The sequence below is a fragment of the Panthera uncia genome, chromosome F1, assembly GCF_023721935.1.
Source record: "Panthera uncia isolate 11264 chromosome F1, Puncia_PCG_1.0, whole genome shotgun sequence".
NCBI classification, from domain to species: domain Eukaryota; kingdom Metazoa; phylum Chordata; class Mammalia; order Carnivora; family Felidae; genus Panthera; species Panthera uncia.
The window spans coordinates 33,616,332-33,687,328 of NC_064813.1; the positions used below are offsets into that span (position 1 = coordinate 33,616,332).

The 70,997-nt window shown below is 51.2% G+C and overlaps 1 protein-coding gene across 1 annotated transcript; it reads left to right on the forward strand.

Moving 5' to 3' along the window:
* The first annotated feature begins 21,154 nt into the window (after positions 1–21,154).
* On the forward strand, positions 21,155–54,474 carry LOC125925331 (plexin-A2-like). Its single transcript, XM_049634233.1, has 3 exons — positions 21,155–21,843; positions 46,179–47,445; positions 53,746–54,474. The coding sequence occupies exons 2-3, from the start codon at positions 46,213–46,215 to the stop codon at positions 54,064–54,066; spliced, it is 1,554 nt and encodes a 517-aa protein (XP_049490190.1). The 5' UTR covers positions 21,155–21,843; positions 46,179–46,212; the 3' UTR covers positions 54,067–54,474.
* Positions 54,475–70,997: the final 16,523 nt, after the last annotated feature.

Below are 70,997 nucleotides of genomic sequence, written 5' to 3' on the forward strand. Positions count from 1 at the left end.
CCCCAGCACAAATGGTAAGGAGGGCGGGGGAGGGGAGAAAAGCCCCGCTGTCTGGGAGCCCAGCATCCCCCTAGGAACCCACGCACAGTCTGCACGCGGCAAGCGTATCGGGTGGGGGAGAGGAGGGGCACTGGGAAAGAAGAATTCAAGTTTGCTTAAATAATCAGGGCTAATGGCCAGCCATTCCTGACCCAGCCAGGCCTCCGGGCACTGCCGGTTTTAAAGCACCAAACAACAGAATCAGGCATCCGGCGAGCGGAGAGCCACGGGGAAATGTCGCACAGGGCACTGAACCATGAGAACACCATCATCTTCTCTGAGCATCAGAGTTCCCTTGGCTACAGGTCTTGTTAGGTAACGATCAGTTTCATTGCCTGCGTGGTGATTTTGCGCCGACGTCTTCTGTTTTCCCACGTGAGCCGCCGCGTCTGGATGTCCTCAGACAAGCCGTTGAATTCCCTGCGCCGAAGTTTCGTCACGTGACACAGGGGAGCAATTAAAGCTCTGTTGCTGTTGGGGAGTGTCTTCGCGAAGGTGGAATGAAATTATGTCGTATGTCATGTGCCCACAGTGTGCGGTATTGGCTGTGGGGTCACCGCGAAGCCTCTCGAGTGAGAAAGAGAGGTGATTGCCCTCAGCAAGTTTAGAGACCAATGGGGAAGTGGCCAAATGCATGAAGAAAAAACAAAAAAAGAAGAAGCAGCAGCAAGACAGGTTCATACAGAATACGGAGTCCTCGACCAGGAGGTGTGCACTCTGAATTGTAACCAGGGCTCTATCAGTTTCTCATTTCATGATTGCACAAGTTCCTTCCCCACTCTGGGCCTCAGTTTCCCCAAAGGAACATGAGACAGCTGGGACAGTCTTAGAGATTTCTAAGGCCACCCGGCTCTGACATTTTATGATGCGGTGACAAATGGAGCCTTGCAGATGTGCAAGAGTGATGCAAGCTCCGGAAGGCAGTGAAACAGGGCTAGATTTTTGAACAGAGAAGGGCAGGTTTTCCAGAATGGAATGGCAGGGACATTCCAAATGTGGAAATCAACTTCGCTAAGTCCTCAGTGTGGAGGAGAGCAAGTCCCAGTCAAGCGGACAGTTGGAGAAGCCGGAACCTAGAGAAGAAGAGTAAAGAGAAAGGTAGAGGTATGGACGATGCCCTTGGCCTCTGAGCTTGTGTCTGAGGGGAGGGAGACCGGGACAAAGGAGTGGACAGTGCTGCGGGGATGGGTGGGCTCCTCACACTGGAGTTGAGAAGAACCTGCCCCGTTGCCCTCTCAGCCTCCCATCTGTATCAGAAGGACCGCAGCCTTACGGATCTGTCCTAGGAAGAGTGCTTTGTCACAACAAGGCTCTTTTTTGTGTGCTTTTTTCAGGAAATGAAATTGGAAGTTGCCCAACCCTGCCAGTGTTTGATCCCTAACAGACACATTCTCTCCGTGCTGCAGAAAGCCCGAGGCAGGCTGGGAAGGTAAGTGAGGGAGGGAGGGCTGTGGATGCAGCTGCCATGATAATATGGAGTCCAGCAACTCGGCATTGGTGATTCTCTGCCCTCCCACACCTCCCTCCACGTGAAAGGCTGGTCTCGGGCGAGGGGCCAGCAGAAGGCCCCTTCCATTTTCTCATCTAGGTGGCAGAGGCTGTGAGGGGACCTTCACTTGGAGATGTTGATTAAGCGGCCACTGCCCCAAGGGAAGAGTGGAGAACTGTGATCCAACTGGTAACCAAGCCATTCATGGCCCGTGTCAAAGTGGTCAGGACAACTCACCCAAATGTCTCCATTTGCAAAGGGACCGGAAGAATTGTATTCTAATAGGTATGCATCTATCAAAGGTGTATCTTAGATTTTACTCAAGATGACCATTCATTTGTTCATGTGGCATATTTTCACCTACTGGGAAAAGCAGGGAGGAGCTGCACCCCTTCTCTGTAACTGAGATGGTTGAGGCCCGGCCAGGGTCAAATAGATGCTAATGCGAAGACCCATAGGGCTAGACCAGTGTGGGAGTTCGGTGACATTTTGGAGGAGATGGGGGCCTGGGTGGGAAGAGGGCCACCCAAGGGCACATGTTGAGCCACACGCAGCTGTTTGCAAATTAAGAAAAGAAAATAAAACTCTAAAAGGTGGGAATGACTGATTTTAGTCAACGCTTCCTCATTTCATCCCTATCCAAATACCTCAGCAAATGTCACATCCAGAAAGGAGCGCAGAGTGGTGTCAAGGATCAAAAGGCAAGGTGGACCCTCTTTGACCTGTATGAAGTGAGTTGTCTAGACCAACGGCATCAGCTTCCTTATCAGGGACTGGGGATCATCAGCCAAGCCCCGCAAAGAAGTCACGGGCTTGCCATCCAAAAAGAGCCATCTATCGTTCTTCCCCACCCTTCCCCCCTTCTGAGTTCATTTTCTGTTGACTTGACTTAAGCTTCTTCGGGCTCTTGGCCTTAGAGAGATTTTTGACCTGCTCTGCCAGCAACCCTGGCTGGGCCTCTTTTGTTGGTAATGAGTTCAATTCACACGAGGATCCGGAGCTCGGTTCTGAGGCATTCGGGCAAGTCCCGGGTGACACATCTGCGAGTGCCACTCGTCCCAGAATTCTTCTCTCGCCCTCGAACAACTTAGATTTCGCTGTCTCCAGAACTCTCCGGACGCTCGATGCTCCAGAATAAGCCAAACACCAAAAATCAACAGGACTTTTCCAATGGGAAGACTTCCAAAATCACCAAAGACTTGAATTACCTTCCCATAATTGGGAAAGTCCACCAAACAGCAGAGAAATGGTCTCTCTCTCTCTCTCTTTTTCCTCCGGCTTGCTAATCAAAATACTGTCTGCTCCCAATCCAAGGAATGTCATGAGGCCTATTCCCAACGAGCTCAACCCCAGTAATTGGAAGCAGCCCTGCCTTGCCTTTGGTCTTGGGTATTTTCATCATTGGACTGTTTGAGCCAAGACATACGTTTTGCCAAGGAAAACTTTCCTTTGAAACCTCCATCTTATCCAAACAGAGAGTTGGAATTGACTCTTGGCAGTTCCAAAGATAGTTCTGACTTATGAAAAAATAGTACATGTGTGTCAGCCAATCCATGAGATTGTCCCCGATCTGAGGGGGGAAAAAAAAAACAGCTTTGCCTATGAACCCATCTTTCCTTCCTGTAAACTGATAAAGCCAATGCACCTGTAACAGTTCCTTTGAACATGACCCCCAAATCCTTCTACTCAAAGAGGTTTGTGAGGCAACAGAGCAGGGGGCGCTCCTATGAAAGGGAAGAGCTGGGGTATGGAAGAAATTTGGTTATATTCTTCAAGGGGAGACGTTGGAATTCCAGCTCTTGGCAAGAGTACAATTTGGGGAAGGTCTGGTGGAATCTGGGGAAGGACTTGGAGGGCTTGCAATGTTGGAAATCACAGTGCTGGCAGGCATTATTTCCTTGGGGAGTGGAGCAGGTATTCGCAAAGGGAACCGTGTTTGTACCCAGAAGCTGATGAAAACATTTTGCAAATATTTGAACCAATTGTCTTACCTGGAAAACAGAGGGCACGTGATCGGCAAGCTGCCTTCTGTAGGGGAGGGGCCAGGCGAGGGAGAGATGGGCCCTGATGGAGGAATATCAGCCTCTGTGAGTTCCCGGCCCTGCTGCTGTCTTATCCTGGGTTCTTGGTTTCTCTTCTAGCTGCTTTCATAGCTCCTGGAGGTGAAGTATATCACACTCAGGACAGTCACTTCAGCAGGGACGAAAACTACCTGGAGTCATAGAAGGTCATAATGAGACATGACCTTAAAGCCCGTGCAGTCAGATGGCACATCTCATGTGCCTAGAATGTGGCTAGAAGGCCCACACAGCACAGCGCACACCAATGACGGGACAGTCACTGCCAAGAGCACAGCTCGGCGTGCAGGACTGCACAGGGCCTCATCCTCCCAAGTAGTAACCACACACCAAGGCACCCGAACCACTCTGCCTGTGTAGGGGCTGCGTAGTGCATCAGATCATGGGCTCAGAATGCTTGGGGCTCAACTCCCTGAGTTCAATCCCTGGTTCCGCCGCTTACTCCTAGGGGACCTTGGGCAACCTCCCCGACCTGCCTTGCCCCGGTTCCTCATCTGTACAACAGGGATAAAGATAATACCCGCTCCGGGTGGTATTTGTGAAATGAAAATGAATTCCTATAGGGACACACCTAGGCTCCTGCTGTCCCACTGAATCAACCAACAGAGATGTGTTTCTTTTATAAAAAAAAAAAAAAGCACATTTTATGATAAATAACTCTGTGTATATGCAAAAACATAAATATCAGTATAATAAACACTCATGTATCAAACTAGTCCAATGAATGCCTCGCCTAGATTCAATAACGACCAATACAGTCATTCTTGCACTATCTACCCTCCACCCACCTCACCCCCATCCCAATTATTTTGAAGCGAATCATATTTAATCTTAAATTATTTCAGCGTGTATCTCTAAAAAGGGGCACTTTCTGAAAAATTAATAACCATAAGGGCATTATCATGCTCCCCCCAAAATATAAAAATAATTCTATAATGCTAAAAGTCAATCTTTATCTATGTCTCTGTCTCTCTGTCTCTGTCTTTGTCTTTCTCTGTGGCAGATGGTATGAAAAAAGGTCCACACATTACAATCGGTTGATATGTCCGTTAAGTCTCTTCTAATTTATAGGTTCCCCTTCAATTTTCCTTTCTACTGTTTTCCCCTTGTAACTTTTTAGTCTTAAGATTAGATCATTTGCTGTATAATGTTTCTGACAGTCTGGATTTTGCTGATTGCATATCATTTAACATGTTCCTCTGTCCCTCTGTATTTCCTGTAAATTGATAGTTAGATCTGCAGGCTTGATTGATTCAGGTTCAATAATTTGACAAAATTACTTCACGGGCCGCGGTATGTATTTCTATGAGGAGGTTCGCAGCGTCTGGCTGGTTCTTTTGTTGTGATGTTAGGAGTATCAACGATCATCGTCTAGATTTGTTAACTCAATGTCAGCTTGGCAAATAAAATGTAGGATTCCCAGGTACATTTCAATTTCAGATAAACAGCAAACTAGTGTTTAGTGGAAGTATATCCCAAATATACCTGTACTAAGCAATTATTTGTTGTTCATCTGAAATGTGTAGTTAACTGGGAGCCCTATCTGTTTATTTGCTAAACCTGGAAACCCCAATTAGGGGCTGAAAATGTGTCCTTGTTTGTTGTCTGTAATACTTTTATAAAGAGACGCTTCCCCTCATCATAGACCTGAAATGCAGACTACGTATGAGAAGCAGGGTAAATGCTTGCTTTGTTTCCCTTTTATTTATTAATTCAAAAATAATGAGGTGGTTCCTCCAATCACCAACAGAGGTATCCTTATAAACTCATGAATGTGAATATATCTGTTGTGAATTTCAGTCTTTTGGAGTTATTATCCATTCGGTGCTTGAACTCTCCCATCTCCAGTCAGAGAGAATCTAATTTAGTAGGATCCTGAGTCCTTCTGGCATGACACTAGTAGGGTTTAATATTTAGCTTGCTTTCCAGTACAACAAGATATTTCAAGCTCATCTTGTATATTTCCCGCGCTGGATCTGGACTAGGCCTTTCTGTGAGAAATCTTGTTCCCTTTTAAGAGAAAATTGTATTTAGAAAATATAATCTGGGAGCCAGGGCTGTTCCAGGCTACTGAACTGTTCATTATTTTTAGGTCTTTTCCATACAGAGAGCCAGTAAACATGCATTTTTCAAAGGATAATATAGATCGTGATCTCATAATAACATTTCCGATACAAATGCAGAGCCACAGGTGTTTCTTCGCCTCAATCATCTCACATCTGTATGTCCTTTCTCCCTTAATAAAAATCCCTGTTCTCAATAACATTCATGTAATTGTGTTTATACCAACAGAGACACACAAAACTATGTGTGTATACAACGTACAGGTTTACGGACCCTGCAAATTCAAAACAACAACAATATGGTTGCTAAAAACAGCTCGAGGGTTTCTTTCCTTTTGTAGTTCTTTTCGTTCTTAGGGCATATCCCACTAGGGATACAAAAAAATGTGTGTGTGTGTGTGTGTGTGTGTGTGTGTGTGTGTGTGTTAAGTTACTTGAAATACCTCCTTGGTGTGGTTATGCTCCAACTGGATATACATTTAAATTCTTTTTTTTTTTCCTTTCATTTTACTTTCTAAATTTTCAGGGGTTGCTTTTCTCATATTCTGTGTTTTAAAATTATGCAGAAATATTTACACAATTCCGAAGACAAGTCTATAAAACATGGTTTATTCGAAGAATCCTCGTGCCTGCCTTGGCCTCCTCTCTTCTGTTCTGTCCTTCCCTCTAAAGGTTAACATGGTATTTTTACGATCTGTCATTTATCGGTTTATCCTTCTATAATTACTTTCATCTAAACAAATACAAAGATACATTTGTATCCTCATTTTTCTAGATTCCACTCCAGTATTATTCCCCAGAGGCCGTACCACCAGAATAGAGCACTCATCAAATTGATTGCAGCCAGAAATATATCCTGCCTGACAATACACCATCGTGGTCACATTAATTGTTTACAGCTAGCCTCCTTTCTGATTCTTCATTTCTCTATTCTGATTCTGAGTTTTACCTGATTACAGTTTATAGCATTTATGTCTGCCTCCCTTGGTAGCAAAAGTTGCTAGGATTTCCTAGAAAGCCAAGGCCAGAGCAGCCCTTATGCATTTTCTTTTTTTTTTTTAATATTCCATGCAGCCACAGCCTTAAAGAAAATTTGTTGGACTGGATGCATACATCAGTGCTTATTAGCCCTGGATAAGCACCCAAATTACCCATTCCGCTTTTTCAGTTTTTTTTTAAAGTATAGATTGTCAAGTTGTGCCCAAGACCCACTAGATCAGAAACTCCAATGGGGCGCCTGGGTGGCTCAGTTGGTTGAGTGTCTGACTTCTGTTCAGGTTATGATGTCATGGTTCGTGAGTTCGAGCCCCACTGTCAGCGCAGAGCTTGCTTCGGATCCTCTGTCCCTCTCTCTGCCACTCCCCTGCTTGCATTATCTCTCTCTCTCAAAAATAAATATTTTTTGAAATTTTTTTCATGTTTTTTGAGAGAAAGATACAGAGCATGAGGGGGAGAGGGACAGAGAGAGAGGGAGACACAGAATCGGAAGCGGGCTCCAGGCTCCGAGCCGTCAGCCCAGAGCCCGACGCGGGGCTCGAACTCACAAACTGTGAGATCATGACCTGAGCTGAAGTCGGACGCTCAACCCACTGAGCCGCCCAGGCGCCCCTCAAAAATGTTTTTAAAAATTAAAAAAAAAAAAAAAAGAGTCTCCAAAAGTGATCACCAAGAATCTGGAATCTGGATTAAATAATACACCATGATTCTGTTATCCAGCCTGTTGGAGAGCCATTGACCAGACGCCACTCTACATAAATATCCCAGTAGAGCCCATACGAGTGCTTACAAGGGATGTTTCTTCACAGATCCTTTCCTCCGCCGTTTGAGACGTTGCAATTCTGCGTTGGTAAGGCCGAAAAGAAAACTTAGCAAGTCATTTCATTTACCTTGATTTTATTCAGAGAAAACCTGAAGGAGACTGGAGGGTGGGTTCACGCCTTCAAAAGAGAATTGGTTGCATCTAAAGGTTAATTACTTTTGAAGGTCACTCAGTTTGTCAACACTTAGGATGAGACTGGCTTTGTGATCTTCTGGCCCAGAGCTCTTGTCACTATTAGCAAAACAGATGCTTCCCGCCCTCCACCCCCCCCCCCCCCCCCCCCCACCCCACCCCCCGCCAATCCTAGGATTACCCGAGGGCAGAGATGCCACAAATCTTCTCATCCCTCCCTCCACTAGGGACTTCCATCCCCAGGCGGGACTTGAGAGCCAGAGGGGATCTGAGGGATCTAGTCCAATCCTTAAGGTAAGAAAACCGTGGTCTGCGTCAGAAAGGCAGCTAAAGGCAGCACTAGGCCTAGAATCCTAGTTTCCTGCCTTCCTGGCAGATCAGGCTTTTTCGTTCCCAGGCGGCATCTCCGCTCTCATCTGCTCTCGGGCCATCACTGCTAACAGTCCAAGCTTGGGTGCCCGGTGGTATGAACGAAGCTATGTCAGAGTCGCTGACATCTCGTTCAGCCACATGGCCTAGTATCACATTTCTGCAACTATGAAGAAGGCAAGAATCAGACCCTGGCCCACTTGTCTAAGCTCCAGTGACGAAAGCCATTGCCAGGCCCGTGTCTAGAGAGTGACAACCAACGTGGGCTGAGAGGAGGAAGCAGGTAGGCTGAGAAAATCCCGTCCTCTTTCAGTAAGTTTAAATGAGCTCTCCCATTTGATTTTCCTTGATCATCTAGCGGTGGGTGCGTGGGATGGCCAGGGGCAGGGGGCCACTTTCTCCAGGTCTGCTTTGTCACTTTTATCCCCAGGGCTCTCTAGGCCAGAGATAGCCTAATTGGTGTCCTGCGTGGAAGGAGCTGGCAGCTGAGCTCTATAGAAGCAAGGCTTAAGGGTTTCTTCCATTGTGCCAGCCTACGTAACCCTCACTATTCCCTGTCCCCAGCCCGCAGTTTGAACCAAAGGCAAAAACTGGAGGGGGTCCGCTTGGTACATCTGGCTGTTTGGGAAAGTTCCAGGGAGGCAGTCATCATGGTAATCGAATACATCCGTTAAACCCAACAGATTCTTTTCAATCACGGGCAATACATGCACACACACGCGCGCACGCGCGCACATACACGTGCAAACACGCACGCACACACGCACACACATGCACACAGCACGGATACCATCGCCCGTCTCCGTGTACTATCCAGGGCTCGCTCTGGCCCCTCTGGCTCCTACAGTGTGAGGCAAGGCAAAAAATTTATTCAGTCCACAAGAATGAGGTTATGGGGGATGAAGGAAACCAGAGGGGGTGGACAAGCATGCTGGTGAACTTGAATGTGTGCCAGAGAAGGGGGCAGAAGGGCTTTGAAGGCAAGAGTCCTATAGGGATGCTAATCGGGAGTATTTTTTTGTGATTATTCTGGGTCTCTTTCTCTCACTGGGACGCACACAAAACTGTGACGTGGGATGGGAGCCTCCCAGCTGTTCACATATTGCCTTTGGAAAAGAGGTCAGTGGTAGAGAAAAGCTTTCTGCCCAAGCCTTTCAGAGAAATCATCGCTTGCACTGGATTAAGGTTCAAAGGGAAAATTTAGGCTAGAATTTAAGAATCTTTCAGGCTAAAAGTACTATAAAATTATAACAGGTGCTAAGAGTATTAGTAATATATTCTAGGCCTCTTAAAATTTATAAGATGGTAAATGCCTTATCATTAGATGGACTCAAAGAGATAAAGAATGACCACCTGCGTGGTCAAGACTTTGTTTGGAAATAAGATCTTTGCAGCTGTAATCAAGTTCAAACGAGGTCATACTGGACTAGGGCGGCCCCAAATCCAATGAGTGGCATCCTTCTAAGGAGGCCATGTGAACACACACATGCACACACACGCACGTGCACGGAGAAAAGATGGTTATGTGAAGACAGAGACAGAAATTGGCATGATGCAGCTACAGACTAAGGGGGCACAACCAGGAGCTGGCAGAAGCAAGGGAATCTTCTTCCCTGGAGACTTCAGACAGAGCAGGGCTCTGCCGATCCCAGATTTCCAACTTTTAGCCTCCAGCGCTGTGAGAGAAGAAATTATTGTTTTCAGTCACCCAGCTCCTGGTTGTTCTGAAAATCTTAAGAAATTAACACAGGGTAAGACCAAATGGCCCTGGAGGGTCTCTTTCCCCTGCAATAGCTATGGTCCGAAATTTGTGAGGGTTTTTCTTTGTTGGGAGGTGATAAGGCAACATCACTCTGGACTGATTGCCATGTGGTCTGATCATAGAGAAGGAAGCATGGCTGCAGATGACAGGTGGGGAAGTGTGAAAGCCACCGTGGTCCCGTACAGAAAGCGCCAACTGGACTCGCCTCTCCCCAGGAAAGGGTACGGTTTTGTCATGCTATGAAATTCTCTTGCACAGCCACTCCCTTCCTCCTCCTCCTCGTCCATGAAAGTGGGAAACAACGGCGTACTTTTTGCTTGCTCTAGGGGAAGGGAACCAGACCCCGGTCCCCAAGGCTGTCAACTGGGATTCCTGACTCAGGAGCGCGATTCATTCCCAAACAATTAAGATAATCCAATCAACATCGCAGACGACACACACTAATGCCATTAGAGGCAAAATCTCTCTGGGCGATTTCCACATTCATTTCAACTCCACTGGAGGGGGAGATAGGGTCATAAAGCATAGTGGGCTCAGCCTCAAGGTCACTGTGTTCTCCTAGACAGAGTTACCCAAGACAGGTAGTTCTAAGGTAATGCCAGTGCCCTTAAGAGGCAGACACCAGTGGGAGACCGTGGCCAAAAGTAAGGATGGAATATGTTCAAAGGAAATAGAACCATCCAGAGACTTGAAGGACAACCCAGGCAACGCCATGAACAGTGCATGGGGCTAGACTCAGGAGACCTGGTTTTGATCCTGGCTTCTCCATTGCTCAGCTGCATCCCCTTGGGCAAGGCACTTAATCTCCTAAACCTCAGTGTTTCATTTGAAAACAGGGACAATTACCCAACCTCCTCTCTTGTTATGTTCTTCTGAAGACCAAAACGTATCAGGATGCAATGCTGCCCACTTTGCAGAGGAGGAAGAAGAGGCCACCTGACTTCCCCAAGGCCACGCCACCAGTGAGTGAGTGACAGACAGGGGCTGTCAGAGTAACTGCCCTGTAAATAGCACTTTCGCTTGTGCCAAACACCGTGGTTTACGAGACTCTCGTTTCACGCTCATGACGACAGCATGATGTTCACATTCTTTTCCTGCTTTACCACTGGGGGAGACTGAAGTTAGCAAGAAGTTAAGTAATTTTGCTGAGACCACAGAGGAATCAGTACCAGAGCAGCCAGGAATCAAACTCTGAAATCAATACTCTCAGCAACTGCAATTGAACCCGGAAATCTTTTTGGTATATATCTACCTGCTTCTAACGTACATGAAAACTTTGCCCAGGGTAACTGGCGATACATATTATTATATTAATTATTGATATTAACTGTTAAATATTATTGCGGTAAGACAAGTGAATCTTAGTCTGAGTTTGAAACTCATCAAAAGCACAGAGGTGATTCTCAAGTCCTGGGATGAGGTGGATACAGAAATTGCAAAGTAATTTAGCATGGTCTTCTATCAGGTTTTTTCCTGAGTACATCAGTCAACAAGGAAGAGAGGATAGTACTTTGTTTAAATAAGGCTAGAGGTAAGGGCGCCTGGGTGGCTCAGTCAGTTAAGTGTCCGACTTCAGCTCAGGTCATGATCTCGTGGTCCGTGAGTTCGAGCCCAACATCAGGCTCTGTGCCGACAGCTCGGAGCTCAGAGCCTGGAGCCTGCTTCAGATTCTGTGTCTTCCTTTCTCTCTGCCCCTTCCTCACTCATGCTCTCTCTCTCTCTCTCAAAAATAAATAAGCATTGCAAAAAATAAGGCTATGGTAGAACAGGTAACAGTGAAACTAAAGGCGTCTCTAATGCCTCAAAGGAGGAGACCTTGGGCCTCCTGCCATTTCCTGTGTCATCATGCTCTGTGAAAGTCCCAGGTCAGTGGGGCAGTGCTGGATGGCTCTTGGGGTAAGCCTTATAGAGGAACATCCATGAGGATGTTTGTCAATCCATGTACACAGGAAACCCCAGCATCGGAACCAAGATCTTCCAACGTTTGGCTTTGGGCAGACTGAAGAAAATTTGGGGTGAAGTGGTTATCGATGGTAAAGAACTTTCACCTCCAGGGTAAGACACAAGAGAAACATATACTTCGTTCCTTGCCTGGAAGGAATTTGCAATCCGATGAGAAAAACCAAATGCTGAAGTTAAGCACGCAGATTCATACCAGGAGAGATCAGAGAGGATTGCAACAGAAATGCAGCACAGCAGAACAGGAAAGGACCCAGGACCCGGAATTAAAACATCTGAGTTCTAGTATCTCCTCTGCCACTCCCCAGACATGTGATTGACACATTACTTAACCTCTCTGAGATAAGGTTACCTTTAACATCTCTAAAGTGGGTTAAAAAAAAAAAAAATGGCAGATCCATTAGGGAAGGAATTGAGCAAACATTGATTAAGTGGCTTTTCTATACCAAGCTTTCAGAACGTAGGAACAAGATTGCAAATTCTTATGCTCTGTGTGAGCATAAAGTGCCCTTAGCAAAGGTTGGCAAAGAGATTGTAAAAGAGATGGGTCTTGAGAAGGTCCTGGAGATTGCTGAGGCATTGGATGGCTGGGGGAACATGAAGGGGAATGACACATTCCAGACTGCAGCGACAACAACACAGGCAGAAGTTCGGGGCATAAAATGAGCTTAGCGATTTCAAGGAACTGACGGAGAACCCGAATGCCTGCAGCAGGTGGGTAGGAGAAGTTGGAAATAGGTTGTGCACAGAGGGTAGGGCAAGACTCTGAAAAACCTTGAAAGATGGCCTCCATATCCTCTGATATTATGGTTATGGGTGTTATTTTTATTCAAGGGAAGGAGAAAAGGAAAGAAATGCATGCTGTTCACCCAAACATCAGGACATTCTGTTCCTCTGTGATTGTGCTTCGTGAAAATGCTCTCCAGCAAAAAAGAAAAAGAATGATTAAGGGAAAAAATATAACTAGAGCCACATTCATTTCAACTCCACTGAAAGCACAGCAGGAGGAAGTCGCTGTGTTTGCCAAACTCCAGAAAGAGACACAATTGATGGGGGGTGGGGGTGGGGGGACGGGGGAGAGGGGAGGGGGGAGGGGATGGGCGATGAGGAGGTCCAGCTTTGTTTTATGTTTTATCCTCCCAAGATGTTGTAAATAATGGCAAGGTATAGTGCACCGAAGGGGAAATTACTCTGACAGGGCCCTTTTAGGGAGGAAAATGGAACTAAATGTACATTCTGTTATTCCTGATCTTTCATTCAACCCCCCATTTACGTGGGGGCTCCCCGGAGTTGATGTTTCCCCTTTGCTGTCACACGTAGTCACTGACTGGAGCCCATCATTTCAAAATAACGGCCTGCAAGTCTTCCCCTGTCGTGATTAATACGGGGTAATAATCATTAGCCACACTGAAAACTGCAGCGAGGTACCTCCGCCAGGCTGCCCAGCTTTATGGAAGCCAGGAAAGTTCCCCGTCACTCCACCAGGGGGGGGTGATGTTCCCCGTGAAACCTAAGAAGGCTTTCTGCTCTCAGCTTCTCCAGGAGGCCAGGACCTGGGGCTCCTCACCCCAGGCGACAGCCTGGGCTGGGACTCGCCCTGAAGCCAGGACTTTGCAGAACCATGCAAAATAGGAATCCCGTGGGTAAGACAGGAGGCTGGAGCTCCAGGGGGGTGGGGGAAGAAGAGAGAAGGTGAATATATGATACCTGATCCTCCCCTACTCTCCACCTTTGAAACATCAGGAAATATTGTCAGCTGAATGGATCGAAGGGGCTGGAGCCACCCGTGACTCAGGAAGATTCATAACACCAGAGCCTCGAACAGAAGAGTTTATCAAAGGCAGGCGGAGAGAGAAATCATCGCACTCGAGACAATTCAAAGGCAAAACCCTGTTTCTCAGCTCTGTCCCTGTATTGCACTCCCTTGTCAATGTTTGGGCACTGGGCTTTCTTAGCCATTACAAGGGGGCTTTCTGTGTGTCCCCATCCTTCCTCTCTTCTCCAGGGAGAGAGGTGGAGTGACAGTACAGCTGTGCTAGGAGAGGGGAGAGCATGAGGTCTAATTCTTGCTTCCTCCGGAGGGGGGCACCGGGGCCAGAGAGGGAGGGGACTCACGCAAGGTCGGGGGAATGGCAGAGGCAGGATCGGAACCCAGATCGCCTGACTCCCGAGGGAGGGGGCTCCAACCTCTGGCTTTTGCTGGAAATAACGGTCTTTTCATTTAGATCTCGTAAATAGAAGCCATTTCAGAAAGCCTAAACAAATAAAAACCAAAAACCGTGCTGTGACCCCAGAGGGAAGGAGGAGGAAAGTCAGAAGAGAAAGATAGACACAGAGCATTGCTCTTGCCTTCTTTCCTTCCCATGTCACACTCTACCTGGGACATCCGGCGAGAGGCTGTTTCACAAAAGGGGTAATAACAAGCGTGGGTCTTTCCTGCTAGGAATTCAAAACTCGGAAGACAGGAAGCAATGTGAAAGGGTCTTATTCCAGTGCCTGTTCCCTGTCTGGTGAAGTCGGTGAGGATGCTGGCCAAGAGCTTGCGCCACTTCTGGATTTTTCTTTTCAGACCTCGATGGTTCACACCCTGTCCTAAATCTATGGCGTTGAAGCAGGCACTGGGATCTGCGCCTGGCTGGCAGGGTATTGGAGTCACTTAAGCAGTGGGTTTCTTTATTTTTGCATCAGGGCAACGCATCTGACCCTCCGACAGCCTCCTCTCCGGGTGAGGTCCCACCTACCCACCCCTGCAGGGCCCTGGAGCAGCTTCCCGCGTGTCTGGCTTGAGTCCTCCCAGACTGCCCCCACCAGCTGCTGCTCTGCCCTGCCTGACAGCAACCCAGAGACAGGCCCCCAGGGCCAGCGTTAGCACACCTGGGCTCCGGACCCGTGGCGGGGCTGGCCGCTATGTTAGGGACCCCACATACCAGTCGGGAAAGAGAAGCCGGAGGCTGGGGGCAGACGGAGGGAGAGTAAAATGTTCTGTCCCTGAAGAGCCTGCCGTTAGAGGCGAGAAGAAATTCTTCTGCTATCATTCTTGTCTTTCTTTCTCCCCTAATTAGGAAGAGATGTAAGTTCAACTCTGTTGGGGTTTGTAGGGCACAGGTGCAATCAAGAGAAGGCAGACACCGGTGTTTTTCTCACCCTGCTGCCTGTGGGTTCCCACGAAGACGGTCTGGCAGGCCCTCTCTAAGGGGTGGGGGCGACACCCGTGGCACCCGATTATCCCATTACTTTGAAAGGCAGGCGTGGCCACCTACGTGGTGTTGTGCAGGGCAGAGGTGACAGAAGCTAGCGGGGATTTGCACGTGCCGGCAACTTGGTTCCCCCGGGCCGGCTCTCATTGTGAAACACACACACCCTGGAACATGGGGGGAAGAATTGAGCTCATTAGTATGATTGTTTATACTAATCACGAGAACAGCCACAATATGCTCTCCTGTGCAAGAGACAATGACACTCCTGACCCTCAGTCGGGCTGAAGCTTTCTGTGACTCAGCGTGAAACTGCAGGAGCCCCCCCTGCTGCAGGGACTCCCAGCCCCTGGTGGGCAGGGCGTTGGGCGCAAAGAAGCCCGGCGGCTCCCACTTCCCGGCCTTGGAGGTACGGACTCTCACGTCTTCGTCACCTTCGCCTCCTCGCCAGACAACAAAACTGGAGAAGATGGGTGTCCGGCCAACCGAGGTTCAGGCTCTGATCACACCATGTGCTACCCGGGTGGCCTCGGGACCCGCGGCTTGACTTGCAGGTCGCCAGGTTCTGCCTCTGTAAAATGGGCCAATAGTACTCACCTGGAAAGATTTCTGAGGATGATGCCGCACGTGGGTGTTCTGCCAAGCACCGTGGTGGGAACAGGGTGGGCACCCGCCCAAGCCGGCCCTTCCCATTCTACTTGGGTGACCGTAAGCAACAAGGGAAGGTATCATTTAATCTAAATAAAGAAACCTGAGTGAAATGATCACTTGCTATCGGTTCTGAGAGTTTCGGATCTCAAAGGAACCAACCGCGCTGGCCTCATCCAGCCTCACTCCCACGGCCCCGGGCGTGCCCGCCGCCATCAGACTGAATCCCTCAGAGAGCCTGGCCAGCTCAGTTCCAGCCGAGGCTCTGAGAGCGACTGTCACCTGAACCATCCTGGGCCACCGAAGCCAGGGAGGGCAGTGCGGGGCTTCCTGGCTAGCAAGCAGGGAAGGACCCCCCAAAACGTAACTTTGTAATACATCTCGGGCCACCAGGGTCCATGCCTTTCTAATTCCTACACAGTAGAGGAGTGTTCACGGGGGCACCCTGGCCACTCCCGCTCTTCTCTGCCCGCCTGGAAGGTGTGGGTGTGTGTGCACTGCCCGGCAGTGAGTGCCAACTCCAATGTGGGTGTGTCTTGTGACTCCCTGGGGGAAGGTAAGTGGGAGGGTCTCTTTTGATCTGTAGCATTTCCCAGCAGAGACATGGGAGGGAAAGAGCCCCAAAGTGATAGGGAGACCATGAAGCCACCCCGTAAGCAAAAGGGTACTTCTAAGGAGCCCAGTTCTTTTCCCTGGAAAACCAAACAAGAGAATGAACTACAGTTAACAGCAGTGGAGAAGTAAGTTTGGCTCTGGAAGAAACTTCTAGATTTTAAGACAACGTCCCCATATGCTTGCATGACTCTCCCGGATTCACAGCCAGTATCTTATTTGATTCTTGTAAAGCAGAGGATACAAGGCACGGGATATTGTTTCCACTTTCTAGATGAGGAAAGGGAGGCACCGAGAGGCTTCGCCAGGGATTATGTGACCCAATCGATGGTATCTCCTCTTTTTTGGAATCTCTTAGAAAGAATAGAGGAGGAAGGCCGTTTGTCAGACTCTCAGTGCCAGGCACAGAGCAGCAGCCAAAGTCATGAGCAGAGGACCTCACCCAGCCCTCACCCTCCGAGCTCGATGCCCAGCAACGGTCCACACTCCTGCCCTGACCCCTTACCTTGCCCATTCGCAGGATTCTTGCAGACTGTTCCAGGGAATCATTAGGTAGGTGTAGGCTGCGATTGGTTGGGCCTCACAGAGAATATTCTCCTCTCAGAGCAGCATACTCGATGCGTGGGGGCGGGGAGGGGGCTTAGGGAAAGAGGGCGAGGTATACAGGACATAAGCTCAGCTTGTGCGAGGTTTAGTGAGAAAAAGAGTGAAATCCTGCCTTGTTTGATCTGGAGCCTTAACAGGCTCGCTACTGTTTAAAGTACACAGGAAAGCAGGATTTGTGAAGAGATGAGAGGGGAGGCGAGAGGGGGGTGACATCTTTATGAATGGTACTGAGGATCCCGGAGCAGGTGCCCTGCTGCTGCGTCCTGGGCCCATGTCCCCACCGCCCAGCCCGGGGCTCAGCACTCTGGCACCCCGGCGGCCTCTCCTCCATTCACCGGACTTGGCCCACACACTCCGGTTTGGCCCGTCAGACCAATCCCTTTGTTCCCAACAATGTGGGGGGCAGAGGAGGCTGCTGCTTCTGCACTGTGGCCGCCCCACAGCGTCTGCCGAGCGAAGGTGAAGCACAGCGTGGGAGACAGAGCAGCCCCCCCCCCCACAAGGGAAGCGTGTCCCTGCCTTGAAATGGGAAGTCTCAAGGGTCAGGGCAGGTGAAAGATGATGCTGGAGTAGAGACAGCTCGAGTTGGTGGCGGCATCGGGGACCTCAACTTTGGGAGCTACGTGCAACCCTGGCTACAGACCATGCACCGCCCAAGCGTCACCCGTTGGCAAGCATGAGCCCCTGACCTCTGACCACCGGTGTCCTCCGGTCACGCAGCGTCCCAGACCCAGCCCCCATCACACTCAAGGCACCCTAAATATATGCGCACACACACTGGCGGGCAGCGTTCCCATGCAAAACGCTGATGGCTTGCCACCCCCCTCCCACCTCTGAAAGGGAGCCGACTTCATGCTGAAAGCCTGCCAAAGTGTGGCTGGCTTCCAGCACCAAAAATACCTCCCGTGATTCGAGGGGCTACCGCCCTGGCATCTATTTGTGGGGCTGGAGCTGGTGCTGCGGCAGAGACAGGACTCCCTCTGGGGATCGGCTGGTGGCCCATTTGGGTTCATTCTCCCCAAAGTCGGCGGCCCGCCTTCAAGGGCCTGAGGAGGCCTGCTCAGCCAGACTTGCCCTCTGCAGGAGAAAGACTGACTCACTTCTCCCAGAGAAAACTCAGCTCCATTTCTAGAATGCTGTTGCCGGGTCCTTTACCACTTATCTGATCTTCCTCCCCAAGTCACCCATCTAGTGACAAGAGAAGAAGAGTCCTAGGGCCTGGAATGATAATGCAGCAGCCACAGATGACTTTGTAGGGGTGAGTTTCCAGGAGCACTGTGGCCATGGCAGGGGTGGGTGGGTCAGGGTGGAGGAGAACCCTGTTGAACTTAAAAGGATTTTCTAAAGATGACGATTTGGCATAAGACAAACAGGTGCCCATCCATCCATCCATCGATTCATCCATTCATTTGGTAAGTATTTATTAAGCACCCACGACTTGCCCGGAACTGTGCTAGGCTGTGACTATCTGTCCTTGTGGAAGTAAGGATGGGCCACAAGGCATTGGCAAAGGCTCTGTGAGTCCCCAAAGGCTATGGGTTTGACATCGGCTGGACAGGATGAGGAAGAAGACATTAAGGGCCAGATAGATATCAGGAAACTTGAGTTCCTGAAAGACACAGATCTGAGGGTATGGAATGTATTGGCACGATTATTAGCACGATTTCTTAAAAAAAAAAAAAATACGTGTGGAAGAGATCATCATGCACGGTATACAATTCCATTAAAAGAAGAAATCTCATAAACTTACTGTTGATAAATAGTATTTGTAGAATGTATGAATGAATACCCAGTGATCAAAGGGATGTGCTTACTGGAGCACCTTTAAAGACCAAAGGCTCATGTCATTGCCGCATGGGGTGTTATATTTAAATACAAACTTGAACTCGAGTTGTCCTTTTTTTAATTCCCGAGATATATTGTCATAATTACGTGCTTCACTAATAAGACCCATGTTTGTTCTAGCCTATTGGGGCTAAAAATATGGACAAATCTTTCCATTTTAATGATACGATGAATTCTTCTGGCACTTTTACATGGATCTATTTTAAGTCCACCAAATATCTGAAGATTGAAGGTAGAAATTCCCATCTTACAGGTGGACGTACTGAGGCCCAGAAGTGTTAAGTATGCTTCATCCAGGGTACTGCCCAGTGGACGGGGTTAGCATTCTTCTGTTAATGCTGACCACAAGCACTCCCATCACCTCACAGGACTCAGATCTTAGACCAAGTCCAGTGACAATGAGGAACCTTGGTGACGCTGTGTCACGCTGCCCCCTCTGTGTTCTCCTACCTGTCTTCTCTCTCTCTTCTTTCTGTCTTCCTCTGTCTTCATTCAGGAAGCGTAGGGGAGACTAAGGATGAAGGATAGAGTGAGTGGAGGGGTCTGTTTCATTTTATTCTTTCTTAGTCTTCATTCTAGGATTTATTTCTGGACTGTGGATGGGGGACATAGTATTAAACAATTATTTAAATTGTATATTAATCTTCCCAAGATGTGATTAAATTGAAGCATGGGGAAGAGATGTGACCCCCCCCCCCCCGCCTTCCAGGGTCACACAGCATTTGATTTAAAACCAGAAGGTCCTCATTTTCAGCCTCAAGCTTTATCAGCTGGATATTTTCAACCCTACCTCTGGCTCTCTTGGGTGTAGTGGCCAGACTGATGTTCCATGTATGCAACAAATGGGAGAAATGTTGCTCCAAAATCTTCCACCATCTTCTTCAAATCATATTCTTTACTAAATTGTGGTTTACATACAGTCTGCTCAGAGATAAGAGGGTAGACCAGACGGTCTGGATGGGGAGACAAGATCTACTTATAAAGAGAAATAAATAATAATACAGGGTAACTTATGATAATTGCCTGGAGGGGTGCCAACAGTAAATGCTAAAGAAGTTCAAAGAAAAAAGCAGGTATGGATCAGGGAAAACAGCTTAGACAGATTCTGGGTGGCTCCCCAGGACACAACCAGGAGACACTGGTGAAAGTCACAGGGACACAAATTTCAGCTAATTACAACGGTGAAAGAACTTTTGAAGCATTAGCTAATTTCTGTAGATGAAGTAACGTCTAAATATTCCTGCACACACACCCTATACTGCGTTGAATGGACGATTTGCACGACCACCTGTGAGTCTAAATTTCTAACCACCACCAACCCCTTTTTCTAAGCTCCTGCTCTGAGAATTTCAAGCGGTTTCCCTCCAGGGTTTCCGGGAGTGATTTTTTTTTTTTTTTTTTTCCTATTTATACCACTGAGGACTGTGGCCACGAGAGGGCAGTAGATGGAGCTTATCAGAATACTTGAACATGTTGAGTAAACTCGAGTGTGCTCTAATGACGGGCAGGGACTACGCAGATCCTGCGAACTCACTGGGGTCCAGCTTGCAGGCCTCTTTTGGAAAGCAGAGTCCAGGCCCTGCAGACTTACTGAGACTATATGGCACGGAATCAATAGTCGTAAAAGCACCGAGGCATTGCCATCCGGAATCCAGAAACCTCTCACCTTAGGTTATTAAAATAAGTTATCTTACCTCCACCTCTCTGATTCCCCTACCAGGCAAGCTCCCAGAGCCTGAATCTGGAAAGCGCCTCTCTGGTCCGCCCCCCCACCCCACCCCACCCACCCACGCATGCCAGATGCCCAGGATCCCTAACAGAGCTGGAAGCTCGAGCTTCAGAGCAAGGCTCATCTTTGCATTATGAAAATAATAATTAATAACAACTTCAAACCTCATTTGACAGCTCGTTGGCTTTTTGAAATTCACCAGCAGAGGAAATTTGCTCCCACCAATTCCGAGACCTTCTTCTCAACCTCATTAGCCAAGGCCCTTTCCTCCCCACTCACCCCTCACTTATATTAAAGATGAAGAAGCGGGGTGTGTGTGTGTGCAGGAATGGGGGGGTGACAGGTGATGCTGGGGGGGGGGGGGGGAAGCACATCCTCACTGCCCTCACCTACTCTGCTTGAGTCCTGAGCTCCTCACACCCGGGGCTAAACCACCTGAGCTCTCAAGGCCTCCACCCGAATCCCCAGGCCCTGGCAGATTTTCCTTGCCCCCTTGGCCACTTAAGGTGGCCGGCGGGTCCGGGCTGAGCTGGGCGCAGGGCGGGCAGCCTGGCGGCCTCCCCGCGCCAAACCTGATTCTCCTTTGTTGACAGCTGGAGGAGGAGGAGGCAGTCCCGGCGGGCGGGGGCAGGGGCGAGGGGGGTTGGGGCGGGGGGCTGGCGGGCGCGGCGGTGCCAGCGGCGGGCGCGGCCCCGGCCCGGCGGGCGCGGCCGGCAGGGAGAGGGTTAACGCGCGCGGCCTCTATGATAATGAGCTGCATGGTAATATAGGGAGGCCGGCGCTGAGGGCTCAGCCGCCGCCGCCGCCGCCGCCGCCGCCACCGCCACCACCGCCGCCGCCACCGCGGGAGCCGGAGCTGCCGGGCGCAGCGGCGTCCGCGCCAGACTGGAGCGGGAGGGTGGCCGAGCGCAGTTGCTGGGAATTTGTCAGCCGGGAGGGCGAGCGGTCGGGAGAGAGACCCCGCGAGCTGGGGAGCGGTGGGGAGCGCGAGCGCCGGAGCGAGCCGAGCCAGCCCCGAAATAGCTCTAGAAAGCCAGGTTGCCGGAGGAAATGGGACTGTGACCGAACCGGGGAGCAAGAAGGGAAGGAAGCGCCGGGCTTGCTGATGTCAGAGGAGCCCGTAAAGTCGCGCTGGAAAAATCTGAAGGCAGCCGGGGCTCTGCTGCTTCCCCAGGAGAGACACCGCCAGCCACCCCCACACGCCCCCTCGGCGCCTCCGGGTTCCCCCCGCGAGCCGGCGACAGCGCGCCGCGGGGCTGCTGCGGGGCGACGGGGGACTGAGGGGCGCGCGGACCGGAGACCGAGGGGCCACTTCAGGAATACAGATAAGTGGCTGGCGGCTGGACGTGGATTTTAATGAATTTGGACTCCATGTGGATTTGGTCGTCCCCGTGATTGGGAGCTGCGGGCAGCGAAAGGGGCAGCGCGCCACCCTCGGCAGCCGGCGGCCGAGGCGGACGGGCCGAGAGCGGAAGGACAGACCGACGTCGCCGAGCTGGGTAAGCGGCGCCTGGGGCCGGGCGCTCCGAGTCGCCGGCGTCCTCCGCCCCTCTCCCCCGAGCGCGCGCCGCTGCCGCGGCCGTCTGCCTGGTCGGGGTCCCGGGCCCGAGCCCCGGGGCTCGGCTGCGGCGCGCGAGTCCCCGCGCGGGCTCGGCCACTTTCGCGGGCCGGAACGCGGCGTGCGCGCGGGTGCGGGCGGACTCGGAGCCGCCGCCTCCAGCCCCCGGCTTCCCCGCCGGCCACCGGCTCCTGGCGGCGAGGGCGCTCCGCGGCGCGGCTCAGGCACGCACCTGCTGGCACTCTGCGGCTTTCGGGAGCACGGAGGCGGCGGGGCTGTCCCGAGAGCTGGCGCCCAAAGCGGGCCTCGGTGGCAGGAGCAAAGGGAGCCCGAGGCCACTGTGGCCAACGCTCCATTTGGGGGCGTTCACTCTGGTGCCGGAGTCCCTGGCGGCCGCTGGCTGTTCCTTCCGATCGGGGGACTCGGGAATGGAAGGGGAATGCATCCTCTGCGCGGGGTCCCCGAGGTTCAGGGAGCGATTTCAAGGCACTGAGTGGGGAGAAGTGCTCCATGACCCTCTCCGTGCTCCCTCGTGGTCAAGCACCCATCCGCACCATCCTCTGGTTTGAGCAGCCTGAGAGGATTGGGGGCTGAGGTAGGAGCTTGCCCAGGGTGGGAGAAGCTCCTTACAAACCATTTGAAAAGATTTCCCTCCAAGTGTTCCTTCTTGCCCCACCCCACAAGTGATGTAGGGATCTTAGAACATTCTAGCTCTCTTTCTCCATCCCACAGGTAGTCTCTATAAATGGTACTCATGGTCTGGATGGGCCAAGAAGAGAGTCGCCAGAAACTGCCATTCCAGGACCGTGGCAAATGTCCACCTGTTTGGCATGACCCTTGCTTTAGCAGGAGCTGCCTGCTCAAACTCAGCTCTGAGTGATAGATCATGGGGGATGGGGTGGGCAAAAGACTTGGAAGCAGTTAAGTCAGTTAAGAGGCTAGGAATGAGAGCCCCATGAAATGGGCAGTGGAATCTGATCAGGTCTCCTGTAGGAATGTAAGATCCTAGGGTAACAGTGGCATGCCAGAAGCGCCTATGGAAGGGAGATAGCAGGGACAAGACCAGCTTGAAGTCGGGGGGGCTGCCAGCTGGAGCTCGCGGCAGTGGCGTGGGGGCCTGGCAGATCAGAGAAACCCACAAAAATTGTGAGATCCATTCATTCCCTTCCTGCTATTCCTAAGCGCGGTGGACAGGGTCTATGACCCGCTGAGTAAGATAGGTATCTGGGCTGGGCTGGGCTTTTAGGACTAGGAGTCAGGTTTAGCCCTCCCCTCCCCACACAGTAGCAGGCTCCTGTCTTGCTGGGCTTCTTTCCCAGACCTTGAAACTTCATTCTTCCCTCTGGGCAGGCCTTGGATTCTGGGGCCTTCAACAGAGCAACAGAGCCCCGGAAGAGATAGCTGTGGCTGGAGGAATTCAGCCATTCCTAATTGAAATGCACAACTTTTGTGCAATCACCCCGGAAAGCTCCTGGAGTTGCTCGCAGCAGCCCTCTCTCCTCTGACCTCCTGGCAAGAGAGGAGAATTCATTAACTTCCCCTTCACCTCGCACAGCACCGTTTGAACTAATTACCTGTGATCTCTCCTCCTTGGCCCGGGGGGGGGGGGGGTTGGGGCGGGGGGGGGGGGGGGGAATGAGGAGAGGGGGTAGGGAACCCAGGAAACTGAGAGCAATCTGTCAAGATGCCTTAGCAAGGTTGTTTTTCTTGTCCCTTCTTCCACCTGCATTACCTGAAAGAGCCTTTCCCCTCTGTCCGCCCAGTGACCCTCTTCAGGGACCCGCTGATAAAGGGAGGGCACTGCAGGCTGCCCTCTCTGCTCCCTCACTGTCCTCAGCAAATTGCATTAGGACAGGGCAAATTGGCTTGCAAAGCAGTTAAATGGAAATGATATGTGGAGCAATGTGCATTGGGGGTGAGGATTAGCAGGATCCGAAGGGGTAAAGTACCGGAAGGTCTCCTCTGCTGGGGAGTCCCCCCGAAACCCTTCTCTTTAACAGGACGGGAGGATTGGGGTATCCCACTGTCCCGAGCAGGGCAAAGGGGCTGGTTGGCCTTTGAACCCAAGTCCCCATGAAGAGCAAAGGGTGTTGCCCCATATCCGTCCCCTAAAAGAAACCATGTCAGTGCAAGGCTGGCGACTCCCCTTTCAGAGTTGGGCCGAGCACCTATCCCCATCCCCAAAGAGCCGGGAACCATCCACCCCCCAACACACTTGACCATCAAAAGCCGTAGGTGTGCTGAATGTAAAAGTTCACCGTCTGTTAGGCTGGAGTCTGCTTAAAACGAGGTTAAAAAGAAAACCCTCAAAGGGTTTTCTCCAGTAGGCCCCTTTCCCATTTGCAAATACTTGCGATGAGTCCGTTCATCTTTATTTCATGGGCATGTTACAAGAAAACCCACGAGCAGGAGGGGAAACCGGTGACACAGTTAAACAGACGAGGTGCCGGCTGGCGGCAGGCTAAACTCCCCAGCTCAGGTACTATGGAATATTTACACCATTTGGGGGTGTATAGTCTCTGGCCTGCCTCCTTTGCTACAGCTGCCTCCCCAAAATATGAGCTTTGTTGTGGGGGCAGACGATTCCTGTCCCCAGCAACCACAGCCCCCCCCCCCTCCCCAGCTGTCTCTCTGCATTGCCACACAGCTGTCTCCACGCACACAGACTGGGGCCCTATATACTTCCGTCTATCATGGCAAGTGGAGAGGTAGGGAGCAAGCCAACCAAACCAAGCCAACCCCCCCCCCCATTCTGATCATAAAGAGACGAGAGCATTGTGTTACAGTCTGTTAACTACAATGATGAATGGAACTGATTCCCTTATGGGAAACAGTTTTTTCACTTAGTTACAAAGATTTCATGCCCGATTAGAGTGAATGAAGGCTGGGTGTGCGTCCACTTCTTTTTTGGTCATTTCTAAAGGTGAGCCCTGTGGAGAAAAAGAAAGACAGTTCTTCCCGGGGTCAAACGGCCGGTTCCAAGGCACCCTGGGAGGGGTGGATGGTAAGAACGAGACACCCCTTTTCTCCTCGGCTTAGCCCTCGGGCTCTCTGGGGCCCCATTCCCTGGCACTGGGGCATATGGAACTTCTTTATCTAGCTCCGCACTGTTCCATCTGGAATTCGAGGGCAGAAATAGAGGCGAGAAAGTTCTTTGTTGGGGGGCAGGGTCCCTACCGGGTAAGAGTGTCAAGGAAGAGGAGGAAGGGAGGGTGAGAGCTGAATGAAAAGGCTCAGGCCTGAGCAGTGCAGAAGTTCCCTGCTCCTATGGTTGGTTAACCATTAACCCCCTGCCCTGCCCTGGCCAGATCTCCAGCTTGGGGGAAAGGATATGTCTCAGAAGCCCAGGAGCCCGGCAGGTGTTCTGTGACCCCCTCTGGCTCAGCAGAACATTTGTTCTGTCTCCTCTTCCTGCTCCAGCCGGAGGCACAGTCCTGGCCTCCGCCCACCCTCTCCCCTCCTCTTCCCTGGCAAGGGCACCCTCTGCCCACCCCCTGCCAGCTGTCCCTTCACCAGGCATCCCCTGTTGTTCGCGTGGCAGCACGCGTGTGTGACGGGGAAGCAGGGGGGATGGTGGGGCGAACTGATGGAGGGGAGCCAACTGGTTCCGCTCAAGACCCCAAAGCCAGAGCTCTAAACTCGGGTTATACAAGGTTTCGAGCATATGTATCAACCCGGGCCGCCCAAGTTCGCTTGGGGCATGGGGTCGGGGGGGGGAGTTTCTGTCCAAGTTCTCCAGGAACACTGGACTGTCCTAGTGCCTCTGGGATCTGGCTGGCGGGTCCCTATGTGGGCTCTTGGAGTAGGCCATTTGATCCCAGGCCACGTCAGAGCTTTTCCAGTTCATCAGACCTGGCGTCTTGAACTTCAGGAAAACAAACAAACAAACAAAACAAACAAACAGCAGATGAACCAAGCACGCAGACCAGGAGTCAGGTGCACAGGGACAGACCCAAGTCCTGGTGTAGAAATAGTCACAGATACACAGAGAAGCAGGGTGACAACACAGGAAGATAAGGACAGAGAGACTGACAGTGTGAACGGAGCACCAAGAGCTGAGAGCAAACACGTAAAACAAGTGGGAAAGACCCGTCCAGTTGAGGCAGAAGGGATTTCTTCTGTCTTCCCAGGCAAGGGGAGGCTCTCTCTGGGCAGCCATGGGAAGCTGAAGTAGCAGGTTATGTCCACTAGAGGGGGCGCTTGAAAACCAGGCTTGGCCCTAAACAGTGGTTTTTGTGCTTTTCTTTCTTTTCTTTTCTTTCCTTTTTTTTTTTTTTTTTTTTTGAGAAGAAAAAATTAGATATATTAGAGACTCCCAGCTGTCACTACCCAGAGACTACAGCTGGTAGGGTCCTATTGCCAGTGGGACCTCTGGGCCACCATCATTACGTGGAGGTGGCCCATCACTGTGTACAGCAAGGGAGAGATCTGGCCCACAGGGTGTGGGGGGGGAGGGGCAGGGGAAGGGGATGCCCTCTCAAGTTAGCAGGCAGTCCGGTCTGCTGGCTTGCCCGACAAGAGGCTCTTGCCTTTCTTTATCAGCAGTAGAAGTTCTTGGCCCAAGCCTTCACCTGCCTTTCCCACCCCCCTCCCAAAGTCCCCCCGCCCCCATCCTTCTTCCAGCTCCCTAAATGTGGATTTGCGAGATCCTTACAGATGATGGCAAAGCTGCTCCTTGAGGAGACTTTTTTTAAAAAGACTTTTCAGGAAATGAACGCATGTCAATGTCGTATCGCTGATTTACACTTGGTCTTCATGTTCTCGGTGGGAACCTTTCTCTGAACCATAATTCCCCCCCCCCCTTTTATTTCAGCAGAGGACAATATGGAGAGGGAGCAGAGTCCAGAGGCTTTGAGATAATAACTGTCTAACAGGAATATGGAAAAATATTGAAGTTGGAGGATGGGCAGAGGGCCAGGAAGTAGCATCTCTTCAGATCTGATACCAGCCTCTGATATTCCTTCTGGGCTTCCCATTGGCTTCTGTTTACCTGGGGTCAAAGCAGAGGGAGGGAAGGGAGGAGAGAGAAAAGAAAAAAGAAAAACCAGATAAATGTATCAGGTTATGAAAGTTTAATCCTGCTTTTCCTTGGCTAAAATTACCTTCAGTATGGGAGATAAAAGGCAACGGAGTTGCCCTCGGAAAGTTCAACTTGTCTTTGAGAAGGGAGGGGTTGGAGGGATCCTGGGGCTCAGCATTACTAGCCCTCGAATGAACCTCTTTCCTCTGTGCCCCCCACAACAACATTCTCTCTGAAGCTGAGCAAGAGTGAGAGAGAGAGAGAGAGAGAAGGAGAGAGGAAGGAGGCTTCGGACAGAGGTACCTCCAGCACTCTTCTGCGTGGTCAGGGAGCTCACCTCCCAGGTTCTCTCTTCCTATGTTTAAGCACCCTCCCTTCCCTCTGGCTTGTTTAGGGATGGGGATGGGAGGGCGGTGAGAGAGAACCCCGGGAGAACCCCTCCAACTTTAGCCTTGGTTTTTGAATTGTTATGCCACCAGTCTCGCCCTTGCACTGAACCAAATAGGACACCGAAAGCAGGAATTGGAATCCATTTACGTTTAGACAAATAGAAATCTGTCGCTTGTGCAGTGGTAGGAATGTAGTACCAACAAGTTTGAAAAAGTAATAGATCCTCCCTTCTAGAAACAGTATCCTGCGGGGAGGGGGAATTAACATCAGCCAAGTATCCTCCAAGGAAACTTCAGTATAAGTCAGGATGGAGTTAACAGCGGGGCAGGGGCGGGGGTGGAGGGCGCATCAGGGGAAGTGAAGGCACAGACGCCCGTGGTGGAAGCTTTGGCTCCAGTCCGTGGAAGGTGCAGATTTCCAGGAGAGACTCACGTCCCTGAGAACTGTGGTTTCCTGTCAAGCATGACTGTCTGACATTCTGTCATTCCTCAGCTGCTCAGAACTACCCCTCATTCTCCTCCACGGATTTTAAAACTGACAACGCCGTAGTTTTCTGTTAGTCAACATCCGAGAGCATGATCTCGGAGGCCCCACACTCCCGAGGGGTTTTCACCTTGCATTCTATGCAAATTACAGCCCTTTCCTGCCTCTAGAGCTGGCAGCATGATGCCGCTGTGGTTCATCAGGAAATGTTATTACTCATCGGTATTCACATGTAAGTGTCCAGAATCCTGCTGTTCCCTCGCCCACTCTTGCCTGAATGAACTCATTAAGTGGATCAGACCCCAGAGGAAAAAACTCGGATTTTATCCCTCCACCTCAGCTGGGAAAGAGAGCCATCTCTGGCCTGTTGGCTACCTGGAGGAAGAGCCCGTCTCTTTTAAGGTTTCTGTCCAGAAAGAAATCAGGGAGGATAAATGAAAGGTGGTTAAAAGGAGATTTCGGCTCTAAGTAAAAACTTTATCCAGTCCTGTGTTGGAGGGTTGTGGTCTCCTTGCACCTTAAAATTGTTCGCGTAAGATCTGGGGTGGGCAGACCCTGAACTGGGATGGAGGGAACAAGGGGGCGTCCTTGGGTTCTAAGAGGCCTTTGATCTAGGTATGCATATGTAAACATATATATATATATTTGTATGTGTATATGATGTGTGTGTGTATGAAGAGAGGAGTTTATGCCCCCAGCCCCCCCAAATGTAAAGAACCACTAGACCCTAGTGCCTGCGGTCTTTTTCTGTCATCAGTTTCTACTTTCAGCTCTGGTTGTGGAAGGGGGTTTTCAGAACTAACCCTGGTACCTGCCCCATGTCCCAAAGTCGTAGGCCGCTAACTCTCAGAGTGAACGAGTAATCCAGGGACAAGGCGGGCTGAGAATGTCAGGGGAACCCGAGTGTCACTGCTCTGGAACTCTGGACACGCCGTTGAACTTCTCTGAGCCGGAGGCAAAGCAGATGTTCCTCCCGTTAAGGGAGAGAGGGAAGGTTCAGGAGGAGAGGAAAAGGAGGTAAACAAAACAAAACAAAACAAAACAACAACAACACACAAAACAAAACAAAAAACCCCACAAAAACCAAAAAAGCCTGCCTGCCCTGTAAAGGCAGGGGGACCAGAGAGCAGACAGAAGTGACAAGAGGGGATGTTGCTGCTTTGAAGTGGTTTCCTGCTTCATAAAAGCGAAAGCCCTCGGCTGGGCTGGGTAAATATTACGTTGGCCTCTGACCTCCCACCTCCCTTGACTGCTCCCCAGGCTTCCCATTTTTTTTTTTTCTCCCGAGCAACAGAGATACCTGAGGGAGAAGAGCCTGCTTCCTCAACTTCAGGGTCCCCAGCAGGAACCTTGGTCAAAGCCCGATGGGAAGACCAGGCTCCTTCCCTGTCCCCAGACACGAGAACCCTCTCCTGGGTCAGCGAGCCCTACCTGGTCTCCGCTCCGTGTTGGCGGGTAGCAGCGTGTTCCAAGAGAGAGGCGGTCAGGATTTCACAGTCACCTGACAAGACTGACCCCCACCCTCACCCCAGCCACCTAGACTTTCCCGACAACTCCTTTGACATCCTGTGGAATTAAACCCCACACCACCGGGGTTTCTGTTGGGCAAACACTCCTCTGAGTTTTCTCTAGAAGTAAACAAAATTCAAGCCCACCACCCCACTAAGAGTGACCCCCCAGGGTGTGGAGCCCTTCACTTCTCCGGGCCGGAGAACCCCTCTGGGAGACACTGAGGAAAATGTTGTGAGCTGCACGTGACATGGGGAAGCCACACCTGGCACCCTTGCATAGGAGGTTTGGACCCTACCGAGAGGGGTGTCGGAACAGATGGCCAGGAAGGATCTGGTGTCGGAAGAAGGTCCTGATGCACAGGAACAAAGGGCCTTCCTTCACACTTGTCACTTTTCCCTCCTCCTATAAGATTTCTCACCTGCCCACTGGGGCCCACCCACCATTTGCTCTCTGATTACAGGAGGGAGGCAAGGAGAGCCACAGGAAACTCTCTGAGAATTGGCTCCTGCCCCTTACCCTGCACCTCAGTTTCTCCATTTGTATGGCGGAAATGAGCGCTTTTCATGACTATCCAAGCACCCCCATTTGCCTTTGTTTCTGGAGCCAGGCATAGGAAGATGGTGAGGGGACTTGGAAAAATGACAGTTGTTGCAAATGTGCAAAACTATTCTAAAATTTAGAGCAGGAATAAAGCCAAGCTGGGGACATTTTTCTTCCCTCCCTCTCTCTCTCTCTCTGAATTTGTTTGGAACTTTCTGAGAAAATAAGATTTTATTTAAAGAAAATGTATATGCTAAAGGTTCTTCTATATAAAAGTAGTTAAAAGACTCAATGGAGACTGGAAACTGACAGGCAAGCCACGTGTATGGCTCATGGTTAACATTTAACCAGTGGGGCTGGAATTTGAATTCTGAATTTGCTACTGCTGGGGTTTTGGTGCCTGCAGCTTTAAGAGTAGAACCGAGAGATAGTATCATAGAACTGGTAAGTTGGCATTTTTCTGGGCGTCAGCCTCCCATGGCAGGACAAGGGGAGATCTCACGGGCCCCTGGCCACCTGCCTGCAATGAGGCTTACATCTCTCCTGCGTGCAAGGGACAGTCTGTCCTGTCGTGGGACAGACTCAGTATGAAGGACCCTGGCGGGAGCGGGGACCCAGAGCCCAAGCTGGACCATGAGCCTCAGGGATTAGGTCCTTGGCTGGTGCTGATCACTGGACAAAGCAGCAGGGTGTCTACTGAGATACATCGGCTGTCTTTTCTTAGCCCATGAAGCTCCCCTACATCCAGCCGAGGCACAAGGAGCCGTGGCCCTCGTTGGAAGCACAGAGCACGGGAAGACGGCTCTGAGAGGACAGGGTCCTGTGCGTTGCCAGCCCTGTCCAGGAGCCTGCTGTGGAAAGTGAGTCCGACAAAGCACCTAGATTTTCTTCTGTAAATCACTTTGGAGAACACAGCTTGAATGACAATAGAAATGGGTGTTCTGTGTAGAATACCTGAGAAACGCTTCTGAGCGTTTGATAGCTTTCACCCAGGCTCACGTCATAGGTGTGATGCCCGAGTCCACACTGGGTGAGTAGATTGCCCTGAGGCACACAGCGAGTGGCCTTGCACTGGCCTGCACGTTCGCGGGGGCTCCTCTGTCCCAGCCCACCCCAGCACTCTTGAACTGCCCGCTTAGCCACGTTCTCTTCCCGTCTCTCAGTCCCCAGCTGTGCCCAGCGACCTCCCCACTCTGTCTTGGGTTGGAGCAGGCAGGTGCCTCACGGTGCAGCTCTAGTCCCTGAGAACCCACGTCTGCCCTCCTCTGCTGGTCCCGGGACACCCGGACCACCTCTCCGCGGTGCTGCGCCATGTGGTGTATGTAGAAAGGCACCCCCCCCTTCGGTGGCTCCGACCGGCTTTCTTCCATCCACCGCAAGCCTTGCTATTTGCACAGTCAATGGCTCTGGCAAGGCCGAGCCGCCCCTCCCTCCCCGAGAGGCACTGTGGGCACTGTTTGTGTCTCAGTCTCTATAGACTCAGCATTGACAACTTGAAGAGGGTGAGACAATGACCAAAGCAGCTGCCCGCAGACTGTGCTGGCTGGGACGCGGCCGGGGAGCGTCAGGCCGGCCAGAGTTTGTGTACCCTGCACCTGTGAGCTTTCTCAGGCAGCCACGGCCAACGCACAGGGGGAACTGGGATCCAGAGGCCCTGGTCCAGGCCACCTGATTGGCTCCCACCGCATGCCCACAGCTTTCTTGGCCAAGCTTTCCCCCAGCTGTGTAGTCCCTCAGGGCCTGGAGGAAAAAGCAGGGTCCTGGCCCCGGGAAGCAGCCGTTTAGAACCTCCGGACAGGGAGAGGCAGAATGCCCGTCCAGGTTAGAGAAAGACAGGAAGCTTCGCCAGAAGCCTGCCCAGGTAGAAGAAAGGTACATCACTTGCAGAGATTGAAGTTATTGTAATATGATTTAATTTGATTTGAACATGCATTTATTGAATATCTACCACGTGCCAAGAGTAATGGGAGGAATGTCACCATCCGGGCTCTTGACAGGCTTGCAATATGGCAAGAGAGGCAGAGGGATGCAAATAAATGATGCTCAGACAGGTTGAGTGTAAGTATTGCAGGAGGGTGGCAGAGAGGGAGATTAACCAGAGCCATCTGACCCGGAAGGGGCCGCCGAAGGAGGGGATGAGCCCTACTTCATTTAGGGAATTTAAACACAGAGGTTGGAAGGTGACAGCCAGGTCTCCAGAAGGGATTCCTCTGTGGAGCAGAAAGGTATAATGGGTGACGGCTGAGATCCCCACCCACTGGAGTCCCTGTTTGCTGCTCAGTAAATACGATGGAGGAAGAGGCTCCATTGGAAGTGAAGTTGACTGTTGGCCCTGGCTCGGGCTCGTGAGAATGACCCGGAGCTGCTGGCCTTCCTTCCATAGTAAATCAATCTGGTTCTCACTCCTTCGCCCCCACGACTCCCCTCAGAGCAGCGTGCCAGGAAGGCTAGGCTGGGCTAAGCCCTGGTCTCCCCTGGAGCCAGAATTCTCCGTAATCACGTTCAAATGAGTACTCCATCTCCAAGCAGGGGCAGACCGGTAGGAAGCGAATCTTGGTCAGCTCTCTGCCTGCACAGCTCCGACTTCTAATCGTTGTCATAAGCGGGATGGAAACAGCTGCTCACTCCAGTCTATTATCAGCTTGGTTGGAGACAGAGAAATTTAAATGACAGTACGATGCTTAGCGAAGAAACGAAAGTCTGTGTTAAAAATAAAGAAAACAAGACAGCTTGTTTCATCGAAATGGAAGGGTTATTAAACAGCCCTGAATTAATCAGTGATCTGCCAGGGCTGGGAATTGCAGAGCAGCAGAGGGCCAGGGGAGAGACCTAGGAGAGGGTGGGTGGGTGGGAGAGCAGTTCCAGAGGGGGCAGGAGATGCCTTTGTCTTTGGGCTGGCTGCGGGGACGCGGGAAACGTTCTGGTCTTCAGAGGGGGAGGCGGCAGCTAATTCTCTGCCCCACAGATACGAACAGATAGGGGGCCCCCAGCTACTCCCCTTACAAAGCCCTGCTTCTGGAATCTTGCCATCAGCCACCACCTGTACCAGCCCTGGGGGTTCTCTACCCTGTGCCTTCCCACCAGCCAGGACCGAGGGGGAGCCAAATGGCTTTGTGTGGATGGCCAGATGCCCCCCATCAGGCCTTTTCCTCTTTCATGGGGGTGGGTCCCCAAGAACTCAAGCGTGAGTTAGGCTCCTGATGCCCCACCCCCCATTCCGCAGCACATCCCTGAGGATGACCAGAGTCTTGCCCACCTGGAGGCAGAGAGCGATCCCTGGAGCAGGTGATCTCTCCTTGGAGATCTCAGCTGGTGGCTCCTCCCTCCAACCCCAGGCAGCAGGGTGACATGTTTGACCCCGGGAGCCCGAAGTCCCCCCCTCAACACATCTAGTTCCTTTGCCAAAATATTCCACCCCAGATATACCTGTCTTCTCACCTGTGAGGGGGTCCTGCTGTGGCCGCTGTCCCTCACAGGCTGCGGGAGGGGTAGGTCAATGACATAGCATATGGGAAATGCTCAATGAACCCTCAAATCACTGCACACATGGCTGTTTGCATTATGGGGGAGGGGGGAACCGGGTCCTGAGAACTAAATGGCAGAAGAAAGGATTTCCAGAGGGCACAAGATGGGTCTGGTAGAGAAACAGACTTGCTCACCCCTTGGCAGGGGCACGCGAGGAGAGGCGGTGGCCAAGCACACCCGCAAGCACACCCGTGTGCACGTGTGCACCCATCCGGGTGTGCAACATGTTGGATCTTGAATCAATCACTCCAAGAGCATTTTCTCTGCTCTTTGACCTCAACATTCTTTCTCCTCACCCCTCCCTCCCCCCTGCTTCCCTCCTGGCTGTTTACCCTTTTCCAGGCTCCTCTCTCACACCCCATTCATCATCCGGGCCAGATTCTCACTCAGGGAGTTCTTTTCATCTCCTGCCCCAGGTCCCCCAGCGCTGCACCAGCCTGCATTCCCCCTGCTTTCCCTCCAGCACATTCTTCTCCCCACGTCAGCCTCTCTGATAATTGTGCACTTCACTTTCCCTCAAAGTTAGAGCGGGGGTCCTCGATGTCCCGAGGGTCTCAGGAAGTCTCTCTTCTCCCCTGTCTACTCATCAAGGGGCTTAATGCCACTCCAGGTGTTAAGGGTCCTGCAGACCACGTGCTTGTGCATCTCAGCTCAGACAAGCCCCGTAAGCAGACAGATCTCTTTTGGGAATGCCAACCACCTCCCAGCCCTACATGGCTCCCTTTTATCCGGCTCCAGAGCACTTCCCCTGCTCGGTGTGCATGAGTGTGAATGTGCCTGTTACTTAAGAGAGGCTGCCTGGCAGCTCAGGATCTTTTCTGCAGGAGCTCAGCGTCTCAGACAAAGAGAGGAAAATAATAGAAACAGAAGGTGGGAAGGTACAGGGTGGGGACCCAGCCTGCTTAAGAAGCTTCCCCTTAAAAAGGAGTTACAACTTTGTATTCGAAGGCGGGCTGTCAGTTCAGAAAAGCACTGGAGAGGAGGAGATGCGGGGGAGGATCGGGGAGGGGAGTTTCACCCTACATGCTGGCCAGAGCCGGTCTGGGAAGAGCCCGGAGAACACTGAGCTCCAGCTCAGGGACTGTCTTCAGCATCGTCTCCTCCTCCTCCTATGGGCCAGCTTTCCTCTCTCCTCCTTCCCTCCCTCTTTCCTGCCAAGGGCACCTGGATGAATCACCAAGAGCAGCAGAAGTGGCCCTTAAATCACCCTCAAGGTGAGAGGAAGTGGGGGTTGAGGTGGAAAGCCTGGGGCTCAGGGGACTGGGGAGAAGGGCTACAGGGACCCACGACACCCAGTTCCTCCCGAGAGGCCAGGACCCTCAGGAGGTTCCGCGGCATAAGAATCACCTGGCTGAAACAGAGCCTCCAGCCTTCATCCCCAGCACACACAGGGCAGCCCTTGCTGCCGAGGAGGTGGTGTCCTTGCACAGTGTTTCTCCAAAAACAGAAACCAGAGTAATTGATGTTTATTCAAAGCTTGTGGGGTTAGCAGAACGCTTTCACATTCACTATCTCGTTGAGCCTCACCAACAGCCCTGTGAGGTGTCCTTCAGCAGATGGAGGCTCCAAAAGGTTAAATAACATGTTCAAGGTCACCGAACTAGGAAGTGGTTGAGCGAGACCCGAGCCCAGGTCTCCTCTCTGCACCTGCTGCCTGGCTACAGGCACTGCAGTGAGCTTGACCCCCTGACGGAAGAACCCTGTTCTGAAGCCTCCCTAGGGGAATCGCAGCCCACCCCACTCTACTCTTGATCCCTCTCGCTGTCAGTTGGCCGCTTACTATTATAGACATGTCGTGTGATCTGTGAACTTGTGCAGGTTGTGGCTTTGGAGCCCTCTTGCCAAGACTTTTCCTGCATGAAAAGTTGTGCATCCTGTGCTGTGCATTCTTCACCCGCAGAGCTGGCGCCCCGCCCCCCCGCCCCCACACACACCCCAGCTGATCCTTCTTCATCCTTCTCCCCACCTCATTCACCTCCCAGTGACACTTGCTCTTTCCCTAGCGGGTTCAAGATGAACGCCAGCCAGGGTCCTTCACTACCTCCACCCGTTATGACAAATGGTTGAGCCCCGTGTGTTAGTCCACACCATGTCTAAGGGCAGACTAGTCGCTGAGAAATGCAAAGGGGCATCCCCGTCTCCCCTCTCCCCTGCGCTCCGTGATTCAGACTGAGCACAGAACGGAGCGAAAGGCATCCTGCTACCCCTGCACGAGATGCTGAAGAGCACGAGGGATTATTCCTGCACTCCAAGAGCCTCTGATTCGATGGATAGGACACAGTCGCATAGCGAGAGAGCCACCCTGGCAATGCAGTGTGTGCTAAAAACAACAGTTGCTGAATGACTTTGGAGGAGAGACAGGCGATTGGGGCAGGGAGGTCCTAGAGGTTTCCTGAAGCTTTGAAGGATGGATGGGGTTTGGATAGGCAAAGAAGAAAGTGGAGACAGGTGTTCCAGGCAGAGGCAGCTGCAGAGGTGAAATTCTGCAAGGTGTCCTGGGGACTCCACACGTGAACCAGTTTGTTGGGAGTGGAGTGCCTTTGGGAGAGGTGGAAAGGGAAGCTGGACAAAGAAGAGCCAGCTTGAGGAGAACTTGAACTTGGGTGCTTGGCCGTCCAGCCTCAAGCCCCTCTGGGCAACCGAGGGGGTTTCCATGGGTGGATGTCACACTCTGGCCATGTGCCTGGCAAAGTGAGACAAGGAATTTGAGGCACGAGGCACACTGGGCAGGGTGTCTGTGGCTGAATTAGCTGCCAGTGGCTTTCAGGGTCCGTGTCTGCAAATAGTCTCCGGGACAGACTGACATGTGCCTTTTTCGGGGAGACGCTACCAGGCTTGCTGGTCAGGAGGCCCACTCTCGAACTTTGGGGAAGCCTGAGTTTTGGGAAAGGACAGTATTAAAAAATGCATCTCGATCTGGCACGAATGGCTCCTTTTCCTGCAGGGAGGGTAAAGCAGCAATGATGGGGAGAGCTCCTTGTTTCTAGAGCACTTCGTTACCGGCCTTGGGAGCCACCAGGGAGGAGAGAGGCAGGGGCTTCTGCAGGAGAAGCAGGAAGTGCCGGGGACTCAGGCAGGGTGGGGGTGGGCCATTACAGTTTTCCTTCAAGAGGAGAACGACTGGGCAATTTATGGAGAAAGTAAGTGGGATTGAGGGCCAATCCATTGCCTGAGAGCTGAGATGAATGCCTGGGGTTTTGTTTGGATTTTTTCTTCCCTCTCCTTTTCTTTCCCTTTCCCTCCCACTGCTGTGAATCGGAGCTGTGTCATTATTCTTTGAAAACATTACGGTTAATGGCAGCATAATATGCCATTATATGGAGTAACTGTAATTTATTTAACAATTTAGTCAGGCACTTTCTACCCTGTGTCCTGCTCTCCTGCCCCATTTCAACCTCAGAGTTCGTGGCTCTCCTGCCTACAGTAAGGATGGGGTGAGAAGGTAGGAGACACATCTCCAGGCTTCTTGGAAAGGTCATTTGAAATGCCCCTGAAAAGAGAGGTCGCCAGCTAGCAAACCTCTTGCCACAAAACAGCCCCAGAATCCACCTTGTAACTGATATCTCGACCCATGCCGCCCTACCCCAGCCTGCTCCATTACTGAAATAAAATGGGAGCCTCAGGTTTTGACCTTTAAAATAAAGTACTTGCCTGATCTTACTGATCATTCTACTCATTTTTTTCTTTTTTTCCCAGACCAGCGATAAGAGGGTTTGGTCAAAAAAGTAACATCTAAATAGGTAGGCAGGGTGTAAGGGTGAGGACAACATGGGCATCAGAAAGTCCTGCTTCCTAGCAAAATGACACTGGCCTAGTTAGTCATCCTTCCTGAGATTCAGGTTTTTCATCTGTGAAATGGGTAGGAGAATACCCATCTTGCAAGATAATCACAGAATTCTCCATCGCATATGGAAAGGATATAGCACAGGGTGCCACGTAGCAAGTGGGTAATAAACGCTAATAATAACGTTAGCCCCCTTTTATTATTATTGTTCTAGGAAACAAATGGCACTTGCTGTTTTATGAAACTCATGGCCCTCAGGTTATGAAGTCTCCTAGTATGAATCTGACTCGACTTAGCAAAGCCGTAGCCCCCCTTTTATGCCTAGTCTGCCTTTGGAAGGAGCCTGAGAAGTCCTTTTTCTATCCTTTAAGCCCATAATGTTGACCAGAACAGTAACCCCACTTCTACGATGGTTGAAGCAGGGTCCGGCTTAGAGTCACGGGAAAAGCGGGGTGACCTTTCTAGGCCCCACGCAGTGCAGAGGGCAGTCTTGCTCCGGGGCCTGATGCTCAGAGTCCTGCTAATTCGCAGAAATTCTTTCTGCCCCAGGGGTGAGGTGGCCATGGCAAGGCGTGTTCCTCCCTGGCCATCCCCCAGAGGGGGTTGAAGAGGGCAGAGCCCACGGAAGGGGGAGGGGGAGGGGGGAAGGGGTGGGGGGGAAGGCAGCTGCTTGAAATTGATTGCTCCTGTAGTTTAGTTTAGACCATGGGCTCTCTCAGCGCTGCCCGGGTGGCGACCTTTAGATAATAAAGGGAATTCTGGGAGCTTTCTGACAGGCCCATGACATATGGGGCAGGTCTGCGGGGTCAGGCGGTGTATCTCCCTGCTCCCGGCCCCAGGGTAATGAATCTTGTTTTGACTTTGCAAAGCCAGCCAGGCAGTGCCCCAGAAAGGAGCCGGGCCCCCTCCCCTCCGCCACCCCTCAAGTGAGTGTGCGTCTTTGGAACCCTTCATAATTCAGGGAGACAACGCCAAGCTTTTACAGCCTGTGAGGGGACAGGACAAACACTGCATGTTTTGCTAAGGCCCTGGGAGAGCTGGTGTGGTTTCCAGGGCCCCGTCAGATCCCACTGGGAGAGCTGGGGGAAAAAAAAAAAAAAGCAACAGAAAACCCTCGCCTGGCAGTGGTTCCCGGGGGCAGGGCCAAAGGAAGAGCCGGAGTGGGGTGGAGGGAGTCGCAGCTTCTCCCATAGGGCTCTGGGGGCCTGCAGGTGACATACCAACTGTCCCGGGCGGGAGCAAGCAGACGGGATAGGAAACACGCTGCAGGAAGAGCCGGACTGGTGAGACATGGCAGATGCCGATTCTGACCCCGCTGGTGCTAAAGCAGTGGAAGGCAGCGCAGCGGAGTTCTCCGGGTGAAAGGGTGTGCACCCTTGCTGCCCTCAGTTCCCACACAGATGTGAAGAACCCGATGTCTCTGATGCCTCGGCCCTGCGATGGCTTCTGCAAATGCGCGCGTGCCCATGCACACCCATTTTCTTTAAAAGAACGACCCCCCCCCCCCAGCCAAGATGGTAGAGTATCTTATCCACCCCCTGCTGTGTTAGCTGGCTAGGGCTGCTGTGACCAAGTGCCCCGAACTGGGCGGCTACAGCAGCAGAAATGTGTTGGCTCACAGTTCCGGAGGCTACAAGGCTAGATGTCTGTAAGGCTGGCTCCTTCCAAGGGCCATGAGGGAAGGGTCTGTTCCAGGACGTTCTCCCTGCCCCATCGCTGGCCGTCTTCTCTCCGTGTCTCTCCACTCGATCCTTCCTCTGTGCCTGTCGGCCTCTGTGTCCAAGTCTCTCCTTTCTGTAAGGACACCAGGCATTTGGATTAGGGCCCAACCTAATGACCTCATTTTAATTTAATTACGTCTATAAAGTCACCATCTCCAAATACAGTCACATAACTGGAGGTCGGGACTTGGATAGACAAATTTGGGGGGTTCGTGATTAAATCCCTGATGCCTGCCTGCCCGCCTTTCTTGCCAGCACCCCCAGCGTCTGCACTCTGCCCCATCACTCTGCCTCTGCCCGCTGTGACATCTGAGACATAGGGTCCATGGCCGTCACGTCGTCATGTGGGATCCAGAGCGGAGAACCACCCACAGCTCTGGTCACCAAGCCTCACTGCCTCACTGCCCGGAATATGGGTTCCTCTTGCACCGCTGATGAGGATTGGTAGAGCCTCCTCAGATTTCCTTCTCTTACTCCTTGGTTCTCGGACGTTGGCCCTGGCTTCCCCACCTGTGACAGGAGTCCCCCACACTGACTGGTAGGGCATCTCCCCTCTCACAGTGCGAGAAGGTGGCTGGATAGAAACCGTCACCAAAAGTCGTCTTCACGCCCAGGGGCAGGCCACAGTATCATCGATTTCACCTTCTCAGGGAAGGATGCCAGGAGGGCATGTAGGCAGAGGCCCGTTTTCTCCCTCACTTTCTTCCTCTCGCTCTGGGGCGAGATGTAGCCACTTTGCCTCACATAACAGCACAGAGTCTGGGGAAAAAATGACATTCGATTAATGAAGCAAATGCAGCTGGTATAGCAGTGACATCTAAATTGTTCCTTTGGTCCCTTTATTTTCTGTAGGAAATTCTCCCTCTCCCCACAACCCCCCCCCCACCTTTTCCCTTTAAATCGCGTGCATAAAATACGCTAATAACAATCTTCGGTGTCTGTGCATGAGTGACAGCTGAAATAAGAAAAAGACTAATCGTACCTCCTGCAGCCCTGTCACATGGAGATTAAATGAGCCTCCCTCCCGCCCCTCCATGTTCCCCGCCCCCTCCCCCACTCTCTCCTCTCTCTCTGGGTCTCTCCTCAATGAGAATCATGGGCATTTGAATAATAATATTATAGACGCCATCAGGGTGACAGTGGGGAAAAAATCAGCCCAAACCCATGATTATTCCTTCAATCTAATAATTATTTAAATACCAGATAGCTCCTTTTACTCTAATTGAGGCCTTTCAGCTGTCGGCATTACCCGGGGCCTTTGCGCTCGCCCTCTCGCTCACCTTGTGCTACCCAACGTGCCTGGACTACCTCCGAGGTCCGTGTTAGACAGAGTGACGCTCAGGATGTTTGCATGTATGACTGTGCGGATGACATTATGACGGGTCCTTCAAGATCGTGCCGCCACAGGGAACGAGCCAGGGCCCCAGAATCTCACACGTAGACCTTTTATCTTCGTAGACCTGAATTCATAGAAGTCTTAAACCCAAAGGAGCCTTCTGAGGTCACTGGGACCAGTCCCCTGCCTCTGGGTAAACGTATTCCTGGACAGCGGTGGGGAAAATTCACAGTTAGAAAAGTCCAGGCTCCTTGGCAGGAAGCCCAGGAGTCCTCTCCAGATGGGATGTCCCCCTGAATATCTAACTTCAGTCTCTCCTGTTCCAGTTCTAACTCTTTGGGAAGAAGGGGCTTCCTGGGTTGAGACTACATCTGACCCGTCTGTGAGGTCACCTACCCCCCAGAGGGATGTGGCATGGGATACCACAGCCCCCAAGTCACAATGTGGGTGCCCTTCCTGCATGTGACGACTGCTGAGGCTTAGAATAGGTCAGAAGAGGTCATTCTCCCGACACAGAAAGGAGCCATGGGCGGTGGCTTTCTCACCCCCCACGGCCCTCAATCCCTGGCCTCCTTGAGCCTGCCCCCTGTACCCGCTCCTCGCCCAGGCCAGGCTCAGGCCAGCCCCTCACGGGACTGCCACCAGCAGAGTCACCTTCTCTCCCCCAAACTGGGCAGTCTCCAGGCAGAACACAACTGACCCCCAGGACCCTTTCACCTGCAGCAGAGGAAGCACTAGACTTTTTGTCACCAGGTCCAGCCTGTCCCTGACTCATCTGGGGTCACAGTGGACAATTTGTCTTCTTTCCGTGGGCTTTTGTTTCTTTGTTAAAAAAGAAGAAGAAGGAGAAGAAAGAAAAGTAGTGGATTGAAGCAATCTTACAATCCCCTTTAGCACAGGCCCCGCTCCCTGCGTGTCGGGCCCTCCTCCTCAGAAGGGAGAGCTGGCAGAGAGGACGGACTTCGCTCTGCCGCGGGCGAGGAACGAGCTGGAAGGGCAGCCCGGGAACAGCGGCTGACTCCTTCTCTGACTGCACGGCCTCCATTGCCACGTGTGCCTTCTCTCTGTCCCCATCCTGGCTGTGTGAGCCACCTGCTCGGTGCAGTTGTAATTACGGGCACCTTTTGCCATTATTGTTAGGAACGATGTCACGGGCAGGATGATGCCGGTGATGCCGATGTGGTGGTCCCAAAGTGGTGGCCGTGCCAGTAAAATGGAGATAGTGGCGGTGGTGTTGCTGCAGAGGGGTCCCAGGGGTGAGATCTTCTACCAGGAAGGTTGACGCAGTTCGGCAAAAAAAAAGGTATCCCGACTGTAAGCCCTCTTCCCACTGGCTCCTTCAGCAATAAGGGAGGCGAAGTGAGCCCACAGAGGCGTGAGCACCCAGGTGTCCCAAAAAAGGCAACGGGGCAGGGAGGCAGGGAGGAGGGAGTCTGCCCTGAGCTGAGCAGCGAGTGTCTGATTGTCATCTCCTCCCTGCTTTGCCCTTGGCACCGACAGCAACGGGTCTGGGAGGTATTAGATGCCTCGACTGCCTGTCACCAACACCTGCCTCCTGAATCCTGATCGGGGCGGGGGGGGGGGGGCGGCGTCATCAAGCCCTCCAAATAAAATATTTAGTGGCACTTGCTTCCCAAAGAGGCAAGTGTGCCTCTCCTTGGCGTCAGGAGTGCTCTGAGTAAGGTGTCTCCGTGGGCTTGGCTGATAGAGCACGCATCCTGGTTGGGACTAGGGTTGGGGAGAAGACAGAATAAGCAAGTGTCACCTCTTGAGAATGCATGTGGCAAAGTGACTTCACAAACAGTCACAGAGAGAGAGAGAGAAACAGACAGAGAGGAAGAGAGAGAGAGAGAGAGAGGTGACATGAAGAAGGAGGCATCATGGAGAGAAAACTCCCGAGGTTGACATCAGACAATTGGGGTTAGGAAGAAATGCTAGGGTCCCCAAGTCATAGGCACATGCTCACTGGTTTCTACCAAACCGAGGATGGAAACTTCATTCTAAGACCGATCATGGAATGATGGCGTTCAAGAAGAGCTGGAAATATTGACAAATAAATTATTAATAGCATGGGCTGATGTATCTCGAACTTTTCCAACGGGCTGGACGTCATTCCAAGCGCTTTATCTGTGTTAACGGACTTCATCGTAATAATCCGATGAGGTAGATGCCGCTACTAATCCCATGTTATGTAGATAGTGACATAGCATCACAGAATGGCTGAGGACCTTGACCAGGTTTACACAGCTGTCAGCTCTGTTTGAATCCAAGCATCTTGAGTTCAGAGCTCATGCATTTAACGATTAGAGCACACTGCCCGTCACCAGAGGCACAACTGTCTGCTTTCCGCTGAACTCAGGAGACTCAATCCTTGCGAGCGGGGCCCCGCTTTGGGATGGCTACCTGGTAATAACCAGCCTTGGCATGGAGAGACGGAAGCTCTCAACTTGGCTGTTAAGTCTGTTGTCCTTGTGAAAGCCACACTCCCAACGTGGACTGTGAGCGTCCCCTGGCCAGCCCTGCATGGCAGATCGTGCCTCCTCTTAACCCCAGCTCACCAGGGCCCACGGCTGCCAGATCACAGGCCCTAGGGGCCGTCTGTCCCAGAGCAGATGCTGACTGAGGGACGGGAGGGAAAAGCCCACTGTGGCGGTCTGGTGAGAACTCCTGGCCTAAGCAGCCTTACCAGGGAGCCTGGAAGGACCTCAGTCTCAATTACACATTCTAGGAGCAAAAGGAAAGAAGCTCAAGGTATCACTTCACCTGAAAGAAGAGATCTTACAAACTGGTTAATTCAAGCCCCCTTAATTTTAAGATGAAGAAACAGGCTCAGGGAGATGCCAAACAAGATTAATGCCATAGTACTCCTGGGTGACACAGGCAGGATTTGAATCCCTGGCTCTTCCTCCTGCCCCATGACTTCATACCTTCTAGGCATCGGGCCAGTTTTCCCATTCATAGTTCATAGCTCCCAGGATTCTGCACCTCCACCAGCCTCCCTGCAGGCTGCAGAGAGCTATGTTGGGACTTGTGCAATAGTATGATAGAGAAGATCACCGTGGATCCATTCCCTTCCCGCGATTCAGGCTTCACTGGGTCAGAGAGAGCCAGGGTTCAGAGGTCTACCCGCAATGTTTGTTGTCATGGAAAGGAAGAATATGAACAAATAACGGAGCTCAAGAGCTCTGGCAGGATTCCTGAAACACAGTCTCCTCGAGAGGCTTCCGTGATAATAATCACGGCTGACACCGGTTGAGCGTTCACCGTGCGCCGGGCGCCGTGCTCAGAGGTCCCCGTGCCATCTCATTCACTCTCATGACAACCTTAGAGGTAGATTCTATAATCGCCCCCAGTCTGCCAGAAAGAGACGGGAGACTTGACTTGCCCCGGGGCCCAGATGTGTCCCCCAAGTCTGCCTAACAACAAAAGCCACTCCCTATTCACACTGCCTCACGTGGATAGTGGGCAGGGGGCTGAGGTGGTTGATCTTAACCTTACACCGTGTCCTTTGAAGTTATCTCTGCTCCCAGAACCTTCTTCCTCCTGCCACGGGCTGACCGTGTATGTGCGGGCGTGTTGTGGAGAAGGCAAGAGCATCACGCCCACCAGCTCGGTGCCCGGGTGTCTCAGAGCACACTTTCTAAAAGACCAAACCCCATGTGCAGGGCGGTGACACTTAACCACCCTCCTCACAGCTCCTGGTGGGAGACCGCACTCCGCCTGAAACCAAAGGAGCTTTTCTACCCAGAGACGGGGACATGCTCGGAATGGTCTCGCGTAGTTTCCGGGGGCCGGCTGGAGAACGTGAGCATTCTGTTATTTCCTTTCCACAGCTCCTCTTGAGGAATTCACGTCCTGCTACCGGCCCCAGGACGCAGCTAAAAATAACCTCTGGTTTTCAAACCGAAAGCTCTGTCTGTCAGGAGGCTTTGCCGGTGCGCGCGTGGGGCCGGAAGGGCTGTGTCAGAGTCGCTGAGGTCAGCCTGGGCCTCATGCCGCTGTTGCCTTCCTCTTTCCAAGGAAGCCTGGGGCCTCATGAGTCACCCCAGAGCACCCCAGTGGAGCCTGGTTGGAAGAGGGCCGTCAGGTGGGGCCTCCCTCTGGCACCATGGTGGCTGTCGGGCCTTGAGGAGGGGCCTTTCTAAAGATACAGAGCGAACGCTGTGCGGATTTCCAAGGTGGCGCCTGTTCTGATTCTAACCCGTTCCGGCCAGATTAAGGGGGCCGAAGGGGACGTGACGCTCCTAAGCTGCCTTGGAGCAAAGTCTCCATCCTTGGTACGGGTGTTTCCATTCCTGCCGCCCCCTGAGCCCAGAGTTCCGTCTGGACTTGCCTGAGAAGGTTGCTGGACAGGGGCGCCTGGGTGGCGCAGTCGGTTAAGCGTCCGACTTCAGCCAGGTCACGATCTCACGGTCTGTGAGTTCGAGCCCCGCGTCAGGCTCTGGGCTGATGGCTCAGAGCCTGGAGCCTGTTTCCGATTCTGTGTCTCCCTCTCTCTCTGTCCCTCCCCCGTTCATGCTCTGTCTCTCTCTGTCCCAAAAATAAATAAACGTTGAAAAAAAAAAAATTTAAAAAAAAAAAAAAAGAAGGTTGCTGGACAGTCTGTCCAGCTGGAGAACAGATTTGTCTGCCAGACAGCTCGCTGCCTCCTCCTGCTGCTGCCACCTGCTGCTTCAGCCACTGTCCCTGTCCCTAGAAGTCAGAGATGGTGCTTAGAGATTGGACAGGCTCTACTCTCTCATCCTCTGCCCGGGAGTCTAGAAGCTCTCCACAGGAGCCCCACCGTGCCCTTCTGGGCAGCTTCCGTAGAATACAGAAAAAGCTTTAGAGCTTGGGGATCAGAGAAAAAGGAGCAAAGGAGTCAGGACAGGAGGGCGACTGGGCTTCAGACAGGACAGGCTGAGGCCTGGCATTGACTTCGCGAATCCTTAAACAGTCACGGGGCCCCAGCAGTGGCTGAATGAGGCTGATCCTCAACTCGCCTCCCTTTGCGCCCACATTTTCCAAACGCAGAACTCTTGCCCAGGCAGGTAACGCGGGACTCAGGTAGCCAGTCCCCCTCCGCAAGGAGGCCTGGCTCCTCCCGTGCTGCTCCTGCAGAGAAGCAGAAGTTGAAGTAAGTTCCACCCGACCCGGCCACCTGCTCACCGGAGAGGCAGAGCGACCCCCCCCATCCCCGCCCCCACCATCCCAAAGCAGGGTGGAAGGGATCCACCCTGCTCCCTGGGGCTCCTCAGGCTCCCGAATGGTCCATGTGGAAACCCCAGTCCTGACAGTGTCTGTGTGGTTCATTTTTCTAACAAGTTCTAACAGCTAACCATCAGGGCTTCTTCTTTCTGGAGAGGACGAGGCTGAGGGGCAGTGGCAAGCAGTTTTTCAGGATGAGCATCTCTTCTATTTCCCTGTAGAGCACAGAGCACGAGAAGGTAATGAAATGCAGCATGTGAGGGGCTGGAAGTCTGAAATAAGAAGGAATTTTATTTGCGGTATCAGACTCTGGGAGTAGTTGACCTAGAGAGCCTGGAAGAGGGCCTTCTAAACAAGCTTTTAAAAAACAGGCGAGATTTCCACTCGACAGGGAGAGGACAGCCGTGACATCTGGGTAGGGAAGACTGGCCTTAGTGCCGATGCCGGGATCGACCGGCTGGGTGAACTTAAGCAGTCTTTTAACCTCTCTGAGATAAAAAACGATGTCTTAAGAAGACAGAAATAGAGATGCTTTGTAAAGTAAAAAAAAAAAAAAAAAAAAAAATGTATTTTACAGCGTAAAGGCTGGAGACCAAAATAGATAACAGGATTCCCTGAACATCCCAAAGAGGGGGGAAAGTATATTAAAAATAGAAAAACCAAAATACAGAAGGAAGAGACTCAGAGCTAGTCGGGATTGGGACCCTGGGTCAAGCCATCCTATTCCCTCTTCCCAGGATTTATTTTCGGTCTGACCACCCTGCCTTGTGTTTTCCAGAATCATGTGAGGGCCGGCCGGGAAGGTGGAGTAGATGAGAACCCAGAGGATCTGTGTCCTCGTCCCCGCCCCACTCAGAATGGAACAGAGGAGGCCCTGGCCACGGGCTGCAGAGGTTGACGGCTGGTCTGTGGTCCTGCTCTCTGTGGTCTGGGTGCTGCTGGCCCCCGGGGCGGCCGGCATGCCTCAGTTCAGCACCTTCCACTCGGAGAACCGGGACTGGACCTTCAACCACCTGACCGTCCACCGAGGCACGGGCGCGGTGTACGTGGGGGCCATCAACCGGGTGTACAAGCTGACGGGCAACCTGACCATCCAGGTGGCTCACAAGACGGGGCCGGAAGAGGACAACAAGTCCTGTTACCCACCCCTCATCGTGCAGCCCTGCAGCGAGGTGCTGACCCTCACCAACAACGTCAACAAGCTGCTGATCATCGACTACTCAGAGAACCGCCTGCTGGCCTGCGGGAGCCTCTACCAGGGCGTGTGCAAGCTGCTGCGGCTGGACGACCTCTTCATCCTGGTGGAGCCCTCGCACAAGAAGGAGCACTACCTGTCCAGCGTCAACAAGACCGGCACGATGTATGGCGTGATCGTGCGCTCCGACGGCGAGGACGGCAAGCTGTTCATCGGCACGGCCGTGGACGGCAAGCAGGATTACTTCCCGACCCTGTCCAGCAGGAAGCTGCCCCGCGACCCCGAGTCCTCCGCCATGCTCGACTACGAGCTGCACAGCGACTTCGTCTCCTCCCTCATCAAGATCCCCTCCGACACCCTGGCCCTGGTCTCCCACTTCGACATCTTCTACATCTACGGCTTCGCCAGCGGGGGCTTCGTCTACTTCCTCACGGTGCAGCCGGAGACCCCCGAGGGCGTGGCCATCAACTCGGCGGGGGACCTGTTCTACACGTCCCGCATCGTGCGCCTCTGCAAGGACGACCCCAAGTTCCACTCCTACGTGTCCCTGCCCTTCGGCTGCACGCGGGCCGGGGTGGAGTACCGCCTCCTGCAGGCCGCTTACCTCGCCAAGCCCGGGGACTCCCTGGCCCAGGCCTTCAACATCAGCGGCCAGGATGACGTGCTCTTTGCCATCTTCTCCAAAGGCCAGAAGCAGTATCACCACCCGCCCGACGACTCTGCCCTCTGTGCCTTCCCCATCCGGGCCATCAACCGGCAGATCAAGGAGCGCTTGCAGTCCTGCTACCAGGGCGAGGGCAACCTGGAGCTCAACTGGCTGCTGGGGAAGGATGTCCAGTGCACCAAGGCGGTAAGGAGGCGCTCGCCTCACTCTCGTCCCCATCCGTGGTCCCGGCAGCCTCTTTCCTGCCGGCGCGCCGTTGCACACCCTGTTGTACCCAGCAGGAGTCTGAAATGAGAGAGGTTTTCAAGTTCCTGTTATCTGGTTGTGACCAGTAACACGGAGTCTGACCTATACCAGACACTTGGGGCATGTTTGTTGATCCATTGAGTCATTAGATTGATATGTATATATGTGTGTGTATATGTGTGTGTGTGTGTGTGTGTATATATATATATATGTACGTATGTGTGTATATGTATATGTCCATATATATGTGTGTGTATATATATGCGTGTGTATATCTATATATGTATGTGTGTATATGTATATATACATATATGTGTGTGTGTACATATATATGTATATGTGTGTATGTATATGTACATATATATGTGTGTGTACATATATATATGTATGTGTGTATATGTATATGTACATATATACGTGTGTGTATATATATGTGTGTATATATGTGGGTGTATATCTATATATGTATGTGTGTATATGTATATGTACATATATATGTGTGTATATATATATGTGTGTGTATATATGTGTGTGTATATCTATATATGTATGAGTGTATATGTATATATACATATATATGTGTGTATATATATGTGTGTGTATATATATATATATATATACATACATACACATATGTACGTGTGTATGTGTGTATGTGTGTATATGTATAGTGCCTGCATCATACCTGGCACACCGTTGTAGGCACTGCAGGCTTCAGTGGTGAACCAGACAGCAAAGTTCCCTGCCTTCATGGATCTTTCATGAGCGCAGTGAGATAAATAAATACATAAGGTGTGTTGTCTGTCAGAGGTCAGTAATTACTGTCGAGAAAAATAAAGTAGGGAAGAAGGAGAGGCAATACCCAAGAAGGTTGATTCATTGGAAAAGTGGCATTTGAGCAAAGACTGAGGAAGGTAAGGAAGTGAGTCATGTTGATATCTAGGGAAAACATTCCAGAGAAGGAGCAGCAAGAACAAAGAATTCAAGGCATGCTGGGAGTGTGTGAGGAGCAGTAGAGAGCATTCGGGAGAAAGAGTGGTAGGGGATGAGGCCGGTCAGTGGTGACGGGGACCAGATCGTCCACATGCAGGGCTCTGTGGGCCACTGGGAAGACAAGTGAGGGAGCCGAGGAGGCAAATGGATATGTAAGTTAGAGGAGCAGGAAAGGAGTCAAGCTTGACTGGTAGATTGAAGACTGGGGAAGAAGAATCAGGAGTCTGGACAAAGGGAAAAGAAGAGAGTAAGGGAGGCTCAGGATCCAGACCTGAGGACAACATATGTAAAAACATCAGTGGCAAACACTGTCCTGACAGAGGGTCAAGATGCCATCTAAGCGGTCACCACCGTGATCCATCCATCCATCCATCATCCAGCTGCCTACCCATTCCTCCCTCCATCCATTCAGCACCCACCCATCCACCCATCTATCCATCCATCCATTCATCCCTCTCTCCATCCTTCCATTCATCCTCTCTACCCATCCATCACCCATCCATCCATCCATCCATCCAACCATTTAATAAGAGGGTATTAAATATGTTCCGAGTGCCTATCACTGTCCTGGGCACTGGGGATGCAAACATAAAACAATGTGATAACTACTCTTACAATATCTCATGATCTAGTGGGAGAGAGAGAGAGAAAGGGAGCGATAAAGAGAGGGAGATAGTGGCTACGAGCTTGGACTTCAGAGACAAAGATCACAGTTCAGATTCTATCTGTGCCACTTCCTCGCTTCAGAAGTAATGTAACATCTCTACATTATCATCCGCGAAATGGGGCTCATACCGCCTGCCTCATGGGCTGATCCGATGAGATAATACATCACAAAGATTAGGGCCAGGTTAGGTTTACCATTATTAGTTAACTATTGTGATGTGTGACAAGTGCTAAGATAGATTTCTGTGCAAAGTGCTGCAAACTCTGGATCTGCAGCCTGGGGAAAAAAATCTGAGACCAAGGGGCCCATATGGCCTTCTGAGTATCCTAAATCGAGGGAGCCTACTGTTAGGACCAAAAGTCACTTCTTAAAGCAAGAAGACAGGTCATGCCTAGTCTATGCTTCTGTTCACAGCATCATTTGCTTGGTATGATAGGATAGTGGTTAGGACAATAGACTTTGAAGTCCAACGGATTTGTACTTAAAAATCAGTTCTGCCACTCAAAACTGTATCACTTTGGGCAAGCTATGTACCTGGTCTGAGCTGTATTTTTTTCATCTTTAATATAGAGCTAATAATACCCTCATGTATGATTATTATGGAGATCAAATAGAAAATGTTCATAAAATCCTTAGTGCAATCCTTGACACTTAATAAGCATTCAGTAAATGGAAGTTATAATTATTAATATTAGCCATAATAACAAAGAAACAGTTATTTGCTGTTATTTCACTTTTATTAAATGGGGACGTTGAATTGGATAATCTCCAGAGTTCTTTACGGCCCTGCAATTCTGTAACCTAGGGTCCCCAGCCAGTGAGAAAAAGCGGAAAGGGAATGCAAGGGTTAACCCCCTTTGCAGAGTCCTGCCTGGTTCCCATTGCCCAGAGGGGGCCTTGTCAGGAGGAAACCGCTGATTCCTGCCTGCTTCTGAGCCAGAGGGAAGAGGAAGCCACCACCCTTCTCTGGCTCCAGTGGCTTGCAGAGAGACAAGCCCGGGCTAGTGACCAAAGAGCAGCAAAGGCACTGGGAGAGAGGTGACAGTAGGCGGGACCAGGGCCTCAAAGAACAGCCCCTCATCAGCCCCCCTGCCCCACCCCTGAAAATCACACTCATCTGGTGCAAACTTTACAGCATGGTGGGCAGGGAAGCTGAAAGAAGAGCCACTTAAAATCCTTATCATCTAAGGAGTCCCAGACCTGGGCATCCAGAAATCTTTGGTGGCCTTGGAGAGGGTTAAGGATTGGTGAGAGAAGCTGTGGTCCCAGGGCTTAATTTTAACATAGTCTCTGGACTAGCATGGAGCTCTCAGATGAAGGACTTGAGCTTTGCCCCTACAAAAGCGATAAGGAAGAAGGCTGTCACTCATTGAGTGGAAGCGATGTACTGAAGACTGAGCTGGGCAATTTAAGTGTCATCTCATTTGATGTCATTTGATCCTCACTATAACCCTATGAAGCAAAGAGGATCATCCCCCTTTGGCAGATGGAAAAACAAAGGCTCACAAAGATGAAGTCAATTGCTTAAATCGACACAACTATAAATGACCAAGCAGGGGTTTGAGTTCAGTTCAGCCCATATGACTTCTGAGTCCAAGCTCGTTCTGTTTAGCCATGCTGCCGCTAAGGAAAGCCATAGTTCAAGCTGTCACCATTTGGGCAAAGATAAAGGGGCTTCCGATGTCTGGAAACACCTGACAATTTAGAGAAGAGAGAAAGAAATACCAGCCAACTCCAGGGGCTCAGGAAAAAAAAAAAAAACCCAAAAAACAAAAACAAAAACTCAAAAAACCATTTCCCTTACAGTTCTGGAGATTCTAGAATCAGGAACGATAAAGAGAAATCCACAATCACTGGCAAGGTTTTTTGCTTCTGTCGTCATTACTCAGAAACTGGCTTGGGCTATGCCTGTGCCCAGACTCTGCAGCCTTACCAGCCCTTTTGTGGAAAGGAAGCTAAAGCCTTGAATGAAGAACTTTCAGGACTAAAGAAAGCTTGACCATCACCTGGTCTAATACTTTCACTTTATAGATGAGAAAACTGAGGCTCAGAGAGGGCCCATGACATACCAAAGTCACATGGCTAATTAGTGGTAGAAACAGGACCACAATGTAGACTTCTTGTGTCTTACCAGGGTACCTGCTGCCTATGGTGTAGGGATGAGAAAAGAAAGTGGAAAACCTAAAAAGTGGCAACTGAGTCCTGCAACCTGACTTTCTAGGGAACTAGACATTTCCATCATTCGGTCTAGTGATGTGCTCATAAATATTAAATGGCTGGTTCTCTGCAGGCAGTCCGGGTGGGATGGGGACACTTAATTAGAAGCATTAGCCAATTTTTCTGGTGCAAATACTCCCACCACAGCTGATTTTAAGCCACCAGCGTGATGCCACTGTAGTTAGACACGCACACAGTCATCCCTTGTGAGCTGTCCAGCAGGCCACTGCTTTGCTCCCTTCTCGAGGAACTTATCCCTTCTGCTGTGTGGGTCTCCCCATTATTTAGAGTTGTTCAAGGTCATCCTTAACCAGAATATCAGTCCCTTTCCTAAAGAATGCATACACACACACACACACACACACACACACACACATAAGGGCAGCTCCTCCTACCAGTATCAGCCCTCTACAGAACACCAAGGAAACACAAGGTGCGAGTCTCTATTCCCGTTGGATCCGAGAAGGGAATGGAAGGGAAGTCCCTATTTTAGCCATCACATGCCCCAGCTCATAAACCAATTATTCCAAGGAAATAGACTGTCAGTGAGTGATGCACCAGCCTGCTGTTCCCTGGGAAGGGTGAGAGGAGGAAGCCGGAGACAGTTTGCAGGTTTCTCCCTCATGCTTTCTATGTTTCCCACAGTAGTCATTTCCTTCCCCCTCTCCGGAATACCTGTTCAGACCCAGAAGGAACAGCTGCTGCAAGACTCTGGGCTCTTTCTGGCCCAAAGTCTGCAGCCTCTGCCCGTGGGATTCTTGGTTGTGCGTCAACCGGGGTGCCTCGGAGGCCCCTCCTGGCCCAGCCCCAGGCTAGGCGCTGTGCAGGCAGGACAAACCCTTTGGCAGCCCCCCTCTTCCAGGAGCATGGTCTTTTTTGTTAACTGAATGCGATCTTAGAAATAATCCGCTTAATATCCCGTGTTCCCAACCCCCGAAGAGGATATGACTGTTCCAAGTTTACATAGCCACTTAGCAGCAAGGCAGAGGCTAGAATTCAGGTCTTCCCCCTTTGGGTTAAGCTATTCTTTCATTTGTTCAGGGTGATCGTCTTTCATAGATGCTCTAGTGTCCACCGAAATACACTCTTTTTTTAAAAACAAGTATTTATTTATTTATTTATTTTTAATTTTTTAAACGTTTTATTTTAGTTTTTTGAGAGACAGAGAGAGACAGAGCATGATTGGGGAAGGGGCAGAGAAAGAGGGAGACACATAATCCAAAGCAGGCTCCAGGCTCCGAACTGTCAGCACAGAGCCTGACGTGGGGCTCGAACCCACGGACCGTGAGATCATGACCTGAGCCGAAGTTGGACACTCAACCGACTGAGCCACCCAGACACCCCTAATGTTTATTTATTTTGAGAGAGAGAGAGAGAGAGAGTATGTGTGTGCACACAAACAGGGGAGGGGCAGAGAGAAAGGAAAGAAAGAATCCCAAGCAGGCTCTGCACTGCAGAGCCTAATGTGGGGCTCGAACTCATGAACTGAGAGATCATGACCTGAGCCAAAATCAAGCGTTGGATGCTTACCCAACTGACCGGTGCAGACACTCCTGAAAGACACTCTTTATACAGGCACACCACCAGTCCCTTCAAAAACCTGGTAATGGGAAGAATATCGCCTGTAGAATTATCTTTTATTTATATCTACATGAACATTATTGAAAACCTATCATGTACAACAGTAGAAATTGTATAATTTAACAAAATCTCTGCTGCACAGGTTATTTTGTCTGCTCCTCAGAAAAATGGTCAAGTAGTATCACAAATGAGGAAACTGAGGTCTATGTGACTTAAGTAACGTTGCCAAAGCATAAGGGCCTGTCCCATGTTTGATGACCCTTTTCGTTCTCTCCCCAGTATAGCATGGGGTGAATAATTGAATGGCTTAAAATTCCTTATGCCTAAAGGGAGACCTTGCAGCCCAAGACACAAACAAGAACCCCTCTCCAGTTGGTAGAAATCCTACGATGCTGCCTCCAGACTGAATCTCCTCTGTCTAAAGAGCAGGATCCCTATACAATGGTATGGTCTGCAGGGACACTAAAATGATCAGAAAATGAGTGCCCGAAATCAGCTTTCCCAGTTGCCCCTGGATCTCTCAGCAGAAGGGTAGATGGGTGGCTACAATATAGTGTGATAAAGGCTCTGGATCCTTCTCTCTGGTTTCGCAGGAGCCAACGTGGGATTTGCGAGTCAGTTGGTGAGATGCTTTTGTTTGAGGCGTATGTTAGGTTCCTGAACCCCGTGTCTGTACCTCTCTGAGGCCTTGTGCCCTAGGGCTGGTGGTTGGGTGTGGGCTCGTATAGGGACTCTGCCATACTTCTGCTGTCACTTACCCCAATTCCCTCCCTTCCCTCCAGCCCGTCCCCATTGATGACAACTTCTGTGGACTGGACATCAACCAGCCTCTCGGAGGCTCGACTCCAGTGGAGGGACTGACCCTGTATACTACCAGCCGGGACCGCATGACCTCAGTGGCCTCCTACGTTTACAATGGCTACAGCGTGGTTTTTGTGGGGACGAAGAGTGGCAAGCTGAAAAAGGTAAGAGTCTGTGAACCCAGACACGCCAATGCCTTCCAGCCCCTTCTGGAAGGTTGCTGTTGGTGGACATTTAACACAGGCAACTCTTCCCTTTCTTGGGCAGGGGGGTTAGCATGGGGGTGGGTAGGTAGGGGTTAATTTTGTGGCGTATCTTCTAGCTGCTTCTTCCAGTCATTAGTGAGTGAGTGTCTAGGGAACGTGAGCATATTTCGGTACTGCCCAGACGTCACGGGATTAGGAAGGTACATCACCCGAAGGGAGGGAGATAGAATCATCCTTTATCTCCAAATCAAGTAGAACCGATGCTTTGACCATCTGTATTTTGAATCGCCCACCTCACACATCCTTTCCCACAGTTTATAGAGTTGATTGTACTGGTCAGAAGTCTTTGCTGCGTCCTGGTTGAAGCAGGTCATGGGTCCCACATCCAAGGACCCAGGCAAAGGATCGTGCTGCTTTGATGATGGCCTGGGGTGGCTGGGTGACTTACCGCTCTCCTGCCTTTCCTCTTCCCACGATCACAGACTCTTCCCCGCCCTTCCACTCCCCGCGCCAGGCTTGAGCTGCCAGGAGGAAGTCGACATCTTATCTCATGCCTGCCCTGGGCCCCTCTGCCAGCTGGAGGGCACTGGCTGGCTGGGGCCGGCAGCACGGAAGGCTGAAACCAGCAGCTTGTGCCTGCTTGTCTAGCGCTTAGGGTGCAGAGACGAAGCACCGTCTGGTTCATTATGTGGGATTACAGCAGCCACATTCTTTCCGGTCCCAACTAATCCCCTTTTCCCAAGCTTACCCTTCTGCCACCTTTCCCCAGTCCCGCCACCTGTGGGTGCAAGACCTCACCGCATCTCATGCTTTGATGTTGACGTCACCCCTGCGGCCCTTTCCCCCTAATCCATTTAGAGCCTAGGGAGAGAGATGTCTTTGGGGAATGTGGAAGGAGGGTGGCAGGGAGGGAACCTGAGGAAGAATTTCCGCCTTCTGCTTGTGCTGAGCTCAGAGAAGGTGAGAAAAACAGGTCTAGGTTTGTGTGGAGGTGCTGAACTTTCCAGACCTCTTCTGGTTCGCCTGATACTAAGGTCCTTTAACCCTTTTCTCGCTCTGTGGAGAGGCTGTCACTTGTTTCTGTCCTGTGCCCCTACTCTGCCTGGGACTGTGGACCTTGGCTTGCCCTCTAGGCACAGGGAAGAGAGTATGGGTGTGGTTCCCCCACTTGCCGTCCCAGAATGGGGGGAGCGGGGAGTTGCCTGAGGAGACTCTACCGAGATTTAAAAGTGGCATATTCCACTGGGCAGCGTTGAGGGTGAACCTCTAAGGCTGGCGACTTCCCTGCAGGGTCATCTACCTGTTCAGCCAGGTGGAGAGTACCTTGCTTGGGAGCCTGGGGCCGAGGAGCCTACAGGGAGTTGAAATGCAGCCTGAAGTCTCTCTGTCAAGCCATGCACCCTCAGGTCAAAAGATCCATCCAGAGGAGCTCCTCTTACAAAGTCATCTGCCCACAGAGACCGCCTTTTTCTAAATCGCACAAAGGTTTCCTGGGGGCCAGCGGCATCCACACGCAGGCTGGTGTTCCGTCTCCTCCCCTGTTCTTCCGGTGCCTTCCCTCCCTGTTCTGGATCGTTTGTGTGACTGTTGGTCTCCTTTATTCTCTTGAAAGCTCTGTGCAAGCCAGGGGTCGTGCTCTATTCGTATTTATTTACCTCCTTCTGCCCGGTTCTTGCACCAAGTGTTTACACAGGGGAGAGGCCCTGAAAGTGCTTTTGAAAAATAGAACCATTCTGGGGCACCTGGGTGGCGCAGTCGGTTAAGCGTCCGACTTCAGCCAGGTCACGATCTCACGGTCCGTGAGTTCGAGCCCCGCGTCGGGCTCTGGGCTGATGGCTCGGAGCCTGGAGCCTGTTTCCGATTCTGTGTCTCCCTCTCTCTCTGTCCCTCCCCCGTTCATGCTCTGTCTCTCTCTGTCCCAAAAATAAAATAAACGTTGAAAAAAAAAAAATTAAAAAAAAAAAAAGAAAAAGAAAAATAGAACCATTCTAAGACATCTGGGATATCGTCCGGCCCAGTACGCACATAGCTCGGCAGAAACACTGAGGCCCAGATAAAACCAGTGAGTTGCCCAAGCATAGAGACCAGGACAAGTTGCTTCTTGCCCTGACAGTCCTTTTGACACCCCCTTTTACTTAAAGAAGCAGCCACAGAGCACGGGGAGGGAGGATGAGAACAACCTTCAGGCCCAGGCTTGTTGAGGAGGTCAGCCAGGGACCAGTGCTCCCATTCTTGACGGTCCGGGGTCAGACTTAAGGAATGGACATTTGCCGAACGGGCGGACGAGGGCCGAATGAAGCAAGAACGATCCAGCCAGACGCAAAGCAATCCTTGTGCCGACGTTCCCCTATCTCTGTACGTCTTGTACACACAGGGGGCTGCTTGGGGCAGCTTTCCAAGCCACACACCCAAGTTAGCCAAGTTCTCTTGGCCTTGTTGGAATCTCGGCAGACGAGTCGCCACGGAGGCAAGTCAGCGGGTTCAAGGGCAAGGCTAGGGGCGTGGCTGCCCACGGCTTGTCCCAACCTGCAAGTTGGCTGCTCCTCTCAGCCTTCACTTGGCCTTTCTTTGGCTGTTTCTATGAGCTCATAACACCCCTCCTTCTCCTGTGCAGCCCGCCCTTCCTTTCCACCCACGCTCCTTTGAGGCACCTGATACTTACACCCACTGGCCTCCCATTTACCCACCCACTTGCCCTCACTCCCTCCAGAGCAACAGCCCATGAGGAATTTGTGGAATGTCCCCAGGAAACTCTACCGTGGCCCAAACCCCATAGCTCTTTCAACACAGGAAGGAAAATAAAGGAAAAAAGAAACGAGCTAAGAGCGTGGAGAGGGGAGGGAAGCAGGGTGCGTCAGAACCGCTCACTTCTTCCCTGCCTGACCAGGCATCTGTCAGACCGCCGGACTGCCCTCATCCAGTGCAGCCATAGGAACAGGATGTCCCTGTGTGGGGACGTGTGGAGGAAGTGGAGACTCACCAGAAGTAGCATGACCATGAGGTGCTCTTATGTGCTGTCACATGCTTGCTCATGTACCGTCCTCCGCTAGACGCGGAGCATCCCAGACTAGGCCCCTGCCTCCTGAGTCACAAACACGTGGACAGAACAGGCAGAATAAGGAGGAGACCTCAAAACCAAGGTGTGCAATACCGGCCTAGGCTAAGGGTCAGTGCATCACAGGTGATAAGACAGGCCGTGACTCACCCCAGGGATGGAACAATGGCAGAGAAACCAGCCACGGAAGTGTGACCAACCTTGAAGCCTTTACTGAAGAGGAGGAATAGCAGAATTTGCTTAAAGACCGAACGGGACAGAAAACGAATGAATTGACCAATGGGTGAGAGAGAAGGGCGTGCTAGACCTGGGGTGCCGCCCCGAGAAGGTGCAAACCGGTGCATGCAAGGTCTAGAGGGCACAGAGGGGTTTGGGAGATTGGTGAGGGGAAAGTCAAGGCGGAGCGCTGTGAGCGTCTGGCCCTGAGAAGACCAAGTGAAAAGGATCTTGGGGGTTTTGCTGACTCCAAGGTCAAGGGAGCCAACTGTGTGATGCAGCTTTCCTGATGTTAATTAGTCTTCACCGCGCTAACAGGAGAAGAATTTCCAGGTCATGAGACATGCTGGACTTAGGCTATGTGAAGAATATTCTTAAGAGGATAATAACTCAAGGAAAGAAGAGTGAAGGAGGAAGCAAACCAGCTTTCTTCAGATAATATAATTTACTGAGCACTTATGTGTCAGGTGTTATTCTGAGAGTTTTATATCTATTAACTCACTTAATGTTGACCTGACTCTATGAGGTAGGTGCTGTTATCACCTCCATTTTACAGATGAAGAAATAGAGTCCAAGCAAGGTAAAGGCATTCATCTGAGGCCCCAGAGCTAGTAAATGGCAGAGCCGGGATTTGAACCTTCATCTGGTTTCCCAGTTTGCGTGCTTAGCCATTAAGCTGTGGAAAGTCAATTAGACTGACTTGGTGTGGCTCCAGAGGGCAGAATAGAACCAACGGGCAGGAGTTATAATAAAGCACATTTGTACTTATTATAAAGAGGAAGTTTCTGGTAGCCAAAACTGTCCCAGCATGGAGAGAATTGACTCAAGAGGGAATGAGCTCCTAGTCAGTGGAGATAATATTTTTTTAAATGTTTTATTTATTTTCAAGAGAGAGAGAGGCAGAGCACAAGCCGGGGAGGGGCAGAGAGAGAGGGAGACACAGAATCCGAAGCAGGCTCCAGGCTCCGAGCTGCCAGCACAGAGCCCGACGCGGGGTTCGCACGCACGCACCGTGAGATCGTGACCCGAGCCGAAGTCGGTTGCTTAACCAACCAACCAACCAACCAACCAGGCCCCCCAGGCAGTGGAAATATTTAAGCAGAGACTGGACAGTCACCGACCAGGCGTGCTGTAGAGGGGCTCCTGCACCCACCACGTGACCTTTATGCCACGACTATTCCACGGACTCCCTCAGTAGAAGGGCAGGCTGTGGCAGAGAGGAAGCACAAAGAGAGGGAAGCCAAGGCACCCTGGGTGTGGGCTTTGAAGTCACAGGTTGGGTTCAGCTTGCTCCCAGAATGTAGCAGAAAGCCCTCAGCATCCAGGAAGAGGTGCTGGGCACAGACAGGGCAGGGCAGGCCTGGGGCGAGATGTAGGGGAGGGGAAAGCAGGATATTCTGCGGGGCGGGGGGCGGGGAGAGGGCACAGCGGACTGTGATGACACCCCGCCCCTAGGCTAAGGGCAGGCTGAGAGTCTAGACTGAGAAGGGAGGCAGGGAGCTAATGTCGAAGCAGATGGAAGAGGCATAGCGGCCACAGGAAGTGCAAACTCATTGGTTAGGACTTCCCAGCTGGAAGGGAGGAGCCCAGGAGGCGGTTCGAGCCTAAGTCTTGGGGCATAGGAGGGCAGGAGGTAGGCTGAGGAGACCGAAGCTACCAGGACGTGGGAGGGAGGACTCTCTCCAGGTTCAGAGCAGAGTCCTGGTTCCTTGTCTCCCTGCCTCAGTCCCAGCTTTATATCCCCGCGCGTCTCCCTTAGCCCCTCAGCCCCGGGGCCTTACACAGCAGCGGGCCTCGTTGGCTGTCTGTTCTCTGTCCCCACTGGAAAGCTCCCCTGCTCCTCAGGGGCTGGTGAAGTGTCCTTTACCCTGCCCCTTCAAGCACTGTGGATAGCACCCTCCTCAGACCCCTCACAGCATGTAATTTTGCTCTGACGGCATCCGACATGGGAGCAGCTACTAATGTGTCCACTTATCTTGAGATTCACAGACCCTGAAGGACAGGGACCCTCTTTTTCACATTTACGTCACCCTTTCCCGTGGTCAGATCCAACATCTCTCACACATTAGGTGCTCATTAAATTTAGCTCCCGTGTATTGGGAACCGCCTTCATGCCAGACCCCCATTTGCACCGACTGGGATAGAACCAGATGCCAAGAGTGACTGCTGTTGATGTGGCCGGTTTGCAAGGGAAGGAAGCTATGCTCTGGTGGATGTGTCAGGGGGTGGGGTGGCGGCGGGATGAGGAGTCAAGAAAACGGGAGAGCTGCTGGTGGGTAACAGGGAAAAGAGTCTGAAAAGGACATGTGGACGAGGGTGGGCGGTACTCTCAGAGACGATGACCGGGGTGGAAGAAGGGGACCGTGTTTATACTGTTGCCTGGAGATGCCCAGAATAGCATGGCCAGCCATCTGCCTCCTTTGGATCAGATGTGGGTTTGCTGACAGCAGGGAGCAGGTGCAAAGGCCCAGGTAACCACTGCCCTGCCCCCATCCTGCCAGCCCTCTGTTTATAGGATTCTCGGACGGCTTTAGAAATCCACAGAGACTTAGCCCTCTTCAAGTTCTGGGGAGAGCCCTGGCCTCTTCTGGCACCACCTCCTTTCCCATTAGCTAACCAGCATGGCCGCGGAAATGCCTGAGAAATTCTTGAGGAAAATTCTGTCTTTCCCTGAGGGACATACCAACCAACCCAAGGTCTCCAGTCCGCAGCCCACAGGAAGCCCCGGCGTCCGGATCCCATTCTTCTTTTTCCAATTTCACAAACGGTTTGCTCAGCAAAGCCAGGAAAACTGAAGCTCCTTTGCAGGAGCGGCTTAGGCGCTGGAAAGAATCCATCGAGAGCACCAAAGTAATAACGTTCCTAAGCTCCAAGGTGACTGCTCAGTTTTTTGATAACACTTAGTGTTTTTGATAACACTTAGTTACAAGATACTCTTCTGCTTTTCATCTAGAAATACTTCAATTGCGTGTGGCCACGGGCCCCTACATCTCTGCCCCATTTTGCAGATGTGGAAAACTGAGCCACGGAGATATTAAGTATCCCACCCAAGGTTCTACGGCCCCTCCGTTGGCAATCTTGACATTGGCACTCATACATCCTCCCCAAACACACAGAAGTTCCGAACCTGTTACTTGGCTTCCCCATGGGGTGGAGTCGTCTTGGTGGACAGAGGGCCAAATTGGATGAAAAGCTGAGAAACATGCCTTTCTGTCTGTGCCAGCCCCACCAAACAATAGCCACTCGTTCCTCTGAGTGGAAATGATTCACTCCTTTCTCAGTGTGAACCCCGGATCAAGTAAACAACCAAGGCTGCGGGTCCAGTTCTGGTAGACCTCGGCTCTCCTGGCCCTCGTGACGGCCAACCCGACGCCCTACCCCTCCTCGGGCATCTCAGCAGTGCTGGGGGCTGGGGTAGTGTGGGGCAGACACCCTCGCCCACTTCCCCAGAGCCTGCATGGAAGAGCCGGGGTAGTGGCTCTGAGCTCACCACCCCATCCCTGGTAATGAGTTTGGCTCCCTGCCCAGGCTCCCACCGCCAAGCGCGCTGTTTGTTTTGTTGTTTTATAGGCCTCTTGGGTCCCAAGAACTGGTCTTCTGAAAGCTGGGAACGGCAGCACTTGGTCGGCACCCGGAAGGAGGCATATTTTTACAGAATCCCCCCACACCCCCACCCCGGGCCACCGCATCCCTCCGCTTGACCATGACAGGTGGAGAGAGAGGGGGCGTGGGTTTCTATCCAGAGCCCCAGCTGACCCCGGGGAAGGAAGTCCTGATCTCCCGGAGCCATTCTGAAAGGGGAGAAGCTACAGATTCATTTATGTTGTGCTCCTTTTGTGCAGCTCCAATGTATGCTTGAGTCCTGGCCCGTCCCTGGAGCAGGCATCAGGCTGTGTATTCAGCAGGCTGCTTGGCAATCCAAGAGTGGGCCCCTGGAGCTCAAGGCTTTATCTCAGGACAGGTGAAACACAGGAAACTGTGTTTCAGGGCCGAGGTGGGGGAAGGGGAAATGATTCAAGCTCACAGAATCCAGGTGACCCACATAGTTTCCACCGAAAATTTAAGGGGCCAATGTGCTAAGGGGCAGAGCTCTCATCTTTAGGAAAATACAAAGCACATCCTTTGAGGCCACTGAGCCTTGCCTGCCCTTCGATACAGGACATGGGACGTGTATCTCAGGGTTGGAAGGGACCTCCAGGGACCATCTGATCTGTTCTGCCTGCAGGTTAGAAACCGATTTGCATAGGAAGAGTGTATGAGCTTGTGGGCTATAGTCCTGACCTTAGCTTCAGTGTCCTCATGTAAAGTGTGAGCAGTGACAGTATTTGCCTTGTGACAGTCTGATGGGGACGAAGTGAAATGATTCATTCCTGAACTATAAATGAGCGAGTACCTACTATGTGCCATTTTCCGGGTCTGCAGTTGTGGACAAAAGTGTCAGAAATGTCTGTCCTGTTGAAGTCTATATCTTACTGTCGGAAGACAGACCAAAAATAATTAATTAACAAGTAAGCACAATATATACTATGTTAGGAAGAGGAAAAGCGCTAGTAGAACAAAATAGAGCATAACGAATTAATCCGTGTATAGCCCCGTGCCAGGTTTGAGCATATTTGCTCTTTTTTTGTTGTTTATTTTTTATTTTTTTATTTTTTTTAACGTTTATTTATTTTTGGGACAGAGAGAGACAGAGCATGAACGGGGGAGGGGCAGAGAGAGAGGGAGACACAGAATCGGGAGCAGGCTCCAGGCTCCGAGCCATCAGCCCAGAGCCCGACGTGGGGCTCGAACTCACGAACCGTGAGATCGTGACCTGAGCTGAAGTCGGTCGCTCAACCGACTGAGCCACCCAGGCGCCCCTTTGTTGTTTATTTTTGAGAGAGAGAGAGAGAGAGAAAGAGGCAGAGAGAGCCCAAGCAGGGGAGGGGCAGAGAGAGAGAGAGACAGAGAGGGAGACACAGAATTCTAAGCAGGCTCCTGGCTCTGGCTGTCAGCACAGAGCTGGACAGGGTGTTTGAACCCATGAACTACGAGATCATGACCCGAGCTGAAGCTGGACACTTGACCGACTGAGCCACCCAGGCTCTCCGAGAATATTTGCTCTTAAATATCACTACTGGTGTTACTTAACTTGCGAGTCTCAATTTATTTCTTCTGTGGAGTGGGGGTAGTAAGAAACACTTTGCGTAGTCGTCCGAAGGACTGAGCGAAGTCGTGTATGAAAAAGTGTTTAAACTATAGTGCTTGGCATAACCGTGCTTTGCGTTATTGTTACGAACATCTTTGAGGCTTTCCCCAAATCCCACTTCTTGTCTGACTCCCTTGGGGGGAGTGGAGCTGTCACATCAGCCTCCTTTTTTAGTGACATGTTTGCAATGTCAGATAGAGGAAGAGAATCCTGCCCCCTTCCTCCCAGCCCTGAGTCATGGGAAAAAATATTTAGAAGACTAGACCAGCTGAGCCAAACTAATCTAATCCTGTTGGACATTGGCACCCAGCTGCATTAGTCACCAGTGAGAGCTTTCCGAGAGTTTCACCAAACAATATGAACTGACCCCGCCCCAGGGCGGGGCCGGGGGAAGCGGCTGGTTGCTCTTGCCGCTTTGCAGAGTTAACTAGAATAGAGCCATTCTCTGTCCTTTGCATACTCCCAAGCAGACTACAATATCCTAGTGCTGTACCCCCTGCCTCAGATTAACTATGGAGTTGGGGGGGCAGGGGAGGGACGGGGGGCGCCTAGTTTCCTCAACTGGTCCACTGATGCTGTCTTGCAAGATGTCTCTGCATATCAGAGATGACAGATGTAAAGTACCGATTACAGAGCCCGATGCATAGTAGGTGCTTAATCAAAATGGCAGCCATTGCTGCTGCTATTGCTATGAATGTGACTCACACGGGTGTTCCTGCTACTACTTCTGTGCTATCACCATGCTTTTCTTCCAGGGCCCGGTGCCCCTTGGATTCTATTAGCTCATTAATCCTGTAACATTTTCTGATGAACAGGAAGGGTCGGGATATTTCTCTGCGCTGTCGCAGATGATGATATTGAAATTCAGAGAGGTTAAGGGCTTGCTCGGGGCTCTGGGGTCAATCAAGGGAAGATGTGGGAACTGGAATCGGGGCTACAAATACTTCACATGGAGGTGGGCCCAGCATACACCTAGGTCACTTCTACAGTCCAAGATGAGGAAGTTGAACTCTTGCAGCTGCTTAAACTTTGGTTGCCTTCTTACCCTGGGTCCTTCTATCGTGTGCTGAGAAAAACAGGAAATACATGGAGACACAAGGTGGTGAAGGTCGATCTCAGTTTCTGTCCTTTGAGGCCCTTCCTAAGATTCCATGCCCCTCCTAGCATGGCCTCTAGAAAGGTCTGTAGGCTCCAAGGTAGGACAGAACCTCAGGAGTGCGTGTCTCTGTGCTTGTCCTGCTCAGCCTCCACTCCTGTACCATGTTGTGGTTTTCTAAATTGAAGGTTACTGCCACCAGCTAGGTGTCCCCATTTCACCCGGAAGGACAGGCCTTAGTAACAAATTGGGGATTCTCACCTTTACAGTTCAGGGGTGGGTGAGAACAGCAGCCCCTGGGAGGGGGAGGGGGGGAGGAGTTGGGCCCCAGCAGGGGGCAGGGCCCCCAGGGAGAAAGTGGACTCCCTCATGCAAGGTAAGAATCTTGTCCTGATTTTATAGCTGGAAAGGACCTCAGAGACTGGTCCAGCCTCCAGACTTCGCGTGGGTGAGATAGCTATTGTTATGTTTTATAGATGAGACAGCTGATGCCCAGAAAAGTGACATGATCCGCTCAAAATCACTCAGGTTCTTAGCATCAGAGGCAAGACTCAAATCCAGGGACTTCAGTTCCAATTTGTGGTCTTTTCTCTTTCTGTCATGTGGAAGAATATTCCCCCTGCACGAAACCTCAGATTAACCTCCACCTTTCCCTGCCAGGCAAGCATTCCCTGAGCAGAACCTATGGGGTCATTCTCTTGGGGACAAGAGTCTAGCTGTGCTTTCTGTCCCAGGCCTGACTTGGGAGAGGGGAGGGGCGGTGACCAGCATCCAGGAACCCTCATTCCACTGCCTTGGGGACCTTAGCTGAGCCTGGCCAGCAAGGAGGTGTACTTAACCACAAAATGCTTGCCTTGGGGCTGAGATGTTCTGACATATCAGAACAACACTGAATTGGGAGTCTCAAATCTTACATGTTAGTCCTCTCTAGACATGCCACGTTTTGGGTGGGTTTTTTATGGGGGGGGGGGGGGGAGCAGGTTCTGTTATAACTTTAGCACTTACTATGTGCTAAGCGCTGAGCTAAGTGTTGTTTGTTTTTTGTTTTTTTTTCAGTTAAGCCTCTTAGTACCCTAGTAAGAGAAGGTTGAATATTCTGTCTGTTTTCCGTACGAATACACTGAGGCCCAACAGAGTTACATTGCTACTTAGTCACATTGCTACTTAGCGGACAGCTGGAATGTGAGTCCAGATCTGGCTCCAGACCTGTGCCTTGTTAACCCCTAGCTTTAGCACCCTGTCGGTCTTCTATTCGAGCCCGTTGGTCCATCTGTAACCTACCACCTGCCCTTCAGAGCGATGCGAGAAGATGCACGAGAGAAGAGCAGAAGGGCCAATGCTTTTACACTCCTTCGAGCAAAAGTGCCCTGGAAACCCGGGACACGGCAGCTGTCACCTCGGCACACGCTGCCTTGTATCACCCCCTCAGGCCTCCTCCTCCCCCTCCCCACCCATCTCAGCCTGGGCCACAATGGATGGGGTGGCAGGCTTTTGTGCCACACGCAGTCCCCAGCTGACTCCCCTTTCTCCAGGCATCATTGTTTGCCGGGAGCCTTCTGAAGGGAAGACAAAGGAGTGTGGCTGACAAGGCCAAGAGCTGCCGTGTAAAGCGTGGGGCCTCAGCCCATCACCCGTGCGTCCCTGGGAGCCCTGGGGCTCTTCTTCAAAGATGCTGTCTGGGATCTTTTGTGTGCCAGTCATACCCATTCAGAGCTGGCAGGGCAAAGGTTCCTGGGGGGGTGGTAGGAGAACACCGAAAAATGGAGTCATTTTGATCTGGCAAAATTGGAAGAGACATTAATGCAATAGTTAACAGCTAGGGGGATGGGCCCGAATGCTTGTTCTCTGTTTATGGGGCTTATGCAATTCCATCAATATTGATGCCTGATGCCTTTGATTCTGACACTAATCATTGCTATGAATTAAATTTGCAGCCATATAATTAGGATTGCTATTAATAGGGCCCTGAGCTAAGCACTACGATGCCGCATGTCTTTTTCTTGATAGAAAATGGCATCCTTGGAACTCTGCTAATGGGGCGCACCTGGGATTTGCCAAGAATGATGTGAAAATTATACATTCTATATTTGTATTGGGCCTTTACTGAAATACCAGCAAGCAAAGGTGAGGCTGGAGGAAAGGTTGTCTCCTGCCCAATGCTGTGGGCAGCAATTAGGTGGGTCTTCAGTTCTATAAAGTCTTTAGGAATGGATATTCCAGAGCCAATGTGGTTGCTCATGGTCAAGTCCTCGGATACTTCACTCAGGAAGGTCTTCCCAAAGTCTAATTGAGAATCCCCAATTTGTTACAAGGCAGCTTAGGCTAAGAGACTGGATACTGTGGTGCTTCTTTAACATGGCTATGAGTCACCTGAGGGAAGAGGAATGTTTCTTTATGCTCTAAGCTTGGTTGAAAGGGGCCGAGCCCCTACGGATAGGCCCAGTTGGGCCTCATTTCTAGGCAGCTGATTGGGCAAGATCCCCACTCACAACTGATTCCGAGGCCCCCTACCCAGAGAGTTCTCTGGACCACAGAGCCCTGGTTAACCTCACAGGTAAAAGAACCCACTGCTACACACGGTAGGAAAGAAAGAGCTCTTTCTCATGATGAGATGCTTTTCTAGGTAAATTTGTAGCACGTTTGTCTACTGGGGTGTCCTGTCTGTGATTCGCAGCAGTCCCCCGGTTCAGCAGTACCCCATTCACCCTCAGTCTGGGTGATTCATCATGCACACGAGGCTTCGCTAACCCTTTGCTAACAAGAGCACATGTGGTGACCCCCACCCCCCGCCTTATCACTTGGAATAATAATATGCACCAGTTGACATAAGGGATGCATTAGTCCCTGCTCTTTTGACCTTCAGACTGAAAATAATTTGTCCTCCAAATCATCATTTATTGATTTTTGTCCTCTCATATTTTTAAGTCCTCATGAGAAGACATTGGTTTGAGTTCAAGTCTTAACCCTACTATTTATAAAGCATATGACCCTGGCTACGTTCCTGAACCTCTTGGAAACTGGGAGTTGAAGGTGATGATCATACTGTCTGCTTCATAAAGATGATAATAAGGTTCAAAAAGTATCTGAATTGCTTATCACAGGTCTTTTGCACCTAAGAACATTCCCCACTCCCCTCTTCTCTGTCTCCTGTCACAGAGACCCAGGTACGGAGGACGATGGCTTCAGAAGAATGCCACTTTATCTTCCTCCCCTGCTCAGGGACAGCACATGGAAAATCAATTCCTCCAAAACAGATGGTGTGCTGGAACATGAGTTCCACATGTCCTCGGTCCTTTCACCGCACACTGAAAGGCTCAACAGGGAATTGAGGTCCTTGAGGACCTTGACCATCCTTGAGGTCAGGGCCGACGGCTCCCACACTACTCACAGAGTACTTGGAGGCTGTGGGGAAAGGGGTGAGACCATCTGAACATCACCTAGAATAGAGGCTCTTTTTACACAGGATTTGTATGCCTTTCTGCCTTCTGCAGCACACATCCACTGTACGTCTGACCACTCCGTGCAGGTGCGTGCTTACAGGCAAACGTGTGGATAGCCAGCCATTGGCCAACGGCCAACCTTAACCAGAGATGCAGATACTTTTTCACATGAACCCCTAGAACACAGTGCGTGTGGCTGAACCCTCGAGTACCTGAACTTTTCATTAATTAACCAACAAGTGTTCTACTCTTCATACCCGAAGTTGAGAGGGGATGGAGATTCTTCCTGGGCTATTGTTGGAGTTGCAGTTGCTTTTGTTTCCACTAGGTAGAGAACACTAATCACAGAATTTCAGTCCCTTAATATTGGAAATTAGCCTGAGGTTGCACAAGTACACGGTTACTCATATATGCCTTCAAGCACGCATTCAACATAATTATACTCACCGCGTTCGGTTGTCTTGTCACTTGCAAGGTCTTGGCTCATGCGAACAAGACCCAAAATTGGCTCACCCGAGGAGGCAGTATCATGCACCCACAGATCCTCCTGCACCTCCAGTCCTTCCAGGAGGTACTCTGGAAGCCATAAAACAGAGTAGCTTCAGTCTCGGACAGACTGATGGTATTCCCAGAGGAATGGCCACAGTCAGAGAAACAGAGGAAAAAATATGCCCAACCTCCCCCTACCATCAAATCAAAGAAATAAAAAATCTGTCTCCTTGGTGCCTCCCCAATATTTATGTCTGAGCTCAGCAGACACCCCTGGGCTGCAGCCAGTCTGTGTATTAGCATTAGTCCATTACGCTTTTTATGATGCATGTTACCCACCCTCCACCCCCCCGTGCAACATTTTATGACTGTCCTTTTCATTTCTGGAAAGAGCTTCACAGAATGGCAGATGCCTGCATTTCCCCACTCTTTGGGGAGCTATTTGTAGGCAGCCTGTCCCAGGCCATAAACAATGGGAGATAAACCACAGCCAGTGGCAGTAAATGCATCCAAGGCCAAGGAGGTGCAAAAGTAGGGGGGGCTTGGGTGAGCTTGGTGCTGTGTGTACAAGGCCAGTGGCCAGGGGTTCTGGGGTAGATGCTACCCACAGAAGGAGAGCCGAGGGGCTGGTGTGGAAATGGGATGTCTCCCAGATTTCCACGAAAGTTAGAGGGCCATCCTACCACTCTCCCTCATGCCTGTCCCCCCCCCCCCCCCCTGAGGGCACTGGTCCCCTAACTGTGATCAGAACCAGTGAACTTTCCAGTGAGAAGAGGATCCTTCCCTTCGGTGTCATTCTCTCCTGCCTGCTCCTGTTGCTACATAGATTACTTTGTGCCACTCATCTCCCGTAGATGCTTCTGGATCTTGGAGCAACTCCCTGCAAGTTTCTCTTGCCTTCTCCCACCCTCTCTCCCCATGACACTCATCCCAACCTCTTCCTCCTCTAATACTCTTTCCCTTTTTCATGCCCAAGACCAACTCTTACCAATCAATCACCACTACTTCTAGCTCATTAAAACTTCAGCCAGGACTCTGGTGGCCATGGCAGTGATATTTATCTATTTCAGCTTTGAGCTGCACCCACCAGCAAGTCACTTGTGACGCTGCAGGAGACGGCACCTGGAGCCAGCTTTGCTCCATAAAAGGCACCCCTGGGAGAAGAAAACCAAATTCTGAATGAATAATTGGTCGAGTAGAGATTGCAGATTCTTCCTACACACACAAACAGCAACTGAAAGCAAAGAATAAAGCAAAGATAAGAGGGGGGTAGGATGTGGAGAAGAAAAGCTGGCAAGGCCCTGAATTATTAGCGCCTTGAATGGTTTTCTTTCTTATCAACCCCGTCTTAGGGGCAGGACGTAGACAGAGGGTGGAGGTGATGTTCTTGTTCTCCTCCTTATTTGGTTTTGGACTCCACATCAAGTGGAAACATGTAGATGAAAGTGATGTGCGTTTAAAATGTATGTACACATCAGACTGCTGGAGATAGTAGCTATTATACTGCGTGTATGTTTTTTTGCAGTAAGCTGCTAAATTATTTATTGGGCACTGGGCTTTAATCTCGTAAACCTGCCTGCGGGCCCCAGGCACCGGCAGCCTGAGCACTGCATAAAACACATACGTCGGGCGGGCTGCACAGAGCACTCTGGTGACTCTGGGTAGTGATTGTTCATTTTCACTTGTTCCCCCCGCCGCCTCCGATCAGCTCATTAACAGCAGGCAGACCCAATCAAGAGCCTTCTCGTTTCCCCATCACTGAGAATTTGGAAGTTGATTTGCACCTCCAACCTGAGCACAACCTTAGCAAGAGGCTATTCCCAGAGGCTGTCCTTAGCTGAAGGATAGGAGCCATAGACGAGGGAGTGGATGGATCCAGAGCCACTGGATGTTGCTAGGATTGTCCAGAGCTAAGCGCCCTTAAGCTATGAGTTCCCCCCGCAACTTCAAAAACTCATCGATGGGTGGCTGGGCGAATCATTGCATATCTCGGGCCTGAATTTGTCCCTTTTAAGTAAAAGTGGTCTCCATTATCGTCTCTGGTTCCCAGTCCAGAAGGTACCTCTCTTGGTATGAATCTCCTATCGTCTCTGCATGCCACGATAATAACAACACCCTTAAACGTGTTTAGTGGTTTCAGGAATATAAAGAGCTTTCGTATATATTTTACCCATGCTGACTGAGCTCATCCAGTAATCCTAACAAGCCACTGGTTGTTGATTTTAGGGATGAAGAAACTGGCCCAGAGGGGTCAAGTGATTTACCCAGCATCACCCAGCAGTGGCACTCACATTGGAACCTAGATGCCCATCCTTGGTCTGTTCTAATCATTGCCTAGATATGGAAGCTCACTAGCATGAGGCTAGTGTGGAAACTGAGGCACAGATCATTTTTGACAGCCAGTTCACCTCGGGCTGTGTGGGGGCAGCGTTAACACCCTTGTCATAGAAGGTTGTGCTTGAACCCGGGGCCTCTGCTCTTTCTGAGCAAACGAAGCAATATTCCAGGACTGTCTGGGTTTCACTATTCACTGTACTGTGACCCCCCCCCCATCTTAGATCTCCCCTTTGCAAGACACAGAGGGAGGGAGACCCGATAGGAAGATACGGCAGAAGTTGAATGCACGGCATTTTAAACCTGTGTTCCAGGACTCAGGGGGCCATGATATACCAAAAAAAAAAAAAAAGAAAAGAAAGAAAGAAAAAAATGTGATGTAAACATTTACATATCTCTAATTTTTATGTGGACACCCCATTGCTTGCATCAGATTCTCAAAGCTAAAAATACGAAACTAAAATGTTAAGACTCCTTATCGAATGGCTTTTAAACAGTGTGCCTCTGAGCCCTAGAGTGACCCAATCCCCCATCTCCACCCTTTTTTAATCAAAGCATCTTGCTCTCCTCTGTTTTTACATATGTCAGGGTTATGAGCCTGACTTTTTTGTTGCTGCTTAAGAAAAACAGGTTCAAATGACAGACGACGAAATGCTGGGCTAAGTAGTAGTTAAGAAGAGTCCAGACCCAAGAGCCAAAATATCCTGGAGGCCACTCCTGGCTGTGCCCATTCGTGTATGGTGACGTAGTAAGTAAGAGTCACTTCACTTCTCTGTGCCTGACTCCCCATCTGCACATTGCACACTAGTTTCTGCCTCCCAGGCTTGTTGTGAGGGACATGGAAATGAGTGAATACATGTAAAGCACACAGATCAGTGTCCGCAGTAGAATCAGTGCTCAATAGGTCTATCCTATTATTGTTATATGTATTGTCATCGCCCTTTTTCCTTTCCCTGTCCCTCAGCAGTTTTAGGACCTCAGCTGTATTTATCATCTCTGTGCCTATAGTACCAACCAATGTAGCAGACATTCGGTAAATGTTTAAAAAGGAAGAAAGGAAAAGGAAGGAATGGGGAGGGGGAGGGAAGGAAGAAATCCTAAGACCCGGGTCATCTCTCTGTTCCAGTGTGAAGGCATCTTCTCGAAGTGAGTCAAAGGGGCTTCTAGGTGTGAGCCATGCCACCAAGGAAGGTAGGACCTAGGGGCTCC

Bases quoted from the DNA above. Each gene is read 5' to 3' on its own strand.
- LOC125925331 (XM_049634233.1), top strand. From the start codon at position 46,213: ATGAGAACCCAGAGGATCTGTGTCCTCGTCCCCGCCCCACTCAGAATG. The intron at 47,446-53,745 runs GTAAGGAGGCGC...CCTTCCCTCCAG, and splicing joins ATGTCCAGTGCACCAAGGCG to CCCGTCCCCATTGATGACAA.